The following is a 60,948-nucleotide window of genomic DNA, read 5'->3' as shown; positions in this document are numbered from 1 at the left end:
ACCAGGTAATAGACAGGACTAAATACACACGGCCTATAATTATCTGTATGTAGAGAATGAATTCAGTCCCTGTATGTGTTTCCTCCAGATCTATCCAGTAAGAGGACAACACCAGAGAGATGTCCCCATCCTCTTCTTCCACAGGACTGTAACCAAGAAGATCCCAGTGCTCCTCAGGATCATCAGGTAGATGGAGAGAAGGTGTCAGGAGATCTCCCCTATGATGTGTAGACGGCTGTGAAGGTCTTGTGCTCAGTCTTGTTTTATCCACCAGTATTATATGTTTTATACTTGTGTAATGAGAACGGTGGAGATGGCAGGATTAGAGCTGATCATAGATGGGACTTCTCCATCTGTCGGTGACTTTTACAATATTTGTTTCAGGGTGAAGGTCTGACCCATCTTAATACTACAGAGACATATGTGAGAGATGATGAGTGGTGTAAAGAGAAGATTCCCACATATGACTACCCAGGTGAGTAGTAACCACTGAATGCAGAGAAGTCACAGATTCCTCTCAGTCACCGGCTGTGGCTGCTTTATCGGTGGTGTAGTCCGGCCGTATTACCATGATCACCATTTTGCCTCTAGACCACAACATTCTCCTCCACCCAAAACTGTTCAAATGACTTTGGGCATTGAAAGCCCTTTTCTATAGAACTTACAACCTGGAGGATCCACCTACTCCCTGGTATTAGTGTGAGGGTGATCCCTTAAAGAGAGATCTATATGATTACTTGTACCTAACCCAATATAGGCCGAGTGCGCGCTTAAAGAGTCACACCGAACACAGAGTTAGATGTCTACTCCTTTCTCAGCAAAGGCTTGCACACAACTGAAGTTTATTCTCAAGACAAAGAGACAGGAGATGGGTGTCACACAATCTTCTGAGTAGCCAGTGTCAGTCTATGATAGGTCCATTTCAGCTTCACTTCCATATATGGTATCCAGTATCTCAGCTTCTGCATTCCAAGGATTCCTTCCAAGGTGTTGTCTGAAGACACAGACGCCATCTTGGTACACCATATCTGAACTGACTTATATAAGGTTAGCTGCGTTGTACAGTACCATGAAAGTGAATGTAAATTGAAAAACGCTGTGCACATGCTGCAGAAAAATCTGCGTGGAAACGCTGCGGGTTCATGTCAATTCTTTGTGCGGATCTGCAGCGTTTCTGCACCCATTGACTTGCATTAAGTCGGGCATATCCGGAGCAAAACCGCAGATCTAAAAAATATCTGCGTTTTTGCTGTGGATGAAATGCTGCAGATCGGGAGGGGGGGAAGAGTGGGGGCGGCGTGTCGGCGGAGACTGTCTGCTTGTGCATGTGTGTGGGCGGTGACTGTGTGCGTGTATGGGCCTGTGTGTGCGGGGGTCATCAGGCGGTCTGCCGGGCTGTGCGAAGGTCATTAGGCATATGTCAGGGCTGTGCGGGGGTCATTAGGCATATGTCGGGGCTGTGCGGGGGTCATCGGGCGGTCTGCTGGGCTGTGCGTGGGTCATTAGGCATATGCCGGGGCTGTGCGGGGGTCATCGGTCGGTCTGCCGGGCTGTGCGGGGGTCATTAGGCATATGTCGGGGCTGTGCGGGGGTCATTGGGCGGTCTGCGGGTCTGTGCGGGGGTCATTAGGCACATGCCGGGGCTGTGCGGGGGTCATTAGGCATATGTCGGGGCTGTGCGGGGGTCATCGGGCGGTCTGCTGGGCTGTGCGTGGGTCATTAGGTATACGCCGTGGCTGTGTGGGGGTCATTGCGCGGTCTGCCGGGCTGTGCGGGGGTCATTAGGCATATGTCGGGGCTGTGCGGGGGTCATTGGGCGGTCTGCCGGGCTGTGCAGGGGTCATTAGGCATATGCCGGGGCTGTGCGGGGGTCATTGGGCGGTCTGTCGGGCTGTGCGGGGGTCATTGGGCGGTCTGCGGGGCTGTGCGGGGGTCATTAGGCATATGCCGGGCTGTGCGGGGGTCATTAGGCATATGTCGGGGCTGTGCGGGGGTCATTGGGCGGTCTGCTGGGCTGTGCAGGGGTCATTAGGCATATGCCGGGGCTGTGCTGGGGTCATTGGGCGGTCTGCCGGGCTGTGCGGGGGTCATCAGGCGGTCTGCTGGGCTGTGCGGGGGTCATTAGGCATATGCCGGGGCTGTGCGGGGGTCATTAGGCATATGCCGGGCTGTGCGGGGGTCATTAGGCATATGCCGGGGCTGTGCGGGGGTCATCGGGCGGTCTGCTGGGCTGTGCGTGGGTCATTAGGCATACGCCGTGGCTGTGCGGGGGTCATTGGGCGGTCTGCCGGGCTGTGCGGGGGTCATTAGGCATATGTCGGGGCTGTGCGGGGGTCATTGGGCGGTCTGCGGGGCTGTGTGTACTACAAGTCCCATCGGGCTATGCCTGCTACACTGTCAGTGCTTATACACTTAGATTGGAAGGAAGGATCATCCCCGCGCTGCCGCAAGAAGAATTCCAGAAATTGTAGAGGTGTTAACGTGGTTTCTTCTACGTGTTTGGGGGGTTCAGGTGACCCCTTCATCAGGACATACCACAAATATTGTACCAAATCATTCTCAAACACTATCCGAAGCCAAGAAACATCAAGAAAAGATTAAATTACAAATTAATCTAATTTAAAGATAAAACCACTGCTGCCCCGAAGACACTGAGAGGTAATAATAAATCTGGGACCAAAGGAGCCAACTCTAATTCGGATCTGTCCAGTTCTCTCCCTCTTTCACTTCTTGAGTTCTCCATTCATGATACCACTCCAAGCATGTTGGTACCTTCACTAACCACTATCTCATTAGGTCCTGACGACCCTGATACCTCCACTCCACCAGCCCCACCAATGACACTATTGTAGTGGATCATTCAGATGCCTCTAAATCCGGGACGGTTCCTCTTTTACCCCGGGCAATAAAAAAACTCCCAACTGAACCAATTTTTTGTACCCAAAACCGTAAAAATAAAAAGCACTACAGAGGAACTAGGGGAGGGAGAAAAAGAGGAAAAATACCACCTTAACCCCTCCATCGCTAATGAATTAACTTCTAATATTTGTAATCTTTCTGACTACAAACTCTCTGAAAGTGAGGAATCCCTCCTATCTAGAGGATTGTCCTTCTGTCTCTCCAACAAACCTAAGGATTTTAATTTATTTTTAGATTTACAAATTTTCATAAGGAAATTAAACCTTAAAAGACATTTCTTTATTAAGGAAAATAAATCCAACCCTCCAACCAACACAGAAAATACTGAAGAAACAGATGAATGGTTTCACCTGAACGTACCTGCTAAGTCTAAATTTTATCCTGTTGAGGACAAAAGCCACCATCTATCTATTATCTATCTATCTATCCTTCTATCTATCTCTCTATCTATCCTTCTATCTATCTATCTATTATCTATCTATCCTATAGCTATCTATCTATTTCTCTATTTATTTATCCTTCTATCTATTTATCCTTCTATCTATTATCTATGTATCTGTGTGTTATGGAGTGTGGGTTGGACAAATGTAAATGAGGAGGTTGGACAGAAATGACATCACAAATCTTTTTTTTTTGTTAAATAAGATATCTTTATTTAGCTTACAAAAACGCATACAAATCCGCCTGAAAAACCGCAGCAAAAAGGCATCAAAGACGCAACTGAGTTTTCTCCCAAGAACTGTGGATTTTGTGCGGAAAAATCCGCGGCAAAATCTGCAACGTGTGCACGCAGCCTAAATGTTGTTTGCGCACACTGCAAGACTCAGAAGTGAGAGCGGATTTTGCTGGATTGGTTTATGGAAACCTTGTTGCTTTTCAGCAGCCTTTGAGCCACTAATAGTGCGGGAACCTCTGTTTTTCCATTGACACATGATGGACCTGAGTGAGGACTTGTTTTTTGTGAGATGAGAATTGGTGTTATTTTCGCCTACATAACATTGATTGGTTTCTTTATATTTGATACTAGATGTGTGCCCGATGCTATCGCATCGGGAGGGCAGTAACATCACGATGGGGGCAGCTTTGTGGTGCTGGGGGTGGCGGCCCACCCACTTCCATGCAGTCACAACTGGCAGGAAAGACTTTGTTTTGCGATCTGTGCTGGAGATGGTGTGCGGCGCTTCCAGAGGGTGGCCGCACCCAATCTCCAGCACAGGCCTCAAGTCGCAGTCTTTCCTGGTGACTGTGACTGCATGGAGGTGGGTGGGGAGGCAGCTGTGGGATCCGGCGCATGTAGTCAGACAGTGGGTCCTGGCGGGGGTCTGGCGGTGGCATCCCTCTCATTACTCCCCCCTCATTACACCCTCTCATTATACCCCCTTTATTACACCCCTCTCTTTATACCCCCTCGTTACACCCCTTTAACAGCCTCATGATCGCAGTGATGGCCGGGATCCGAGCGGTGGCCGGGATCCGAGTAGCGGTCGGGATCCCAGCGCCGGTAGGGATCACAGTGGCAGCCTGGATATAAGCGGCAGCTGGGATCCCAGGGGTATTCGGGATCGCAGCTGCGTCCTGGATCTGAGCGGCATCACTTGGGTGTACCAAAATAGCGGTCGGCGTACTTCCGGTGCGGTGCAGTGGATTGTGGGATTCGGGGACATCCAGATGGAAGTGGATGACAGACAATTTAAGGCAATTATATATATACATTTGGGAGGCAGAATGAACAAACAGTTGAACACCGCACACTACTGGCTCATCCAACAAGGTTTTCAATTAGACTGTGAACTGTCATTGTCTTGGTAAATAAAGTTTTTTACATAGCTTGCCATTTTTTAAGTAGAAGTGTTGAAAAATATAAACCTCAAGGATATTTTATTTAAAAAAATTGTTTATTATGTTAGATGACTGTACCAGGAGATCAGAGGGACAGCTGACATCTTCAATTTTTAAATCTGATGATCTTGATATCCTACAAGATACACCTGAAATGAATGCCGTTACTCCAGACACATCATCATCCATTCACAGCAAAGATCTGTCATCTGAACCTATGAAACATGTCCCATCTTCTGATTCTTTACTGACTACTAAGGAAAATCAAAGTCACAAAAGAGGCATTAAAAAACAAACTGCTCCTAAAGCAAAGAAGTCATTTTCATGTTCAGAATGTGGTAAATATTTTACACGGAAATCAGATTTTGTTACTCACCAGAGAATTCACACAGGGGAGAAGCCTTTTTCATGTTCAGAATGTGGGAAATGTTTTAATCATAAAGGGAATCTTAATGAACACCATAGAACTCACACAGGGGAGAAGCCTGTTTCATGTTCAGAATGTGGGAAATGTTTTATCAATAAATCAGTTTGTGTTAAGCACCAGAGAATCCACACAGGAGAGAAGCCTTTTTCATGTTTAGAATGTGGGAAATGTTTTGCACATAAATCACATTTTGTTACCCACCAAAGAACTCACACAGGGGAGAAGCCTTTTTCCTGTTCTGAATGTGGGAAATGTTTTGCACATAAATCACATTTTGTTACCCACCAAAGAACTCACACAGGGGAGAAGCCTTTTTCCTGTTCAGAATGTGGGAAATGTTTTAACACTAAATCAGAATGTGTTACGCACCAGAGAACTCACACAGGAGAGAAGCCTTTTTCATGTTTAGAATGTGGGAAATGTTTTAACACTAAATCAGATTGTGTTATGCACCAGAGAACTCACACAGGAGAGAAGCCTTTTTCATGTTCAGAATGTGGGAAATGTTTTATCAATAAATCAGTTTGTGTTAAGCACCAGAGAACTCACACAGGGGAGAAGCCTTTTTCATGTTCAGAATGTGGGAAATGTTTTAACCTTAAAAGGAATCTTGATGAACACCATAGAACTCACACAGGGATGAAGCCTGTTTCATGTTCAGAATGTGGGAAATGTTTTAGCAGTAAATCAGCCTGTGCTAAGCACCATAGAATCCACACAGGAGAGAAGCCTGTTTCATGTTCAGAATGTGGGAAATGTTTTATCAGTAAATCAGCTTGTGCTAAGCACCATAGAATCCACACAGGAGAGAAGCCTTTTTCATGTTCAGAATGTGGGAAATGTTTTAAATTTAAAAGGAATCTTGATGAACACCATAAAACTCACACAGGGGAGAAGCCTGTTTCATGTTCAGAATGTGGGAAATGTTTTATCAGTAAATCAGCTTGTGTTAAGCACCAGAGAACTCACACAGGAGAGAAGCCTTTTTCATGTTTAGAATGTGGGAAATGTTTTAACAGTAAATCAGATTGTGTTAAACACCAGAGAACTCACACAGGAGAGAAGCCTTTTTCATGTTTAGAATGTGGGAAATGTTTTAACCAGAAAGGGAGTCTTGATGAACACCATAGAACTCATACAGGGGAGAAGCCTTTTTCATGTTCAGAATGTGGGAAATGTTTTACAAGGAAATCAAATTGTGTTAAGCACCAGAGAACCCACATACAGGAGAAGCCTTTTTCCTGTTAATGTGGGAAATTTTTTAACCAGGAAGCGCTTCTTGATCGCCATCAGAGCAGTCACACAGAGGAGAAGCCATTTTCATTTTCTTAATGTAGGAAATATTTTACTTGGAAATCAACTGTTAATAAACATCAGAGATGTCACATAGGGGAGAAGCCTTTTTTTATATTCATAATGTTGGAATAGTTTTAACCAAAATTAAATGTTCTTAAATGGGTTGTCTCTTGTCATTCCTCATGTTTGCTGACAAAAGGATAAAACTAAACTTTATTAATTCCAAATATAAAGCTATACCCATAATTCACCCCCTGAAGATTAGTCAGAAGGTGACTAATAGAAAAAACATATACCCCACATCTCAGTATATAGGGTGAGGTGAGGTTTACACACTCACTCTCCAAGCCTCTCATTTCTGCGGGTTTCATCGTCCTCACCAAAGGCGACTCATCAAGAGACTATTTAATATTGACCTATATTCAAGCGAGACTAAGCGAAAAAAACAACTATAATCATGTATCATGTTATTCAGAACAGTCAGAAAACTAGCCACATATTGGCAGATCCCAGACCTCAAACTATATACTTCGGAAGGTTATAAGCCCCTCCAGTGTCAGGAATAGATAGTATGAATTTGAATTTACCAAATGGCTGCAATGAAACAAAGAGTGAAAAATTTAAAGCGGTCTGAATACTTTCCATACCCACTGTATCAGTAAAAATAACTCCTCTTTATTAGGTAAAGTATAAAAGAATTGCGCCATTTTCCGATATCCGTCGCTTCTCCATTTTTCATGATTTCAAGTTGGGTGAAGGCTTATTTTTCATGTCAAGCTGACTTTTTTAATGGATGCCATTTTGGTGCAGATACGATCTTTTGGTCGTCCTTTACTGAATTTTAATGTTGCGGTGACCAAGAAAAGTAATTCTGGGGTTTTGACATTTTTTCTCGTTACGCCATTTAGCGATCGGGTTAATTCTTTTTTATATTGATAGATCGGGCGATTCTGAATCCGGCTATAACAAATATGTGTATGTTTGATTTTTTATTGTTTTATTTTGAAAGGGGCGAAAGGGGGGTGATTTGAACTTTTATATTTTAGTATTTTTAAAAACATTTTTTTCTACTTTTGGCATTGTGAAGACATACAGCATTGTATCTTAATTAACCAGATGACTATTTTTAGCAAACGAAAAATAATAGAATGTTATCTGTATGTTGGCTTTAAATTTAAGTGCTGATTTCTGGTTGGTCAAGAAAACAGACTTTTGCTTGTGTAAGCCGGTAATATTGACTTTTATTGTGCGCTTATCCTTGATCACTAGTGATGTTTGCTGATATGCTAATTATGCATTGTGTTATGGAGCCAGTTTGCTGACTTCTAAAGCAGAGAGGGAAAAACTATGCAAATAGTTTAAATAATCAAGTAATGCAATAATCTCATCTCCATTCTTACCCTTTATGTAAACACTGAATGAGGGACACTTGTTAAGTCTAAAAATAGGTTACATGCCTCTGTATAAAGAGACTGAGAGAGAGAAACAGCCAGAGAGATTCTGCCAAGACATCTATACATCCAAAGGACAAGAGACAGGACAGCAGCCATATTTTCACAAGGGACATGGACCTATCATTCTATAGGAAACAACCTAGGGGTTTTCAGCCTTGGTTGGAAGAATACAGATCTGCTTCATTGACCATCACTGAACCATGGATACGTTCGGAGAAGCCAGATTGTGGTCTTTGGATCAACTGGCCTTGTACCTTGTATGGACTCAATGGACTGTCATCTTCCTACACTTATTGTTACATCCTCTCTGTGTGCGGGCCACAGGTGGAGTAGTCGACCCTGGAAGATGAAGCCAGGTTGTGATCCTTGGATCAACTGGCCTTGTATGGACTGTCATCTTCCTACACTTGTTGTTACCTCCTCTCTGTGTGCGTGCCACAGGTGGGGTAGTGACCCTGGAAGGTCTGAAGTCACAGCTGCTATTATCCCGGCGGGTTAGTGGAGGGTGAGACTCTGTAATGTCCACCATCTTGGGTACTGTGCTGGGACTGTTCTTTGTGTTATCTGCCTGTTTTGTAGTTCAATAAAGCATTGCCACACTTTTATCCTCACCCTGTGTTGTCTGAGTAGCGTTTTGAACATGTTAAAAGGAGAGCGGGAGTTCAGCAGGACAATGCCTGGTCCATGTGGTTTTGGCTAGCGGGCGGCGCTCATAGCATTCCGGCAGTGCCAAGCATAGAGGTCTGCTGGAGACCTCTGGTTGTCATGCCAGCCCATCGGTGACGAGGTCACCGATGGTGGGATTTCCGGAAATCTTGCTGGAAGTGCCGCTGTCAGAGGCTGTTAGGGGCAAATGGCAGATGTTCAAAACAGCTGACATGTGCCGGAAAAGATGTGGGCTCACCCCCGGAGCCCACATCAAATGGAGGAAGTACATTTACGCCCGATGTCAGAGAGGGGATTGTTTTTACAGAGACAAAAGTAATTAATCATGTACAGTATACATACAATTACAAAAATACACAGCTTCTAATGGTAAATAGTATAGAGTTACGACAAGAAAATATAATTTGTGTAAACCATGTGTAGATATAAAAATTCAGGCAAATGTATATATCACCTGGAGGCTGTGCTGGGCTGCATGCTCTTATCATCTCCCACGTCGACTACTGCAACCTCCTACTCTCTGGCTCCCCTCTAGCACTCTGGCTCCGCTCCAGTCCATCCTACACTCTGCTGCCCGACTAATCCACCTGTCTCCCCGCTATTCCCCAGCCCCCCCCTATGCCAGGCCCTTCACTGGCTTCCTATTGCCCAGAGGCTCCAATTCAAAACCCTACCCATGACATACAAAGCCATCCACAACCTGTCTCCTCCATACATCTGTGACATGATCTCTAGGTACCTACCCGCATGCAACCTTCCATCATCTCAAGATCTCCTTCTCTACTCCCCCCTTATCTCTTCTTCCCACAACCGCATACAAGACTTCTCCCGTGCTTCCCCCATACTCTGGAACTCTCTGCCTGTAAAAAATGCGTATTCTTGTAAAATACTTAGGACTAGTTACCAGATGAAAATGTAGTGGTTTATGTGAATTCTTCCATCAAAGAAGATTATTACAGAAAAACATAAAAATAGGTGAAAGATTGTCCATTAGTTCATAGCATGTATTCTTTCTCTGGGATCTCACATGGCAAATGGCGTCTGTCTCTCTTAGGCTTCTTACGTAGTAAAGTTGCATCTCAGCTGTCTGTCCATTCAATGCTATGTCCGTGCAGAGATGACATCTTCGCGTCTGTGTCTCATGATGGGGAGGGAGCAACAGCGACCTCTAGAGTAAACCCCCACCTTAAATATACATCTTTCAAAGCATGTGATCTCCACATATGGAGTTGTCTTTAACATGAGCTAAACTTAAATATGTAGTGGAGTTGACATTTAACATGAGCTAAACATGCTAAAATAACACATGCAGTGTCAGCGGAAGGCACTGTTCAGCACAGAACTGAGTGTAATAAGAAATTAACGGATTATTAATATTTAACAATTCCCCCTTTTGAGGGAGACAGACATTAATTGGAACCCTCAAAATATAATGAGATCTTCTTTCTTCTTTTCTTCTTCTTTGATAAAATAGTTTAATATCAATAATAATAATATCAGATTATTGTTATACGTACTCGATGACATAATTGATGTGAATTCATGTTATGGTAAGCCGTGAACAATATTCATATAAAATATGTATAATTATACTTCCCTAAACCTAAATTGAAGCATCTCAGGTTCAGTCATCATCATCTGATGTCATCCGGTCTTCATTTTGATGTCTTCTTGGTTCTTTTAAAAAACACAGTTTTTCGATAGCATATAGATGTTGTAGAAATCGTGTTGTGTCAAGTCAAAGTCCATAAATTCAAATGTTGATAACAAAGTCTATAGATGAAATGCAGCTTTAATATCTGTGCAGTGTCACCTTTAAAAACCTGGGCTTACATTGGCTCGCCTTGGATATTCTGGAATCCTCCATCGGTACTGGTCTTTGAACAGCTGTGATGTCTTTGGTCAGCAAAGCAAGGGTTAAAATGACTCTTCCTTGCTAAACATAGCACCATAACCAGTCCTCAGTCCCAGTGGCGGATCTTAATAGGGGCGGATGGGGCGGTCGCCCCGGGCCCAAGGTTTTTTGGGGGCCCAGGGAGCAGGGGCGGGCTGGGCCGGGTGGCAGAGAGGCAAATGCCCCCCCCGGGCCACTCCCCCAGCACCTGTACAGGGCCGGCCGTGCCCTGTGCTGTGACGCCGCCGGCAGCAGACAGCCGCCCGCGTCACAGTCTATGGGGCCGGCCGGGTCCGGGAGCTGTGCACGGCCGTCGCAGTCATCTTCGGCTGCTCAGCTCCGGCTCCCTCCGGCTGCACTTCCGGGTCAGATGTCGGGCATGCGCAATGACGTCATCGTGCATGCCCGACATGTCCCAGAGGATGCTGAAAGCAGAGGCGCTGCTGGGGAGCGAGCCGGCTGTGAGGTAAGTATGGGGAACTTTTTTATTTATAAAATGAATTAAATGGGGGAGGGGGTGAGTGGGGGCTGTACACAATGAAGGGGGGGTGACTGGGGCCTGTATCTGATGAAGGGGGGGTGACTGGGGCCTGTATATGAAGGGGGGTGACTGGGGCCTGTATCTGATGAAGGGGGGGTGACTGGGGGCTGTATATGATGAAGGGGGGTGACTGGGGGCTGTATATGATGAAGGGGGGGTGACGGGGCTGTATATGATGAAGGGGGGTGACTGGGGGCTGTATCTGATGAAGGGGGGTGACTGGGGGCTGTATCTGATGAAGGGGGGTGACTGGGGCCTGTATCTGATGAAGGGGGGTGACTGGGGGCTGTATATGATGAAGGGGGGTGACTGGGGGCTGTATATGATGAAGGGGGGTGACTGGGGGCTGTATATGATGAAGGGGGGTGACTGGGGGCTGTATATGATGAAGGGGGTGACTGGGGGCTGTATCTGATGAAGGGGGGTGACTGGGGCCTGTATATGATGAAGGGGGGGTGACTGGGGCTGTATATGATGAAGGGGGGTGACTGGGGGCTGTATATGATGAAGGGGGGTGACTGGGGGCTGTATATGATGAAGGGGGGTGACTGGGGGCTGTATATGATGAAGGGGGGTGACTGGAGCTGTATATGATGAAGGGGGTGACTGGGGGCTGTACGTGATGAAGGGGGTGAGTGGGGCTACACAGGATGAAGGGGGTTGAGTGGGGCTAGACATGATGAAGGGGGTGAGTGGGGTTGTACATGATGAAGGGGGTGAGTGGGGGCTTCACATGATGAAGGGGGTGAGTGGGGCTGTACAGGATGAAGGGGGGGTGACTGGGGTTGTACGGGATGAAGGGGGTGAATGGGGGCTTCACATGATGAAGGGGGTGAGTGGGGCTTCACAGGATGAAGGGGGGATGAGTGGGGGCTTCACATGATGAAGTGGGGTGAGTGGGGCTGCACATGATGAAGGGGGGGTGAGTGGGGCTGCATATGATGAAGGGGGGTGAGTGGGGCTGAACATGATTAAGTGGGGGATAAGTGGGGCTGCACTTGATGAAGTGGGGGATAAGGGGGACTGCACATGATGAATTAAGGGGTAAGTGGGACTGCACATGATGAATTAAGGGGTAAGTGTGACTGCACATGATGAATTAAGGGGTAAGTGGGACTGCACATGATGAATTGGGGGTAAGGGGAACTGCACATGATGAATTAAGGGGTAAGTGGGACTGCACATGATGAATTGGGGGTAAGGGGGACTGCACATGATGAATTGGGGGTAAGGGGCACTGCACATGAAGTGGGGGTAAGGGGGACTGCACATGAAGTGGGGGTAAAATTAGCTGCACATGATGATGGGGGAGTGGGGCTGCACATGAAGTTGGGGGGGAAGGGGACTGCACATGATGAAATGGAAGGGGGGATAAGGGGCTGCAAATGATGAAGCGGCACTGCAGATGAAGTGAGTGGGTGATAGGGGACTGCAATGGATGAAGTAAGGGGACTTCAAATTAAAGTGGGGACATTAAAGTGGATCCCCTATGGCCAGGATCACGTTGGGCGATTTTGTGCGTATTGGCCATAGGCCTACAGCTTATGTGCAACGTCTTTTTAGGCCGTGTCCACACGTGGTGGAATGGTGGCGGGTTTTCCGTATGGACCCGCAGCAAACCAAGTGCTGCGGTCCGTACGGCTGTCAATTCCCGCACGGGGACTGCAGCGCCCAGGTGGGAAGGGGGGTACAGGGGCCCAGGTTTTATGAACAGCCCCGGGCCCATAGTCCACTTAATCCGCCACTGCTCAGTCCTAATGCACAGGACATATGTCAGGGTTGTAGCTTCCTGACAATTACCTTATTGTTCACCAGCCTTCATTGAAGCTTTTCAGGTGGAACTTGGTAAGAACGTGATAACACCGTTCATCTCAGCATCATAGGATTATCGTCCTCTAGTTGTCAGGTTAGATACTTAATTGTGACTGTCAGTGGTGGATACTGCACTTGTGGCTGTCAGTGGTGGATACTGCACTTGTGACTGTCGGTGGTGGATACTGCACTTGTGGCTGTCGGTGGTGGATACTGCACTTGTGACTGTCGGTGGTGGATACTGCACTTGTGACTGTCGGTGGTGGATACTGCACTTGTGACTGTCGGTGGTGAATACTGCACTTGTGGCCGTCGGTGGTGGATACTGCACTTGTGGCCGTCGGTGGTGGATACTGCACTTGTGGCCGTCGGTGGTGGATACTGCACTTGTGGCCGTCGGTGGTGGATACTGCACTTGTGGCCGTCGGTGGTGGATACTGCACTTGTGGCCGTCGGTGGTGGATACTGCACTTGTGGCCGTCGGTGGTGGATACTGCACTTGTGGCCGTCGGTGGTGGATACTGCACTTGTGGCCGTCGGTGGTGGATACTGCACTTGTGGCCGTCGGTGGTGGATACTGCACTTGTGGCCGTCGGTGGTGGATACTGCACTTGTGGCCGTCGGTGGTGGATACTGCACTTGTGGCCGTCGGTGGTGGATACTGCACTTGTGGCCGTCGGTGGTGGATACTGCACTCGTGGCCGTCGGTGGTGGATACTGCACTCGTGACCGTCTGTGGTGGATACTGCACTCGTGACCGTCTGTGGTGGATACTGCACTCGTGGCCGTCGGTGGTGGATGCTGCACTTGTGGCCGTCGGTGGTGGATACTGCACTCGTGACTGTCAGTGGTGGATACTGCACTCGTGACCGTCTGTGGTGGATACTGCACTTGTGGCCGTCGGTGGTGGATACTGCACTTGTGACTGTCGGTGGTGGATACTGCACTTGTGACTGTCAGTGGTGGATACTGCACTTGTAATTGACACAGTCTATTACTCAGAAATCATAGCTTTGTTACCTTCTGGGACTTCTGGATCGCGGTGTTTTTCTTCTTGCTACTGGTAAGAATCAATTGAATTTAGAAATATGAAAAGTCTTTATTAACATAATTTCAGTTCTTGCTTGAAGTCTTCATTCCCTATTCTATACCAAACCTGGTAATTTTCCTAACCTATAATATCACAGCGTACCATAGCAATCAGTAACATCCATATAATTATTATCAGAATTTGTACCATATATGGATTTCAAAAACAATAATAAACCAATAATAAGTGATGATACATTATTATCCATATTCTTCATGTGTTAGAACATTTTTATGTCATAGGTGTAATTACCTTTTTCAACCCATAGGTGTCAATGTGTTTTATGTAACCAGTGTTTTCATCTTTATTATTCAACTTTATTAATAGAATATATTTATTATACTAATAATATGTAGGAATGTATAGCCATGAACCAAAATAAGAATATATAAATGAATGAATGAATAAAAGAATTGTTGCATAGAATTCAGAACTGAAACATTTTCCTTTGTAATAGAACCATATCATCGCTATATTTAATGAAGCAATATTCTATACTAGACATTACTTTATTAAATATTGATGGTTTTTTTCTTGATTGACAGAAAAAATAAAAATTTAGGAATTCAAATAAAAATAGAATAATAAAATTGAAAATGAAAAACAAGAATAAAAATAAGGCCTTTATATTGATACCAAATGCAGAGTAGTTATGTCCTCAGTAACATATACTCTTAATATTTCCATGATCTCGATTATTTCATAATTGTCATAAACTTGTTACCAAAATATCCAAATTATGCAACTTTGCATGTAATACTCTTCTCAGTGTAAATAAATGACTCTTTATAATACTTAATGTTATTATACCCAATACTTATACCATTGTACCTTATTAATATTTCTTTTTTATTAAAATGTGTGAAGAAGAGGTATTAATCTAATGTGATGATGAAGTCAGGATCAAAAACATATTTCCCCCTTAATACCAAAAAATATTGTTTTATGAAATAATTCATTTATCAAACCAAAATGAAAAATAATTAATTTATAAATTATGTGAATTTATACTTGCTTATACCATTATTTGTCTGAAGATGTGTAACCATTAAAATTAATTTGAATATCATAAAATTATCCTTTGGAAAAATTAATTTAAATGTAGATTTTCTTAAACCATTTTGATGTGCGATTGCACCTATCCACAATTAACTAAATCAAGAAATAATTACTAAAGAAATCTAGAAATATATGCTGTGTAGATAATATTTCATTATATCTTAATATTCTAAGAATTTAACTGATCTGCATATTTCTCCTAAAGACAAAGTTTTTCCTCATACAGAACCTCGAGGCGTCTCATACATCAAATGTATCACATTACTCCTAAGCAGCTGCTCATACACGCATCATCTGTCACTCAGACTGTGTCACATATAAGTTCACACCACAGATTTCACATACGAAGGTGTATTTTAACCCAAATTATCCTAATTATCAATGCGCATTGTAAACTATTACATTTAGTATCTTAATATTTCTTGGTAAATTCCCCAAATACACATGACATAAATATATGTTGTATAGCTATACTTGAAACTTTAGGCCTAGGAAAAAAAATTCCTTTGATATGCAAAAGTTGAGACTCCTTAAAAATTCTTTTTCTAAAGAACAAGGACATGGTATACTGGTATACTTATTATTAGAACAAAGTTCAAATTTCACATTCTGTAGTTGTCATTCATGCCATGCAGTAAAGGCATACACACAGAACACATTTTAAATTGTTAGTTATATGAATATTATTTAAGTGTTAAATATATAAAATCATGCAATTATTATAACTTCCTGTGTAAATAAAGGCATAAATCCTTGTAAGAGAATTTTTCGCGATTAAGTCCTGCTTTGAAATGAAAATTCTAAGGAAAAATAAAAGAGAAGGTTAATATATTCATAATTCTAAATATTACTGGAGTAGATTTTAATTTTCACTACAAAATACAGTTCTACAAATTCAAATAAAGAATCTTTTTGTGACGCAATAACACGAGATGCAGGATTTAAAAACCAAAATTTGGTTACAAAAGTCTTTATGAGGGACTGTGTCTTGACATTCTCACTCAGCATTCTATACAGGCGTTCATATATGGACATGAATGTGTAGGTACATTCCTTCCGACCAATCCTTAATTTTTGAAGAATATCAATATCTGGATAATTTTCATTTGATGCACAAAAAATCAGAATTTTTAATCTGTCTTTATCATTTAAGTTCTCATGTGTTTCACCAGATAACTTTAAAGTCAATCTCCTAGCAAAATTTACAGGGATCCACATTTTGAACAACTGATTCTTCTCTTCGTTAGTTAAATCAAATTTCTCAGCACAGCTTTCAAAAACCTCAGAGTTTCTACAAACATGGATTTTGTTATCACATGCAGGAATGATTTTGCATATTTTTAACACATTTTTCCTTACTTTACTTCAGAGTTGGGCCTCTGAGTGGTCTATTCTTAGTGGTCCGTCTTTCCCTTGTACGTCCTCTACATCAAATCTGAAGTCTCCTCCTACTTCTCCATCTTGTTCCACGTCTGCAAGGTCACCTTGAATGGCTGCTACAGACACTTGATTACAGTCTTGTTCAATCTCCCTAACTTTACAGCCAATCTCGGGAACATCACTATTTTCCTTCACACAGCAATCATCTTTGGATTTCTCTGACACCGACCTATGAAATATACCATTTGTAGAATATTTTTTAATCTCTTTCTCTATTGAAAAGCTTAGTATCTATCTTTAGATTTTCCACTTCACATTCTGCATATAAGCTGAGCCATAATACTTCTGAATTAGACTCATCTACAGACTTAAATTTCAATTTACTCTGCTTAGAATAACAAGTAATGACATCCATATTTCTTACCTTGAAATATCTCAGCTTGTCGTTCCTTTGATGGACAACGCTGGGCTCTTGTCTTCACACGTCTGGCTTCAGCACGTCTGGCACTTGTAGTACTTCTCAATCCATCTGGCAATTCTTAGTCCTCACTTCTAGGTTCTGTCTGATTCTTGTGAGTAGTGGAGTTCCTCATAACTTGCACATATGACTGACGTTAGCAAAGTTCAATCCCCCTTTTGGGCAAGTTGAGGGAAATCCGCAAAAAAAGTACAAAAATTCAGATCCTGGCTGGCTCGCCAATGTAAAAAATGCGTATTCTTGTATAATACTCAGGACTAGTTACCAGATAAAAATGTAGTGGTTTATTTGAATTCTTCCATCAGAGAAATAACTATTACAGAAAAACATAAAAAATAGGTGAAAGAGAGATTGTCCATTAGTTCATAGCAAAGCAACATGTATTCTTCCTCTCTGGGATCTCACATGGCAAATGGCGTCTGTCTCTCTTAGGCTTCTTACGTAGTAAAGTTACATATCAGCTGTCTGTCCATTCAATGCTATGTACGTGCAGAGATGACATCTTCGCGTCTGTGTCTCAAGATGGGGAGGGAGCAACAGCGACCTCTAGAGTAAGCCCCCACCTTAAATATACATCTTTCAAAGCACGTGATCTCCACATATGGAGTTGACCTTTTACCATGAGCTAATCTTACATATGTAGTGGAGTTGACATTTACCATTTGCTAAAATAGCACATGCAGTGTCAGTGGAAGGCAATTGCCAGAACAGAACTGAGTGTGATAAGAAATTAACAACCAAATTATTAATATTTAACATCTCGTCCCATTATTAATAGATAATGTGTCGGATAGAAGGCCGTCTCCCCTAATTATCAGTTTAGGGTCAGTGTATAAGGAGAGAATGATACATAACAAGAAAAGTCCCAACCCAATATGTCATAGAGTGATCTTGAAGAAAGTCCGGGCACTATGTCCAACGCTTCTTCAGTGTCGGCAGAAACAAGGCACATTGGGATCCCCGGGGTTTCCGCATTTGACATTAATAACAATGTTTTCTCACGAGCTTCTCTGTCCTTAATAAAGCCAACCTGATGGTCGGTAACAATTGGGGCAGGTAGTGGGAGAGCCGGGCTGTAATCACTGTAGAGAATATTTTCACATCTACAGTAATTAGTGATATTGGATGAAAATTAGGGCAGACATTTGGTTCTTCTCCAGGCTTTCAAAAACAATGTTATGTCAGCCTCAAGTAATTAAGGGGCAGAGAGGGAGTCTTCTGAGATATTACTGAACACTTCTCCTAAAATGGTAATAACTGGGGTGCAAACCTCTTATAAAATCTATTATTGCCTCCATCTGGCCCAGGGTTCTTCCCGATAGGGTATGATTTAATGGCCTCTCCGATCTCTTCCTCAGTGACAGCTTTGTCTAGTTCCTCCAGCTCAGGGGTCTGTAAGGAAGGAAGAGCAGCGTCCATAATATATTTGTCAATTTGTCTTTCCAGAATATTAGGTGGCATGTCGTGGTATTATCCATGGATATTATAGAGCGAGCTATAACAGCAACAACATGCCTCAGCTTTATTTTCTTTATTTTGGATACATACGTATGTCCCTTGCATGCATGGATATAACCTCCTTGCCAATGAGAGACCACATTTATCTGTGGATTCGTACGAGTACCTTCTCATGTGATCTTGGTATTTTCTATACGTTTCATCTATTAACAACTTTATCGTCTTTCTTTTTTCAATCAGATAATTTTTATTGAACAAAACAAAGAATTACTAACATTTTGTTTTTCTTATACAAACATTGTGAGAAAAATAATAAAAAAAATAAAAACCAGTAAACAATACAACAACCGGTTACAATGATATAAATCCCAATTTCGCTCTATAGTAGAGGGTGTACAGCAGTGAATAACGCTGTGCATCCCCTGTAGTCCCAGAGCGTCTCTCCCAAACCCCCCTCCAGCCCCCTTCTCTCTTTCTCCCTACAGTCAGGTTAGAAGTTGAGAGTGAGTGGGAAGGGGCCGATTACAGCACAGCAGAGATCAGAGCAGAGCCATGAAGATGCCTGCCACCCTGTGTGTCTGTGTCATCTCCTCCTGAGTACTCATCATGGCTGCTTGTAAAGCACTGTCCTGGGAAAGGATCTGTACAAGTGAAACCACAGAACCTGGTAAGTATACATGCATATGTGTATCTGTGTGTGTACATGTGCAGTATACTGTGTGCCTGTATATGTGTATATAGTATGTGTGTGCATATATACAGGATATAGTATGATTGTGTATATCTGGTGCATGTGAGTTTATATATATGTATATACATGTACATACAGTATATAGTATGTGTATGTATATTATATTTGTATACTGCATGTGTGCACTATATTGTGTAAATATATAAACTGTATATGTATGTGAGCATACTGTATATACTGTATATAAACTGAATGTGTGTATATACTGTATATATGTGCTTATATACACAGTATGTGTGTACTGTATATACAGCATATAGTGTATGTTTCTATATTTATAAAGCATAAATAATGTGTGTACATGTATAGTGTGTATCTGTGTATATGTGCTGCATATATCATCCTGTAATTGTAGTGTCGCCATTAGAGTTGAGCGAAACGGGTCGACAAAAATTCAAAAGTCGCCGACTTTCGCCAAAGTCGGGTTTCATCAAGCGAAACCCGACCCCAGCGTGAGGTCGGCCACGCCAAAGTCGCGTTTCACATGATGCTTGAGCGCCCTTTTTGCAGCCAATCAGGAAGAACGGACACTGTGGGCAACGTGATGACATAGGCAGCGGTCACCACCATCTTGGAGAAGGGCATGCAAGTGATTGGCTTGCTTTGTGGGGCGTCACAGGGGGTATAAAAGGGTGGGGACGCCGACCGCCATGTTACTCATGCTGATCTCAGAATAGGGAGAGCTGCTGCTGCTGATTCTGTAGGAAGAGCGTTAGGCAGGGAAGAAGATACCAAAAACTGATTCTGCTGCTAGCGATTTTGCCTGTACAACACACCAATCACTGTGCAGTGCAAGGGGAGGCTATATCTTGGTGCATCAGCTCTGTTGGTTATTAGGCTGCCTTTTAAGGTTCCCTGGTAGCTGCATTGCTGTGTGCACACTGCTGAGCAAACTGCTTTTTTCAAAGCAATCCAGATTTTATTGTTTTGTCCTTGTGAGTTACTGAGCGTTCATTTTTTACACACCGTACAGCGGTGTACGCTCCTCACACTGTACCGTGTAACGGCTGTTGTCACGGTCAACATTGAAGCTAGATACGTGTGTGACTCTGTAAGGAAAAGCCGAGGAGTTTGTCTGTTCTTACAGACCTACACCTTATAGTTTTGTCCGTTTTTCAAACAGTATAGTATATTTGCTGTTTGATTAGATTCAAAACTAGAGAGAGACAGCGTGCGTCAGTCCGTATCCAAAAACACGGAGCTTGACAATTTTACATACACCGTACAGTGGTGTACGTGTACGCTCCTCTCTCAGTACCGTGTAACGACTGTTATCACGACCACCTTTCTAACAGCATAGAGAATCTGCCTTTCACATTGCGGTGTTAAATAAACAGGGCCTGACTGAATCCAACAGTGTCCTGAAGTGTGCAGTCATGGCCAAAAGTTTTGAGAATGACACCAAAATTAAATTTTCACATGATCTGTTGCCCTCTGGTTTTTATTTGTGTTTGTCTGATGTTTACATCACATACAGAAATATAATTGCAATCATATTATGAGTGCCAAAAGGTTATATTGACAGTTAGAATGAGTTAATGCAGCAAGTCAATATTTGCAGTGTTGACCCTTCTTCTTCAGGACCTCTGCAATTCTCCATGGCATGCTCTTAACCAACTTCTGGACCAAATCCTGACTGATAGCTGTCCATTCTTGCATAAGCAATGCTTGCATTTTGCCAGAATTTGTTGGATTTTATTTGTCCACCCGTCTCTTGATGATTGCCCACAAGTTCTCAATGGGATTAAGATGTGGGGAGTTTCCAGGCCATGGACCCAAAATCTCTATATTGTGTTACATGAGCCATTTAGTGATCACCTTTGCTTTATGGCAAGGTGCTCCATCATGCTGGAAATGGCATTGTTGGGCGCCAAACTGCTCTTGGACGGTTGGGAGAAGTTGCTCTTGAAGGACATTCTGGTACCATTCTTTATTCATGGCTGTGTTTTTAGGCAAGACTGTGAGTGAGCCGATTCCCTTGGCTGAGAAGCAACCCCACACATGAATCGTTTCAGGATGCTTAGCAGTTGGCATGAGACAAGACTGGTGGTAGCGCTCCCCTCTTCTTCTAAGCTGTTTTCCAGATGTCCCAAATATTCGAAAAGGGGATTCATCTGAGAAAATGACTTTACCCCAGTCCTCAGCAGTCCACTCCCTGTACCTTTTGCAGAATATCAGTCGGTCCCTGATGTTTTTTATGGAGAGAAGTGGCTTCTTTGCTGCCTTCCTTGAAACCAGGCCATGCTCAAAGAGTCTCCGCCTCACAGTGCATGCAGAAGCACTCACACCAGCCTGCTGCCATTGCTGAGCTAGCTCGGCACTGCTGGTAGTCCGATCCCGCAGCTGAAACAGTTTTAAGATATGGTCCTGGCATTTGCTGGTCCTTCTTGGGCGCCCAGGAGCCTTTAAGGCAACAATGGAAGCTCTCTCCTTGAAGTTCTTGATGATGCGATAGATTGTTGACTGAGGTGCAATCTTTGTAGCTGCGATACTCTTCCCTGTTAGGCCATTTTTGTGCAGAGCAATGATGGCTGCACGTGTTTCTTTAGAGATAACCATGGTTAACTGAAGAGAAACAATGGTACCAAGCACCAGCCTCCTTTTAAAGTGTCCAGTGGTGTCATTCTTACTTAATCATGACTGATCGCCAGCCCTGTCCTCATCAACACCCACACCTGTGTTAATGGAACAATCACTAAAACAATGTTAGCTGCTCCTTTTAAGGCAGGAATGCAATGATGTTGAAATGTGTTTTGGGGGTTAAAGTTCATTTTCTTAGCCATTATTGACTTTGCAAGTAATTGCTGTAAAGCTGATCACTCTTTGACATTCTGGAGTATATGCAAATTGCCATTAGAAAAACTGAAGCAGTAGACTTTGTAAAAATTAATATTTGTAGCATTCTCAAAACTTTTGGCCATGACTGTAGATAGATTCCAATTCTCCACAGTCCTCCATACACCTTTCTAACAGCATAGAGAATCTGCCTTTCACATTGCGGTGTTAAATAAACAGGGCCTGACTGAATCCAACAGTGTCCTGAAGTGTAGATAGATTCCAATTCTCCACAGTCCTCCATACACCTTTCTAACAGCATAGAGAATCTGCCTTTCACATTGCGGTGTTAAATAAACAGGGCCTGACTGAATCCAACAGTGTCCTGAAGTGTAGATAGATTCCAATTCTCCACAGTCCTCCATACACCTTTCTAACAGCATAGAGAATCTGCCTTTCACATTGCGGTGTTAAATAAACAGGGCCTGACAGAATCCAACAGTGTCCTGAAGTGTAGATAGATTCCAATTCTCCACAGTCCTCCATACACCTTTCTAACAGCATAGAGAATCTGCCTGTCACATTGCGGTGTTAAAAAAACAGGGCCTGACTGAATCCAACAGTGTCCTGAAGTGTAGATAGAATCCAATTCTCCACAGTCCTCCATACACCTTTCTAACAGCATAGAGAATCTGCCTTTCACATTGTGGTGTTAAATAAACAGAGCCTGACTGAATCCAACAGTGTCCTGAAGTGTAGATAGATTCCAATTCTCCACAGTCCTCTATACACCTTTCTAACAGCATAGAGAATCTGCCTGTCACATTGCGGTGTTAAATAAACAGGGCCTGACTGAATCCAACAGTGTCCTGAAGTGTAGACAGATTCCAATTCTCCACAGTCCTCCATACACCTTTCAAACAGCATAGAGAATCTGCCTTTCACATTGTGGTGTTAAATAAACAAGGCCTTACTGAATCCAACAGTGTCCTGAAGTGTAGAGACATTCCAATTCTCCCCTCTACTATATACACCTTGTACCTTGTTTTACAGTACTAGAGAGTTGGTGGAAATTAGGTAAATTTTTCCAAAAAATGAGGAAGTGTGGTGGAAGAGTCCATGGAAGTGGGCGGGGGTTGGCAGCTGGTAATGATGGTGGTGGTGGTGGATCTGCTGGTAGTGGCAAAAGCAAAATAGCACTTAATGCAGGAGGTGTTGAGGTTGCGTCATCGTCTGACTCCACAAGGCCTCGAAGGCTCCCTTTTCTGGGAGTAGGTAAACCGCTTCTAAAGCCGGAGCTTCAAGAACAAGTTTTGGCTTACATTGCTGACTCAGCCTCCAGCTCTATTGCCTCCTCTTCTGAAGTTTTAAAAAATAAAAGCAGTGATTCGTCATTGGAGGCTCATGGTCATGAACCACACCTTTCCTTGTGTCCTTCACCCCTACCAAAATTGAAGGATGCGGCAGGCCACACTACAGATTACTCCATGGAGCTGTTTTCACATACCATCCCTGGGTTATCAAGTCAAATCGTGAATTACCCAGGCAAAGATGAATCTGACATGGAGTGCACTGATGCACAGCCACTGATAGATGATTCTGCTGGTACATTCACTCACAGCACTACATTGTCCTCGCTGTGTACTGAGCCAGAATCTGATCCAGATGAAACTCAGGTGCCCCTTCGCGCATACTATACCACCATACACGGTGACACAGAGGAAGGTGCACATGACATTGAAGAGGAGGTGATGGATGACCCAGTTGTTGACCCAGATTGGCATCCATTGGGGTTAGAGTGTGCCGCTGCCAATAGCTCAGAAGAGGAGGATGAGGAGGAGCATCCGTAGCAGGCATCAACATTGCAACAGTTGTTATCTGGCAGGCCCGGAGCAGTCCAAAAACGGGTTACAAAAACCCCAAAAATTGCAGGACAGCTTGGCCAGATGGTCAAAAGAGCACAGCGTGCAAGGCCTCAAACTGTCTAATTATCAACGTTACAAGGTGGAACTCCACCCTGCACATGGTTGAGCGGCTGTGCGAACAGAGGCAGGCTGTAATGCATTTGTGGGAGGATACCTGGACAGGCACTTTGAGGGCAGACATGGAGTTGACCTGTGTGCAGTGGTCAAAGCTGAAAGACCTCTGTAAAGTCCTTCAGTGTTTTGAGGAATGCACATGGCTGGTAAGCGCAGACGATGCCATCATAAGCATGAGCATCCCACTTATGCGTCTGCTCATGCAAACTTTGACGCACATTAAGGAGCAGGCGTCTGCAGCCGAGGTTGACAAGGAGGAAGAGGAGGGGGGAATCCTTGCTGACAGCCATTGTCTGCTCCGGGACCTCTCCTGGATGAGGTGGAGGAGGAAGAGGAGGAGGAGGGTGATGATGGGGATGATTATTTAGGGGAGGAGGATGCTTCTCGTGTGTCCAGAGAAAATGTTGGCGTGGCAAGGGCTGGTACAGGGTTTGTGCGTGACTGGAGGGATGTGGATTTGCCAGAAAGTGCTCCTCCACCATGCAGTCGCACTGCATCATTGACACCAGGAACATTGGCCCACATGTCAGATTATGCCTTGCAGATCCTAAAAAGGGATCCCCATATTGCCAAAATGATGAACGATGATGACTACTGGTTGGCCAGCATCCTCGATCCACGCTATAAATGCAAATTCCAAAACATCATGCCACAGGAGAACCTTGACCTAATATTGGCTAACAAACAAGCAACTCTGGTAAACAGGTTGGTTGAGGCATTCCCAGCACACAGCAGCGGTGATGTTTGTCACACAAGCCATAGGGGCCGGAGGCAGCTTGGAAGAGGTGTTGGTGGTTCAAACATCAGAAGTGGCGTTGGAGAAAGGGGTTTCATGACCATGTTGTGGAGTGATTTTTCAAGTCCCGCTCAAACGACTGGTAATACTGCATCGATGGAAAGTGACAGGAGACAGCACTTGTCAACTATGGTTACAAACTACTTTTCTTCCCAGGTCGATGTTCACCCACACAGGTCATTCCCCTTTGACTATTGGGCCGCTAAACTGGACACCTGGCCTGAATTGGCACAATACGTGTTACAGGAGCTCGCTTGCCCAGCTGCAAGTGTGCTATCGGAAAGAGTCTTCAGTGCTGCTGGATCAATCCTGACAGAAAAAAGGACCCGTCGGTCAACCCAAAATGTGGATGATCTAACCTTCATTGAAATGAACCATGCATGGGTTTCCAAGGATTTTGTCCCACCTTCCCCTGATGACACATAGGTTGACAGAAAAATGGCTTGCTTTGGTCCTCCTCTTCCTGTGACTTGACCAATTTCGCCTTTTGCATCAGCTGAATGTCCAACATCAGCATATGCCACTTTGTAAACCTCCCTAACTGGGCTGCCCCCCCCCATGGTCGGGTTCACCAGCAAGCGCACGCAACCATGCGAGTGCCGTTGCCCTTGACAGGTGGGTAGGCCGACTCTTGGGTGCGGGCACTGGCACAGGGTCCCACATAGTGCAATCAAGTGTCTCTGACGGTGGTGGTGCACACCCACCGTCAGACACACCGCCGTACTATGAGGGGCCCAGTGCCAGTACCGACGCCCACGAGTGGGCCACCCGTGCTTGGCCAGGGCCCCAGCATTTGCAATCTTTACCTCTCCCTGCTCCTCCGCTGTGTAGTCTGGGCTGTCAAATCCATACTGGGCCTGACACCGTCTGAGCCAGCCTCCTGATGTATAGACATATATTTTTAATGTGTAAACTATGCAATCCATACATGTTATCCGGTGATACGGTACCCTTTCTCACCTTTGTGCAATCACGTGTAATCCATACTGTTCCTGAGAACGGCTGGCGAGCTGTTATGCAAGCTACAGCAGCTGTGGTTTGCACACATAAGTTTTTCCTTTTTTCAGGAATGACGGTTAGGCCTAATTCCGGAACAGCGGTTGACCTGCACTTACTGGGAAATCATCGTTCGCGGGTAATAATTGTCATCCCAGATCCCCATCACTAACGGTGTTCAGCGGGTTATCTGCACCTGTAAGCGACACACGCTGGCCCTTTCGGTGTAGCGCGCATGCAGCCACGGACATGTAAGGCCTTGACACACCAGTTATTGGCCAATCTCGCGTGCCAGAGCCTCGCGTGTCCCTCTAGTAAGCTGGACGCGGACCGCGTGGGCAGGACGGAGTCTCGTTTGTTAACGGAATTAAGCTTGCGATGCGTGCATCTTTTCGGTTGCTGGATGGTTGAGGTTGCCCGTGTTGAGTCCAATTACGCCGCAGGCTCCACTCCTGGTGGTGCCCTTCTGGACATTCCTTTAAGGTTCAGCTTTGCAACCATACTGGCCACGTCAAACAAAAATGTTGCCTTCATGGACGCTGTTTGGAGGGTCGTGAGTCATGGGAATCATGCCGCCCAGTCAGTTAACCTGCTAGAGAGATCCTTCGTTGCTCCCAAGCATGACATCACACTCCCTAGGAGGAAGGTTATGCCACTGTGGCGACCATACTCCTGGGGGCGCCACAAGTGCACTGATGCCCAGCCACTGCTCAATGATTCTGCTGGTACATTGACCCAGACCACTACATTCCCCTCGCACTCTACACAGCCTGAATCTGACCCTGATGAAACTCAGGTTACACTTCTCATATAATGTTCCACCTTACACGGTGACAAAGAGGAAGCTGCAGATGAAAGTACAGGTTCAGCCCACCTGCCGTCAGAAACACCGCCGTACTATCAGGGGCCCTGTGCCAGTGCCGTCGCCAACGAGTGGGCCCCCCCTGCTTGCTCAGGATCACAGCACTTGCAAGGTTGAAATACTTACCTCTCCCTGCTCCACCGCCATGACGTCTTCCGCGTTTCCTGACACTGATATTCTGATCAGAGAGCGCAATGACATCACGTCTGTATGCCCTCTGCCTAAACAGCCAAGTGCAGTGGGATGGAAGATGGGGACGACAAGGAGTCCTGACTAGTACAGGGATTCCATAGCGAGGAGACTTATTTAATTGTTTTCAATGTTGGGACTGCTATTTTTGGGGAGCACTATACTCTGGAGAATGATAGATGGGGCCCACCATACACTGGAACATTTCAAAGGTGGACATCAGACACTGGAGCAGCATGTACAGGGCCCATTATACACTAGAGCATTAGAAATAGGGTCCATTATGTATGGAGCATTATTTGGGCCCATAAGACAGTGGAGCTTCATCCATGTGGACCAACATATACTGTAGCATTATGTGGAGCTCATCATATACTGTTTCAAACATTATATGGGATCAATGATTCTGTAGGGAGAAATAGATGGGCCTCATTACTCTGTATAGCGCACTATGCGGTGGCCATAATACTGTATGGAGTAATATACTGTCCACTTTTGGAGCTATTGGAGAATTTTAAATGGATATCAGTCATGAGATGTAAGAAGTGAAGTATTTTTCATTGTACTATACCACTATTTCTCTGCCGTATCAGAGCATCATGAGTTGTGGTATGTGTTAAAGGGACGCTCTTTGGCCCAGGGCACATGAAATCCTGGAGCCAGCCCTACCCCCCCCCGCAACTTTAACCAAATAACCCCCATTTTTCAATGCGTAACTTGTATTATGAAGTAAATAAAGGGTGACAAGCTTCAGGAATAAGAATTTATGGTTTTGGCATTCAAATGGGCACTGTAGGTGTGTTTCCTGTCTTTTTCTCACTCCCGACTTTTCTTCCCCATTGACTTACATTGGGTTTCGTGTTTCAGTCTGTACGAAACCCGACTTTTTCCGTTAGTCGGCCGATCTCACTCGACCCGACTTTTGAGAAAGTCGGGTTTCGCGAAACCCGACTCGACCCGAAAAAAGGCAAAGTCGCTCATCTCTAGTCGCAATAATAGGTGTAGTGTCGCTGTGGGTGTATGGTGCTGCGGGGGCTCTGCCGACATTTTGTGGAAGGCCAGAGCCCCCGCAGTTTATATATTTATTTTTACTCATTTATATAGCGCTATTAATTCCACAGCGCTTTACAGACATTAGTGGCATTGTCCCCAATGAGGCTCACAATCTACATTCCCTATCTTTAGAGACGGACATGGGGCGCGTCTTTCCAGATCACAACATGTCTATTTATCTTTTGGAGATGTGATAAACCTCACCCGTACAATGTATTGGATGCAGTGAATCCGCACGGTTCAGTGATCACATGTGGAGTCACCTATGTTCAATAGCCGGCAGCGGACATGTGCTGCATCCAAAGCGCTGCCAATTCCTGATCGTGTGCACCCGGCCTAAGGAAATAAATCAGTCAATTTCAGAAAAAAAACAAATTCACACAGACACCAGCCAGACACGGACAGCAGCCAGGCATGGACAGCAGCCAGACACGGACAGCAGCCAGGCACGGACAGCAGCCAGGCACGGACAGCAGCCAGACACGGACAGCAGCCAGACACGGACAGCAGCCAGACACGGACAGCAGCCAGACACGGACAGCAGCCAGACACGGACAGCAACCAGACACGGACAGCAGCCAGGCACGGACACCGGCCAGACATGGACAGCGGACAGAGACGGAGAGCAGCCAGACACGGATGTCGGCCAGACACGTAAACCGACCAGACACGGATGCCGGCCAGACATGTACAGCAGCCAGACACGGAGAGCGGCCAGACACGGAGAGCGGCCAGACACGGACACCGGCCAGACACGGACACCAGCCAGACACGTACAGCAGCCAGACACGGACACCGGCCAGACACGGACAGCGGCCAGACACGGACACCGGCCAGACACGTACAGCAGCCAGACACGGACACCGGCCAGACACGGACAGCGGCCAGACACAGACAGCGGCCAGACACGGACACCGGCCAGATACGTACAGCAGCCAGACACGGACACCGGCCAGACACGGACAGCGGCCAGACACGGACAGCGGCCAGACACGGACAGTGGCCAGACACGGACACCGGCCAGACAAGGACACCGGCCAGACATGGACACCGTCACTTTTTTTTTTATAAATCTGTTGCTGTCGTCTTTCAGCATTTCTGCATCATTTTTTTCCCTGTTCAAATGAATGGGACACAAAAATGCAAGTGAAAAGGCTGCAAAAAAGCAGAAAATTTCCTGCCAACACTGTAGATCAATCCACAGCAACAATGGTGAGTGTGAACAGACACAACAGGGGATTTCTGAGAATGTAAAAATAATTAGCATGAACTGATAAATCCCCCACGGCTCCAGCACTGATGCTCCGGGGGTCTCTGCCAGTCTCCGCACTGGGCTGCAGTGGTCTTGTGGCTCCGGGGGTCTCTGCCAGTCTCAGCACTAGGCTCCAGGGGTCTTGTGGCTCCGGGGGTCTCTGCTAGTCTCAGCACTGGGCTGCAGTGGTCTTGTGGCCCCGGGGGTCTCTGGCAGTCTCAGCACTGGGCTGCAGTGGTCTTGTGGCCCCGGGGGTCTCTGGCAGTCTTAGCACTGGGCTGCAGTGGTCTTGTGGCTCGGGCAGTCTCCGTCAGTCTCAGCACTGGGCTGCAGTGGTCTTGTGGCTCCTGGAGTCTCAGTCAGTTTTAGGACTAGGCTGCAGTGGTCTTGTGGCTTTGGCAGTCTCCATCAGTCTTAGCAATAGGCTGCCAGGGTCTTGTGGCTGTGGGGGTCTCCCATCAGTCTCAGCACTGAGCTGCAGGGGTCTTGTGGCTTCACCTTATATTATGTGACTGTACGGCCCCTTCACACGACCTATCATGTTTATCACAGATGCCACGTGTCCCCTATTTGACTTATGGTGCTGCTCTCATGTCCGTGTTTCCCCAGCAGCACAGATGACAAAGGGCCAATACAAGTCTATGGGTCCGTGTAAACGTGCCATCCGTGTGCTGTACATGTGCCATCCGTGTGCTGTACATGTGCCATCCGTGTGCTGTACGTGTGCCGTCCGTGTGCTGTACGTGTGCCGTCCGTGTGCTGTACGTGTGCCGTCCGTGTGCCGTACATAAGCCGTCCGTGTGCTGTACATGTGCCGTCTGTGTGCCGTACGTGTGCCGTCCATGTGTTGTACATGTGCTGTCCGTGTGCCATACATGTGCCGCCCGTGTGCCATACATGTGCCGCCCGTGTGCCGTAAATGTGCTGTCCGTGTGCTGTACATGAGCCGTCCGTGTGCTGTCCGTGTGCCGTCCGTGTGTTGTACATGTGCCTCCCGTGTGCCGTAAATGTGCTGTCCGTGTGCTGTACATGAGCCGTCCGTGTGCTGTCCGTGTGCCGTCCGTGTGCTGTACATGTGCCATCCGTGTGCTGTACATGAGCCGTCCGTGTGCTGTACATGTGCCGTCCGTGTGCTGTACATGAGCCGTCCGTGTGCTGTACATGTGCCGTCCGTGCTTAACATGGAAAGTCTATGAGAAGCTTTGTAATTCCATTTCCATTGTCCATACGGATGACCAAGATCAGAGTCTCATTATCCTGAGTAGAGAAGCTCCAGGGACAAAGACCCCGTCTGGTCCTAACACGCTGGGGGTCCGGAGTATCCAGCCACGGGGCCCGGATTCCCTCTTTTGTGGCCCCAGCGTTTCCTGTAGAATAAATCCCTTTCTCACACAGTCCTGTAGTAATGACTTTGTTCTCACGTTTTGTAGGAGGGTTTGTCTGACTCCATCTTATGTTATCAGTATAAGTGCGAGAGACGAGAGACGGACGACCGCAGTTTCACCGTGTGTCTGGCATCAGTTCTACAGTGTGTGAGACATGGGGTCTGTGACCAAAGCTGGGGGTATATGGGTATATAGAGCATACAAAGGGGTCTGTGACTGAAGCTGGGGTATACAGGTGTATGCAGTGTACACAGAGGGGTCTGTGACCGAAGCTGGGGGTATACAGTGTACACAGGCGTCTGCGACCGAAGCTGGGTGTATACAGTGTACACAGGTGTCTGTGACCGAAGCTGGGGTATACGGGTGCATACAGTGTACACTGAGGAGTCTGTGACTGAAGCTGGGGGTATACAGGTGTATGCAGTGTACACAGAGGGGTCTGTGACCAAAGCTGGGGGTATACGGGTGAATACAGTGTACACTGAGGGGTCTGTGACCGAAGCAGGGGGTATACGGGTGTATACAGCATACACAGAGGAGTCTGTGACCAAAGCTGGGGGTATACGGGTGTATACAGCGTACACTGAGGGGTCTGCAACCAAAGATGTGGTATACGGGTGTATACAGTGTACACAGGGGTCTGCGACTGAACCTGGGGGTATACGGGTGTATACAGTGTACACAGGGGTCTGTGACCGAAGCTGGAGGTATACGGGTGTATACAGTGTACACAGAGGGGTCTGTGACTGAAGATGGGGGTATATGAGTTTATACAGCGTACACAGAGGGGTCTGTGACCGAACCTGGGGATATACGAGTGTATACAGTGTACACAGGGGTCTGTGACTGAAGATGGGGGTATACGGGTTTATACAGCGTACCCAGAGGGGTCTGTGACTGAAGATGGGGGTATTCGGGTTTATACAGTGCACACACAGGGGTCTGTGACCGAACCTGGGGGTATACGGGTTTATACAGTGTATACAGGGGTCTGCGACTGAAGCTGGGGGTATACGGGTGTATACGGTGTACACAGAGAGGTCTGTGACCGAAGCTGGGGTATACGGGTGTATACAGCGTACACTGAGGGGTCTGCAACCGAAGATGTGGTATACGGGTGTATACAGTGTACACAGGGGTCTGCGACTGAACCTGGGGGTATACGGGTGTATACAGTGTACACGTGTCTGTGACCGAAGCTGGGGGTATACGGGTGTATACAGTGTACACAGAGGGGTCTGTGACTGAAGATGGGGTATACGGGTTTATACAGCGTACACAGAGGGGTCTGTGACTGAAGATGGGGGTATACGGGTTTATACAGCGTACACAGAGGGGTCTGTGACTGAAGATGGGGGTATACGGGTATATACAGCGTACACAGAGGGGTCTGCGACCGAAGCTGGGGCTATACGGGTGTGTACAATGTATACAGGGGTCTGCGACCAAAGCTGGGGGTATACGGGTGTGTACAGTGTATACAGGGGTCTGCGAGTGAACCTGGGGGTATACGGGTGTGTACAGTGTATCCAGGGGTCTGCGATTAAAGCTGGGGGTATGCGGGTGTATAGTGTACACAGGGGTCTGCGACTGAACCTGGGGGTATACGGGTGTATAGTGTACACAGGGGTCTGTGACTGATCTGGGGGTATACGGGTGTATAGTGTACACAGGGGTCTGCGACTGATCTGGGGGTATACGGGTGTATAGTGTACACAGGGGTCTGCGACTGAAGCTGGGGGTATACGGGTGTATAGTGTACACAAGAGTCTGTAACTGAAGATGGGGATATACATAGTACAAAGAGGTGTCCGCACAAAGGCGGCTCCGCTCTGTATACCCTGTACACACATGGCTCTGCTCAGTACACCTCGTACACACACGGCTCCACTTTGCACACCTCGTACACACACAGCTCCGCTCTGCACACCTTGTACACATACGGCTCCTCTCCGTACACGTTATACACACACGGCTCCGCTCCTTACACCTCGTACACACGCGGCTCCTCTCTGTACACGTTATACACACACGGCTCCGCTCCGTACACACGGCTCCGCTCAGTACACCTCGTACACACGCGGCTCCGCTCCATACACCTCGTACACACGCGGCTTTGCTCCGTACACCTCATACACACGCGGCTCCGCTCCGTACACCTCGTACACACAGGGCTCCGCTCTGTACACCTCGTACACACGGCTCCGCGCCGTACACCTCGTACACACACGGCTCCGCTCCGTACACCTCGTACACACGCGGCTCCGCTCTGTACACCTCGTACACACACGGCTCCGCTCCGTACACCTCGTACACACGCGGCTCCGCTCCGTACACCTCGTACACACGCGGCTCCGCTCTGTACACCTCGTACACACAGGGCTCCGCTCCGTACACCTCGTACACACACGGCTCCGCTCCGCTCCGTACACCTCGTACACACACGGCTCCGCTCCGTACACCTCGTACACACAGGGCTCCGCTCCGTACACCTCGTACACACGCGGCTCCGCTCCGTACACCTCGTACACACACGGCTCCGCTCCGTACACCTCGTACACACGCGGCTCCGCTCTTTACACCTCGTACACACAGGGCTCCGCTCCGTACACCTCGTACACACGGCTCCGCTCCGTACACCTCGTACACACAGGGCTCCGCTCCGTACACCTCGTACACACAGGGCTCCGCTCCGTACACCTCGTACACACGGCTCCGCTCCGTACACCTCGTACACACAGGGCTCCGCTCCGTACACCTCGTACACACACGGCTCCGCTCCGTACACCTCGTACACGCGGCTCCGCTCCATACACCTCGTACACACACGGCTCCGCTCCGTACACCTCGTACACACACGGCTCCGCTCCGTACACCTCGTACACATGTGGTAGGGGGCTGGGCTAGGGGGGTGGACCACTGCTTACCAGACGAGGCAAAGACGAGACGGAGACAGCTTCCACTTCCACTTGTAACAGTTCTGGATTTATTTGTCGTCCTCTGACGACCACCAAACACGCACCGCAGCTTCTTTACACCACTGTATCACCAGGCCCGGGTACCTATTCTTCAGCTCCAGTAATGCACCTCGCGGATCTTTCACTGGGGGCTGTCCTAGACCAATCTACCCCCAGCGCTTCACCTGCCCGAGGTCGTCTTCGAATCGGTACCCCCGGGGCCTCGTCTGTCCTGCGGTCCGTTGAGTCAGGGTCTCCCCCTGACTGTCTCTTCTCCTTGCCTGTCCTGCAGTCCGTCAGGTCAGGGCCACCCCCTGACTGTCTCTCATTTGTCCGTCCCCCTGGCCGAGCTCTTCTCACTTTCTCCGTCTTCTTCTGAGCTCCTCCCGGGACTAGACTCTCCTGGAGCCCCGCCTTCTTCTATTTATCCCCTCTCACAGGGGAATTTCCCACCCGGGCTCCTATCTCCCCGCCCCCCATGACTATGCAGTTTCTATAGCCCTAAGCTGATGTAAAGTCCTGTACTACTCTCCCCTGCCATCTTGTGGTCATTTCACAGTACTGCACTCCCTTTTCTGTCTTTCCCTACTGTTACCTCTCTAACCTGTCAATCTCTGTCCCTAGTGCACAAACCGTCCCCTCCTTCTACCAGTCACATCTGTCCGTAAAGTCACCTTCCCCACACACACGCGGCTCCGCTCCGTACACCTCGTACACACATGGCTCCGCTCCGTACACCTCGTACACACATGGCTCCGCTCCGTACACCTCGTACACACACGGCTTTTCTACATCCACCCTGTAAACCCCTCTTGACCCCACACATAAACTTCAAAGTCCTGCACACACTGAGGCCCCTGATCATGTGACCTGACCCCTGACTCCTCCCCTCCTGTGACCTCATCACAGGTCCTGTGCGCACAGAGCAGCTGTAGAAATCTCCGGCCTCGGGGGTCTCACCAGACTTCGCTCTTTTCTTGCAGGGGCCGCAGTGGATTTCATCCTGGATCCATAGAGCTGAATAGAGGAGCGATGTTCCTTCACTCTGATGGGAATTGATGGTGACGTTTGTCCAACATCCACGTTACCGAGTAAATCCCCCCAGGACTGCAGCCGGTAAAGACCCCGATATCCACAGGTGTCCCCTCTAATTGGGGGAAAGGGATAGGAAAGCCTCTTATCCAGAGGGGAAACCCTGTACATGGAGACATCGGCCTCAGATCTCTCCTGTCCTGTTCTTCCAGAAAAGCCTCAAACTTCTGTGTGTGACTCAGAGCTGAGATCTAACGGGAGAGAAGATTCCAGTGCGGGGAAGACGGGAAACCTTCATATAGACGGCCGGTGGGGATGGAGGCAGTGACCGACTCTGGCCACATCTGTCTCTAGAGCCGCAGTAGAAGATGAAGATGTCGTCCTCATCATGAAGGAGTTATTTCTCATGTCGCGTGTAATGAATATCTCCTGCAGTATTGCTAATGCCGATTCCAGTGTCGGTAATGAGACGAGAATTAGCGTTATGGAAGATGAGTCTATGAGGAACGTGTTCAGCTGCCGACTCCGAGGAGGAAACTGCTTGTTGTCTGTGGCCTAAATATATAGGTTTTATTAGTAGATGTCAGGGGAGAAAACTAAACCCTGTAAGATAATAAATCTCATATGATTCCCTTATTATCTCCAGTAATTGTATTATTACACAGGATTCTTATGATGTTACATCGGATCATCTTCTCATTCAGGTCTCTACAATATCGGATCCTCTCAGTGAAGATCTTCTACAGAAGAGAATTTTCCTGATTTACCCATCAAGGATGGATATGGACAGAGACAAGATGGCGGAGAGGATGTTACACCTCACCCTAGAGATCCTCTTCCGTCTCACTGGAGAGGTGAGAGATTCTGAGGACGTCACATTACATCATTCTTATCTATGGGAATAACAGATGGACAGAACTGGAGAGGTGAGGACTCTGGGAATGTCTGTAGTGAGATTTATTACTGTGTCTCTCCATAACCAGGATTACACAGTGGTGAAGAAGACCTCTAGTGATCGCTGTCAGGACCCTGTGTCTGAGGGATGAGGAAGACCCCTGAGCCCAATCACGGGGCCTCCACCTCACCCCCTGATCCATGAGGACATCAATGACCAGAAGATCCTAGAACTCATCTACAAGATGATTGAGCTGCTGGCTGGAGAGGTGACACTGCTGGGAATGCTGGGACATTATACAGTAACACTATGAAGGGATCGGGGGGATGACGGTATCATTGTATGTGTCAGGTTCCTATAAGGTGTCAGGATGTCGCTGTCTATTTCTCCATGGAGGAGTGGGAGTATTTAGAAGGACACAGAGATCTGTACAAGAACGTCATAATGGAGGTTCCCCAGCCCCTCACATCTCCAGGTAATAGACAGGACTAAATACACACGGCCTATAATTATCTGTATGTAGAGAATGAATTCAGTCCCTGTATGTGTTTCCTCCAGATCTATCCAGTAAGAGGACAACACCAGAGAGATGTCCCCGTCCTCTTCTTCCACAGGACTGTAACCAAGAAGATCCCAGTGCTCCTCAGGATCATCAGGTAGATGAGAGAAGGTGTCAGGAGATCTCCCCTATGATGTGTAGACGGCTGTGAAGGTCTTGTGCTCAGTCTTGTTTTATCCTCCAGTATTATATGTTTTATACTTGTGTAATGAGAACGGAGGAGATGGCAGGATTACAGCTGATCATAGATGGGACTTCTCCATCTGTCTGTGACTTTTACAATATTTGTTTCAGGGTGAAGATCTGACCCATATTAATACTACAGAGACATATGTGAGGGGTGATGAGTGGTGTAAAGAGGAGATTCCCACATATGACTACCCAGGTGAGTAGTAACCACTGAATGCAGAGAAGTCACAGATTATTCTCAGTCACCGGCTGTGGCTGCTTTATCGGTGGTGTAGTCCGGCCGTATTACCATGGTCACCATTTTGCCTCTAGACCACAACATTCTCCTCCACCCAAAACTGTTCAAATGACTTTGGACATTGAAAGCCCTTTTCTATAGAACTTACAACCTGGAGGATCCATCTACCCCCTGGGATTAGGAGACGCTGACCGTTACCTGCCCAGATATGTAACTATAAAGCCAAATGACAGCGTATGTAGAATGTGCTGACAAGTTAGAAAATCACTTGATGAAAAATATTATGATTGGCCTATAAGAGAAAGCGGAGGGTAATGATGCTGTTGGCTTCATAGAATCCTGAGATCTAATTTCAGGGCTGAAATCTCATATCCTGAGATCTTGTTACCGAGATCTCCATCTGCGCATGTGCCGCCCCCCAGCAGCCATATTCACAGAGTCCACCACACAGGAGGAAACCACGGACATGCGGGGGGCTCTGGACTTTCACGAAAAGTCAGCAGAGTCTCCCCGCAGCGGCGGACTCTCCAGGCAGCAGCAGCGGCGGACACCCAGAGCAGCGGCAGCAGCATTGGCGGTGGCCACCCCAGGCAGCAGCGCCAGGCACCCCAGCAGCACCAAACACTCGCAGCGGGGAACTGCTCATCGGACACCCCCTCATCCCACCCTGCGGCCTGCAGCATCACTCCCCACTCCTGCCTCCTCCAGCAGTGACCCTGGGACCCCGCTTCACCATAGCAGTAAGACGCATGGATTATAAGAAGCGCCACCATGTTATTAAAAAAAAATATTCCTATTTTTCTCCTCAAAATTTGGGGTGTGTCTTATAATCCAGAGTGTCTTATAATCCAAAAAATACCTCCAACATGTTTTTTTATTCTAGTTCTTTTTGTACAGGTTCATTTTGTATGGTAGTCTGATGATGGTGGGATCGGCCTGCCTCACTTATGTGAGTCTGCAACTACCTGGTAGCCTTTAAAATAAGGTCTCCATTACCTCTGCCAGATGCCTGAGATCTAAATTTAAGACACATCAGCTCTGCACGATTATAAAAAGTTCTCTATGAATGTTTAATCTTTCTTCTTGAAACTCATCTGACAGAAAATATTGGCCCTTACGATAGTTTAGATTGCCAAGAACCACCGAGCCCCATACTCTAATTACCCAGAGAGTTTTCACCAGGATAATAGGAAACAAATGGACCTTACAAATTATTTCCCAATGTCTCTTCAATCCAACAATCCCCTATATATGGTTGTACACTACTTTCTGGGCACATGGTAGGGGTAAGAAAGGAAGGAGCGCCATTTAGCTATTCGCACACAGATCTTGATGGAATAGTTTGCAGACACGATGTATTGGGAGCACTGTTAGTGATCACCTGGCAGATCAGAAGATGGCCACCACGAGAAGGCTTGGCTCTATCTACTCTATTTTCCAGATCCCAGTGATTGCCTTGCGCATCATCCTTTAACCCCTCTTCATGGATCTGGTCTTACACAGAGACCCCTAGGCTTGGACCATGGTGTTACCTGCTACTCTGTGGAGTGAGATGGCAAGAAGAATAGTCAGGTAGTTGGCCATAACCAGGAGGGCAGAGAAAATACAAAATCAGAAGACACAAGTGTAGTCAGTAAGCGGGCTGGGATTACACCAGGACAAATACACCAGCTGAGCACAGAGGACTGAACCAGAGGAGAACAAGGCTGTATCTGGCAGATTCCGGGAATATGCTTCAAGCTTTAGGAGGGTTTGGTGCTTTCTAATTGGCTTAAGCGGGTAGTAGATTACTACCAGATTGCTGGACAGCACATAAACCCATACTGCCAGGCTGGATGAAACTACTGGTCTCAGGCACCCTAATCTTAGTGGCTGGACAGAGCCAGCGCCACCCAGAGCTTCTGGTTTCGACGTCTCTTCTATTACCAGCAACGTCTGCACAATAAATAAGGCGCTGCTTGGTGATGGAACCAAACATCGCAGGAGCAGATTCCAGTGGAGAGGGGACACACCATCTGCAGATGCCCTAATATAACACAATTACAGGAAACTAAAGCAGTAGAAATCCCCATAAAGTGACTCCATTATGGAAATTATAACCCTCAGTGAATTATTCTATGGGAGTAGTGACACTTTACGGAAATTAGCTCGCACTGGATGTTGCAACATGAAAATTGCACATTTGCCATTTTATTATCCAACACATAATGCCCAGATTGTGCTCCAGGAAACACACACCGTAAATTAAGTGGGTTCTTCTCACTATAGTAATGCCAAATACATGGATGCTAAATATGGTTTGGGCGCACTACAAGGCTCAGAAGAGAGTGGATATTTGACTTTGGGAGAGCGGATATTGCTGGATTGGTTTATGGAAGCCATGTTGCTTTTCAAGAGCTTTTGACCCACAAATATTGTGGAAACCTTTTGGTTTTCCTCTGACAGATGATGGATCTTAGTGGTGTCTTGTGTTTCCGTGAGATGAGTAGATGTGTTATTGGTATAATTTTGACCTATATAACATTGTTTGGTGGCTTTTTATTCCATGTTTGGGAAGCAGAATGAACAAACCATTGAACACCATGATGCACTGGTTCATGCTATGAGGCTTTCGATTAGACTGTGAACTGTCATTGTCTTGGAGAATAATTCAGTATTTTTAAAAAGCTTGTATTTTTTATGGACAGCTTAAGTAGAAATGTTCAAAAGTATAAAATGTGAAGATATTTTATTCAAAATTATTAATTGGTTTTATTTTTAGCAGATGACTGTACCAGGAGATCAGAGGGAACGCTGACATCTTCAATTTTTAAATCTGATGATCTTGAGATATCACAGGACCCAATTGAAGTTAATGCCATTACTCCAGATATACCATCATCCCTTCATAGCCAAGATCTGTCATCTAATACTTTGAAACAGGTCCCATCTTTTGGTTCATTACCAACTACTAAGAAAAATCAAAGTCACGATATAAGCATTAAAAAATTAATTGATTCTAAAGGAAAGGAGCTATTTTCATATTCAGAATATGGAAATAGTTTTCTTGAAAAGACTTGTCTTACACATGAAAAAATTCACATAACAGACAATAGATTTTCCTGTTCACAATGTGGGAAATGCTGTACAAAGAAATCACATTTGGATAAGCACCAAAGAACTCACACAAGGGAGAAACCTTTTTGCTGTTCAGAATGTGGGAAATTTTTTAACCAGAAATCAGATTTGGTTAGGCACCAAAGAACTCACACAGGGGAGAAGCCTTTTTCCTGTTTAGAATGTGGGAAATGTTTTGTGAGGAAATCATCTCTTCTTAGTCACCAAAAAACTCACACAGGGGAGAAGCCTTTTTCATGTTCAGAATGTGGGAAATGTTTTAACCAGAAATCTAATTTTGTTACACACCAGAAAACTCACACAGGAGAGAAGCCTTTTTCATGTTCAGAATGTGGGAAATGTTTTAACCATAAAGGGAATCTTGTTACACACCAAATAACTCACACAGGGGAGAAGCCTTTTTCATGTTCAGAATGTGGGAAATGTTTTAACAAGAAATCTAATTTTGTTACACACCAGAAAACTCACACAGGGGAGAAGCTTTTTTCCTGTTCAGAATGTTGGAAATGTTTTAGCCAGAAATCAGATTTGTTTAAGCACCAAAGAACTCACACAGGGGAGAAGCCTTTTTCCTGCTCAGAATGTGGGAAATGTTTTATCCAGAAATCAGATTTGTTTAAGCACCAAAGAACTCACACGGGGGAGAAGCCTTTTTCCTGTTCAGAATGTGGGAAATGTTTTAACAAGAAATCTAATTTTGTTACACACCAGAAAACTCACACAGGGGAGAAGCTTTTTTTCCTGTTCAGAATGTTGGAAATGTTTTAGCCAGAAATCAGATTTGTTTAAGCACCAAAGAACTCACACAGGGGAGAAGCCTTTTTCCTGCTCAGAATGTGGGAAATGTTTTATCCAGAAATCAGATTTGTTTAAGCACCAAAGAACTCACACAGGGGAGAAGCCTTTTTCCTGCTCAGAATGTGGGAAATGTTTTATCCAGAAATCAGATTTGTTTAAGCACCAAAGAACTCACACAGGGGAGAAGCCTTTTTCCTGTTCAGAATGAGGGAAATGTTTTGCACATAAATCACATTTTGTTACTCACCATAAAACTCACACAGGCGAGAAACCTTTTTCCTGTTCAGAATGTGGGAAATGTTTTAACCAGAAATCAGATTTGGTTAGTCACCATAGAACCCACACAGGCGAGAAGCCTTTTTCCTGTTCAGAATGCGGGAAATGTTTTACCCAGAAATCAAATTTGATTAAGCACCAAAGAACACACACAGGGGAGAAGCCTTTTTCCTGTTCAGAATGTGAGAAGTATTTTAACTGGAAATCAGATTTGTTTAAGCATCAAAGAACTCACACGGGGGAGAATCCTTTCTCCTCTTCAGAATGTGGGAAATGTTTTGTGAGGAAATCATCTCTTCTTAGTCATAGTAACATAGTAACATAGTTTTGAAGGCTGAAGGAAGACCTTATGTCCATCTAGTTCAGCCTATTTTTAGTGCAGCTGTTCTGCATTGTTGATCCTGGGGAAGGCAAAAAACCCACAGAGTAGAAGCCAATTTTCTCCATAGGGAAAAAAATTCCTTCCCCTAAGCTGGGTCAACCATCTACCTATAATATTCTGTTATTCGTAACCTTCTATACTGTTACTCACAAGAAAAGCATCCATTCCTTTCTTAAATTCATTCAGTGAGTTGGCCATCACCACTTCCTCAGGAAGAGAACTCCAGAGCCTCACTGCTCTTACCGTGAAGAACCCTCTTCTATGCTGGTGCAGAAATTGTCTTTCCTCCAAACGAAGAGAATGCCCCCTTGTTCTTGTCACAGTCCTTGGTACAAACAGTTCATTGGAGAGATCTCTGTATTGCCCTCTGATATACTTGAACATATTTATTAGTTCTCCCCTAAGTCTTCTCTTTTCTAGAGTAAATAGACCTAATTTTGATAACCTTTCTGGGTATTGTAGTGAACCAACTCCATTTATCATTTTAGTAGCCCGCCTTTGAACCCTTTCAAGTTCAGTAATGTCTTTCTTGAGCATCGGCGTCCAAAATTACACACAATACTCCTAGTGTGGTCTGACGAGTGATTTGTACAGAGGGAGAATTATGTTTTCATCTCGTGTCCCCAGACCTCTTCTAATGCATACCATGACCCTATTTGCTTTGGTGGCAGCTGCCTGACACTGGGCACTCCAATTTAGCTTCTTATTGACTAAGATGCCTAAGTCTTTTTCCATGCCTGATTTCCCCAGCAGTTTCCCATTTAGTAAGTAATTATAGCATCTGTTTCTCCTTCCCATGTGCATAACCTTACACTTATCTGTGTTAAACCTCATTTGCCATTTTTCAGCCCAATTCTCCAATTTACTCAAATCTGTCTGTAGTTGCAAACTGTCCTTTGTGTTAACTACCTTACATAGTTTTGTATCATCTGCAAATACTGATATTTTACTGTGTAAGCCATCCACTAGATCATTAATAAATATATTAAATAGTAGGGGGCCCAATACAGAACCCTGTGGTACCCCACTAGTAACCCTGGTTGTTGTGAGCTCATTTTCTCGTTCACCTTTGATGTCCGATTAACTCCCTCTGCTGGTGAAAGGAGGTGGTGAAACTGATTTGGATGGGAGAAACCTGTCACCTGAACAGGGGGATTGCGATTGGAAATCCGGAATCTCTGAGTGGATATAAGGCAGCCGACGCCCTGTAGGTTTGCTGGTGATTTCTCTGCTCTGAGCTCTGGCCTCCAGTTCAGTTCCTGTCTTCTAAAGCTAAGTTTTGCTCTGTTATTGTTCCATGAGATTTTGTCTGATTTGCTTAGTTTTGTGTTCTGCCAGCCCCGGCTGGGGCTCTGCTGAATTTCCATTTTTGTCCCTGATTGGTTAAATCTCTTTGCTCTGTTTTCAGAATATACCTGAGTGCTGATATAGGGATTTTGAAGTCTAGTGACTTCAGGGCCGTTTTTTCCTATCAGACGTGTTGGGACATTTTTGGTAGGGTTTTTGCGGATTGCAGCCAGCATCTTTTCTGTCCTTCCTATCTAGTTAGTTGGGCCCCATCGTTTGCTCTGCCAGTCTTTCTGTCTACGTTTGTGTTTTCATCTGTTTTCACTGACAATACATGTTGGGGGCTGTCTATTGCTTTGGTGTCTGCTCTGGGGCAGTTTAGATTTCCCCTTTCTTTCTTTAGGCTTATTTAGTTCTCCGGCTGTGAAGAGCCATCTAGGACCACCGTAGGAATGCTCCATGGCTACTGTTAGTTGTTGTGAATAGGATCAGGGGTCTGCAATCCGCTAGCTACCAACCTCTCCTGTTTTCTGGACTTAGCTTGCATTTTTGTTTTTTCCTCCTCCGGTGACTCATTCATAACAGAATCACCAGCCATACCGCAGATTCTAGGGTACTCAATAGCAGGAAAGAATTGTAAAAAAAAAAAGTGTCAGAATTTTTTTTTTTTTTTAATGTATATTTTTTTCCTCTTTTTCTCTGGGGCCGTAGGAGGATTTTTTTCTGATCGTGTGGAGCAGCTCGCTGCTGAAGTGTGGGGAATTTCTGCCTATCTTGCTCATTCACGTTTTGCTGAACCAAAGATCCCTACTCCTGATGTGTTTTTTGGGGATCGGTCTAAATTTTTGAATTTTAAGAATAATTGTAAATTATTTCTTGTCTTGAAACCTAGCTCATTGGGGAGCTCTGCGCAGCAGGTTAAAATTGTCATCTCTTTGCTGCACGGCGATCCCCGTTTTCTTTGACACCTGATGGTCCTATTCTAACTAATGTGGATGCATATTTTCAAGCCTTGGGGTTGTTGTATGATGAACTTAATGCTATTGATCGAGCTGAAAAAGCCCTGTTGGCATTGAGCCAGGGTCAGGATTCTGCAGAGTTGTACTGTCAAAAATTCTGAAAGTGGGCGGTCCTTACTACCTGGAATGATGGTGCCTTGGCAGCTCTCTTTCGGAAGGGTTTGTCAGAAACCGTAAAAGATACTATGGTGGGATTTCCTGTTCCCTCCGGTCTTGATGATTCTATGTCATTAGCCATTCAGGTTGATCGGCGTTTACGTGAACGTAAAATTACACGAGAAATGTTGCCACCTGTTGAACAAATGTCTGAACCTATGCAGTGTGATAGAGTTTTGTCTAGGGCGCAACGTCAGGAGTTCAGAAGGCATAATAAACTGTGTTTTTTCTGTGGAGATGCCTCTCATAATATTTCTGTCTGCCTTAAACGAGAGAAACATTTTGCACACACATTTGCTGTGGGTGTGCACAACTAAGTTTCTTCTGGCAATTACTCTGATCTGCTCCCTGTCCACATTTTCCGCTAAGACTTTTGTGGATTCAGGAGCGGCCCTGAACCTGATGGACTTGGATTTTGCTAAACTTTGTGGGTTTCCTATGGCACCTCTGCGGACTCCTATTCCTTTGAGGGGGATTGATGCTACTCCTTTGGCGAAGAAAAACCTCAGTTTTGGACCCAGGTGGTAATGCGGGTCGCCCAAGACCATCAAGAAAATTGCAGATTTTTGGTGTGGCATAATTTGCATGATACCATTGTTCTGGGGTTTCCCTGTTTGCAAATCCATAATCCAGTTGTGGATTGGAAATCTGTGTCTGTGGTGAGTTGGGGTTGTCAGTGTGCTCTTAGTGACACTCCTGTTTTCTCCACCTCTCCACAGTCGCATGATGTTCCTGACTATTTGGCTGATTTTTATGATGTATTTAGTGAGAATAAGTCTGCGTCTTTGCCTCCTCATAGGAGTTATGACTGTGCAATTGAGCTGAGCCCTGGGTGTAAATTTCACAAGGGTCGACTTTTCAATTTATCTGTACCCGAGCATGAGGATATGCGATCTTATATTAAGGAGTCGTTGGAGAAGGGTCATATTAGACCATCCTCTTCTCCCTTTGGTGCTGGTTTTTTTTTCGTGGCCAAGAAAGATGGTTCATTAAGGCCTTGTATTGACTATCGTTCCCTCAACAAAATTACTGTTAAATATCAGTATCCGTTACCCCTGATTTCTGATCTATTCTCCAGAGTTAAAGGTGCTTGCTGGTTTACCAAGCTTGACCTCAGGGGGGCGTATAATCTTATTCGCATTAAGCATGGGGATGAATGGAAGACGGCGTTTAATACTCCGGAGGGATATTTTGAGTACCTGGTGATGCCTTTTGGGCTCACTAATGCCCCTTCTGTCTTCCAGTGCTTCATGAATTATATTTTCCGAGACTTTGTGGATAAATTTTTGATCATCTATCTGGATGATATTTTGATCTTTTCCAAGGATTGGGACTCTCATGTGGAACATGTTCGGACTGTGTTCCGGATTTTGAGGGAGAATTCCCTGTATGTCAAGGGATCGAAATGCCTTTTTGGTGTACAGAGGATTTCATTTTTGGGATTTATTTTGTCTCCGTCAACTATTGAAATGGACCTGGCCAAGGTACAGGCCATTTATGATTGGGTTCAGCCCACTTCTTTGAAGGCTGTCTAGAAGTTTTTGGGTTTTGCTAATTTTTATCATAAATTTATAGCTAATTTTTCTGGTATTGCCAAACCATTGACTGATTTGACTAAGAAGGGTGCTGATGTGCTGAATTGGTCTCCAGAGGCTGTTTCTTCTTTTCAGGAGCTGAAGCGGAGGTTCACTTCTGCTCCAGTTTTGCGGCAACCTAATGTCTCACTCCCGTTTCAGGTAGAGGTGGACGCTTCAGAGATTGGTGCAGGAGCTGTTTTGTCCCAAAAAGATCCGGTAACATCTAAAATGAATCCCTGTGCTTTCTTTTCCCAAAAGTTCTCCCCATCTGAACGCAACTATGATGTGTGTATTCGGGAACTGTTAGCCATGAAATGGGCATTTGAGGAGTGGAGACATTGGTTGGAGGGAGCTAGACATCAAGTCGTGGTCCTCACTGACCACAAGAATTTGATTTACCTTGAGTCGGCCAAACGCTTGAATCCTAGACAGGCTAGGTGGGCCTTGTTTTTCACACGTTTTGATTTTGTGGTCTCTTTTCTTCCGGGCACTAAGAATGTCAAGGCAGACGCCCTCTCTAGGAGTTTCTTTACTGATTCTCCTATTGAGACCAAGTCTGCTACCATCTTAGGTGAGGGGGTAGTTCTTTCTGCCATCTCGCCCGATTTGAGACGTGCTCTGGGAGAGTTTCAGGAGGACAAACCTGAGCGTTGTCCCATTGGAAAATTGTATGTTCCTGACCAGTGGAGGAAGAGAGTAATGTCTGAAGTTCATTGCACCGCATTGGCTGGTCATCCAGGTATTTTTGGTACTAGAGATTTGGTGAGTCGATCTTTTTGGTGGCCCGCCTTATCTCGTGATGTCAGGAATTTTGTGCAGTCCTGTGGGACTTGCTTCCGGTCTAAACCTTGCTCTCGCTTTAGTGGGTTGTTGATGCCTTTGCCCAGGAGGCCATGGACCCATATTTCAATGGGTTTTATTTCTGATCTGCCTGTCTTTCAGAGAATGACTTATCTGGGTGATTTGTGATAGATTCTCTAAGATGGTCCATCTTGTACCACTCCCTAAGTTGCCATCTTCCTCAGAGTTGGTGCCCTTGTTTTTGCAACAGGTGGTTCGCTTGCATGGGATTCCTATGAACATTGTATCTGACAGAGGAGTTCAGTTTGTCTCTAGATTTTGGAGGACTTTTTGTTCCAAGCTGGGAATTCAGTAGTCCTTCTCCTCTGCGTTTCACCCTCAGACCAATGGGCAGACGGAGAGAACAAACCAGACTTTGGAGTCTTATTTGAGATGTTTTATCTCTACTGATCAGGATGATTGGGTCTCATTTTTGCCTTTGGCCGAATTTGCTTTAAATAATAGATCTAGTTCTGCCACTTTGATGTCACCTTTTTTTTGTAACTTTGGGTTTCATCCTCGATTCTCTTCAGGGCAGGTGGAGTCTTCTGCCTGCCCAGGTGTTGACACTGTGGTGGAGAGAATGCACCAGATTTGGGACCAAGTGGTGGATAAGTTGTCTCTCTCCCAGGAAAAGGCCCAGCGGTTTTCCAACCGGCATAGGACAATTGGTCCCCGGTTTAAGGTGGGTGATATGGTTTGGTTGTCATCAAAGAATATCTCTATGAAAGTGGCTTCTCCAAAGTTTAAACCTAGATTTATTGGACCTTACAAGATTTTGGAGATTCTTAATCCGGTCTCTTTTCGATTGGCTCTTCCTGTTTCATTTAAGATCCATAACGTGTTTCATAAGTTTCTGTTGAAGAGGTTTGTTGAACCAGTAGTTCCTGTGGTGGCACCTCCTGACCCTGTATTGGTTGAAGGTATTGTGGAATATGAGGTTGAGAAGATACTGGATTCTCGTCTGGCTAGACGGAGACTCCAGTATCTGGTTAAGTGGAAGGGTTATGGCCAGGAGGATAATTCTTGGGTCTTAGCATCTGATATTCATGCCGAAAGAATGGTTCGTGCTTTTCATCGGGCCCATCCTGATCGGCCTGGTGGCGTGGATGAGGGTTCGGTGACCCCTCCTCAAGGGGGTGGTACTGTTGTGAGCTCATTTTCTCGTTCACCTTTGATGTCCGATGAACTCCCTCTGCTGGTGAAAGGAGGTGGTGAAACTGATTTGGATGGGAGAAACCTGTCACCTGAACAGGGGGATTGCGATTGGACATCCGGAATCTCTGAGTGGATATAAGGCAGCCGACGCCCTGTAGGGTTGCTGGTGATTTCTCTGCTCTGAGCTCTGGCCTCCAGTTCAGTTCCTGTCTTCTAAAGCTAAGTTTTGCTCTGTTATTGTTCCATAAGATTTTGTCTGATTTGCTTAGTTTTGTGTTCTGCCAGCCCCGGCTGGGGCTCTGCTGAATTTCCATTTTTGTCCCTGATCGGTTAAATCTCTTTTGCTCTGTCTTCAGAATATATCGGAGTGCTGATATAGGGATTTTGAAGTCTAGTGACTTCAGGGCCGCTTTTTCCTCTCAGACGTGTTGGGACATTTTTGGCAGGGTTTTTGCGGATTGCAGCCAGCATCTTTTCTGTCCTTTCCTATCTAGTTAGTTGGGCCCCATTGTTTGCTCTGCCTGTCTTTCTGTCTGTGTTTGTGTTTTCATCTGTTTTCACTGACAATACATGTTGGGGGCTGTCTATTGCTTTGGGGTCTGCTCTGGGGCAGTTTAGATTTCCCCTTTCTTTCTTTAGGCTTATTTAGTTCTCCGGCTGTGAAGAGGCATCTTGGACCACCATAGGAACGCTCCACGGCTACTGTTAGTTGTTGTGAATAGGATCAGGGGGGTTAGGGACGGTGGAACACGCTAAATAAAAATATAATTAAAGGGTGTTCGCCACCCAGGGTCCACCGTGCGGCAGGTGTAAAAAGTGCTGCTAGAGAGGCAGAGCACAAGGGCGGTAATGTGCACAGGGTTCTAACTGCACCCAGTGCACTAAAGCAAGCTCTGTTAGAGACACAGAGCTGCAAGCTTTAAAGCATGCAAAACCGCTGAGTCTGTTCTAGGTCACAGACTCCAGCGGAGCAGACACGGTATTTAAAAGTCACTGGAGTAGCCTTAGACGTCAGGACTACTCCATCTAGACCTACCGTAAACTGAAAAGCGGAACGTTGCAACTGTGAACGTCCAAGAAACTGCAACCGCAGCGCAGCGATAACTGAGCCGCAGGAAAAGCACCGCTATGCTGCAAGCGCGATGCAGGATGCTAGCTGCTGGCAGAGATGAAGCTTGAGCACGCTGGCACTAATACTGGCTGATGCCCAATCACTCACACAAACGTATTATCAGAGGGAAGGGGTTTCATAATAAGTCAGTCACCAGTCCAAGCATCCATCACTATACACGCAGCAGCAGTATGAAAAATACTAGCGCATGGCGGAACAGTCATGCGCACTTTTTATAGTGACCGGGACCTTCCGGAAATCTCCAGAGCCCTGAGCTGAACCAATGGAATCAGGAGCAGGACCTGAGCACCTGACTCCTGAACTCCAATGGGAGTACATTCCAGGAGCATGCTCTGAAGCTGGCTGAAAGGACTTAGCCTCTGGAGACAAATGTGAGGATCTGGATCTCTGCATAAGTATGGCAGGACACAGATTCCTAACATTACCCCCCCTCCTAAGGCCCCCTCCTCCCCGAGCCCTCCGGAATACCTTGTGCCCTACGGTGGCATAGGGCTCAAACTCGTCTGAGGGCGAGCTTGGTGTCCAGGTAGGGGTTATAGTAACCCGAGACACCTGGAAGGCATCAGAGGAACCGAGGTCACCAGATTTCAAGAGGGACACTTGGGAGATAGTAGGAGCGGGAGTGACAGAGGCACGCTGCCGTGTGTCGGCAGATGTCACCACCCTCTGTCTAGGAGGGTTAGACTGAGCACATAAGGTGCAAGCCTGAATAAATTTTTTTATGTCCCGAACTCTATGGGGCCACCAATACACATCAGCCAACAGTTTTGAGATCTGCATATAGCCCTGATGGTGGTGCGTGTTAGGCGCATGCGCCCAGGTGAGCACCTGAGCCCTGAGATGAGGAGGGACAAAGGTCTCGACAGCCGGTTCAGACTCCAACCTTTGTGGGGAGCTGGCTTTCGGAGAAACCGCACAGACATGGTGACAACCGCAGATGGATTCCTGGTCAGAGTCTGTATTAAAGTTGGTGCGAGACACCTCCATGGGCTCAGGAGGTAGAACCTCCAGCTCGTCTAACTCAAGGGGTACAAAAAATTTGGAAGCCGAAACGGATTTGTGCTTGGAGTGAGCCCGCTCCATACCGCGTTCCGAAAAATGGAGATCGATACGTGAGGAGACTCAGATTAGCTCTTCCAAGCTAGTGGGAATCTCTCTAGTAGAGAGAGCATCCTTCATATGCTCCGCTAGACCTCGCCAAAAAATGGGGATTAGGGCCTTGTCGGACCATTCCAACTCAGACGCCAGTGTCCGAAAATGGACGGCATACTGGCTAACCGAGAGTGACCCCTGAGTAAGGGCGAGTAACTGCAGGGACGTATCATGCGTGACCCGAGGACCGAGAAAAACTTGCCTGATGGCAGTAAGCAAGTTAGCCGGGGACCGAATCTCGGGGTCACCAAGCTCCCACAGAGGCGTAACCCATTCCAGCGCCTTGCAAGACAGTAGGAAGATAACAAAAGCCACCTTAGCCCGCTCCGTAGGGAATTGCGCAGTCAGCAGCTCCAGGTGTATCGAGCACTGGCTGATAAAACCGCTACAGTAGGCGCCATCCCCAGCATATTTATCGGGCAACGGGAGGCGCGTAACTGTCGGTGCAAGGGCGGACATGGACATACGTCCTACCGCATCTGTGAGTGCCTGTACGGCAGCATCTGTAGCCTGCGCAGCTGCGAGAGACCTCTCCAGGGTAGCAAGATGAGCCTCGAGCTGACGCACAAGCTGTAACAGCTGCTGCTGATCTGCCATCTCTAGCCAGACCCTGGCGCTAGTATTGTGTTAGGGACGGCGGAACACGCTAAATAAAAATATAAATAAAGCGTGTTCGCCGCCCGGGGTCCACCGTGTGGCAGGTGTAAAAACCGATGCTAGAGGGGCAGATCACAAGGGCGGTAATGTGCACAGGGTTTTAACTGCACCCAGTGCACTAAAGCAAGCTCTGTTAGAGACACAGAGCTGCAAGCTTTAAAGCATGCAAAACCACTGAGTCTGTTCTAGGTCACAGACTCCAGCGGAGCAGACACGGTATTTAAAAGTCACAGGAGTAGCCTTAGACGTCAGGACTTTCCATCTAGACCTACCGTAAACTGAAAAGCGGAACGTCGCAACTGCGAACGTCCAACAAACTGCAACCGCAGCGCGGCGATAGCTGAGCCGCAGGAAAAGCATGGCTATGCTGCAAGCGCAATGCACGACGCTAGCTGCTGGCAAAGATGAAGCTTGAGCGCGCTGGCGCTAATACTGGCTGATGCCCAATCACTCACACAAAAGTATTATCAGAGGGAAGGGGTTTCATAATGTCAGTCACCAGTCCAAGCATCCGTCACCATACACACAGCAGCAGTATGAAAAATACTAGCGCATGGCGGAACAGCCATGTGCACTTTTTATAGTGACCGGGACCTTCCGGAAATCTCCAGAGCCCTGAGCTGAACCAATGGAATCAGAAGCAGGACCTGAGCAACTGACTCCTGAACTCCAATGGGAGCATGCACAGAAGCTGGCTGAAAGGACTTAGCCTCTGGAGACAAATGTGAGGATCTGGATCTCTGCATACGTATGGCAGGACACAGATTCCTAACAAGGGGTCTGCAATCCGCTAGCTACCAACCTCTCCTGTTTTCTGGACTTAGCTTGCATTTTTGTTTTTTCCTCCTCCGGTGACTCATTCATAACACCTGGCCCAATCTGAGTATGCACAATTAATAACCACTCTTTGTTTTCTATCACTAAGCCAGCTACCTACCCATCTACACACATTTTCCGCTAGCCCAAGCTTTCTCATCTTACTTACCAATCTTTTATGTGGGACAGTGTCAAATGCTTTAGAGAAGTCGAGATAAATGGCATCCAATGATTCTCCTGGGTCCATTTCAGAGCTTACATCCTCATAGAAGCTGATCAGGTTAGTTTGACAGGAGCGATCCTTCATAAATCCATGTTGATATGGAGTTAAACATTTATTAACATTGAGATATTCCATAATGGTATTCCTTAGAAACCCTTCAAAAATTTTACCCACAACAGATGTTAAGCTTACCGGCCTATAGTTTCCAGGTTCCCTTTTACACCCCTTTTTGAATATTGGTACCACATTTGCTTGCCGCCAATCAAAAGGAACAGACCCTGTTTCTATAGAGTCTTTAAATATAAGGAATAGAGGCCTGTCTATCACATTGCTTAACTCCCATAATACCCGAGGGTGAATGTCATCAGGGCAAAAAAACTCAAACAGGGGAGAAACCTTTTTCCTGTTCTTAATGTGGGAAATGTTTTCTACTGAAATCAACTCTTAACCCCTTCACACCCAAGGGTGGTTTGCACGTTTATGACCGGGCCAATTTATACAATTCTGACCACTGTCCCTTTATGAGGTCATAACTCTGGAACGCTTCTATGGATCCTGGTGATTCTGACACTGTTTTCTCGTGACATATTGTACTTCATGTTAGTGGTAAAATTTCATTCAAATAACTTGCGCTTATATGTGAAAAAAACGGAAATTTGGCAAAAATTTTGAAAATTTCGCAATTTTCCAACTTTGAATTTTTATGCCCTTCAATCACAGAGATACAGCACACAAAAAACTTGATAACTAACATTTCCCACATGTTTACTTTACATCAGCACAATTTTGGAACCAAAATTTTTTTTTGTTAGGAAGTTATAAGGGTTAAAAGTTGACCAGCGATTTCTCATTTTTACAACACCATTTTATTTTTAGGACCACATCACATTTGAAGCCACTTTGAGGGGTCTATAGGATAGAAAATACCCAAAAGTGACACCATTCCAAAAACTGCACCCCTTAAGGTGCTCAAAACCACATTCAAGAAGTTTATTAACCCTTTAGGTGCGTCACAGGAATTTTTTTGAATATTTAAAAAAAAATGAACATCTAACTTTTTTTCACAAAAAAAATACTTCTGGTTCAATTTTTTTTATTTTACCAAGGGTAACAGGAGAAATTGGACTGCAAAAGTTATTGTGCAATTTGTCCTGAGTACGCTGATACCTGATTTGTGGGGGGGAATGACTGTTTCGGCGCATGGCAGAGCTCAGAATGGAAGGAGCGCCGTTTGACTTTTTCAATGCAAAATTGGCTGGAATTCAGATCGGACGCCATGTAACATAGTAACATAGTAACATAGTTATTAAGGTTGAAGGGAGACTTTAAGTCCATCTAGTTCAACTCATATCCTATCCTAACTTGCCCTAACATGTTGATCCAGAGGAAGGCAAAAAAAACCCATGTGGCAACAGTAAGCTTCACATTGGGGAAAAAAATTCCTTCCCGACTCCACATACGGCAATCAGACTAGCTCCCTGGATCAACGCAATATTAAGGAGACTAGTGTATATACCCTGTAATATTATACTTTTCATAGTATGTCACGTTTGGAGAGTCCCTGATGTACCTAAACAGTGGAAACCCCCTACAAGTGACCCCATTTTGGAAACTAGACCCCCCAAGGAACTTATCTAGATATGTGGTGAGAACTTTGAACCCACAAGGGCTTTACAGAAGTTTATAACGTACAGCGGTACAATTAAAAAATCATATTTTTTCCACAAAAATGATCTTTTCACCCCAATTTTTATTTTCCCAAGGGTAACAGGACCCTAAAAGTTATTGTGCAATTTGTCCTGAGTATGCTGATACCCCACATGTGGGGGTAAACCACTATTTGGGCGCATGGCAGAGCTCGGAAGGGAAGCAGCGCCATTTGACGTTTTTGGCTGGAATTGAGATCGGACATCATGTCGCGATTGGAAAACCCCTGATGTACCAAAACAGTGGAAACCCCCCACAAATGACACCATTTTGGAAACTAGACCCCCTAAGGAACTTATCTAGATGTGTGGTGAGAACTTTGAATCCCCAAGGGCTTCACAGAGGTTTATAACATAAAGCCGTACAATTAAAAAATCATATTTTTTCCACAAAAATGATCTTTTCACCCTCAATTCTTATTTTTCCAAGGGTAACATCACCCTAAAAGTTATTGTGCAATTTGTCTTGAGTATGCTGATACCCCACATGTGGGGGTAAACCACTATTTGGGCGCATGGCAGAGCTCGGAAGGGAAGCAGCGCCATTTGACGTTTTTGGCTGGAATTGAGATCGGAGACCATGTTGCGATTGGAAAACCCCTGATGTACCTAAACAGTGGAAACCCCCCACAAATGACACCATTTTGGAAACTAGACCCCCTAAGAAACTTACCTAGATGTGTGGTGAGAACTTTGAACCCCTAAGGGCTTCACAGAAGTTTATAACATAAAGCCGTACAATTAAAAAATCATATTTTTTCCACAAAAATTATCTTTTCACCCTCAATTCTTATTTTTCCAAGGGTAACAGCACCCTAAAAGTTATTGTGCAATTTGTCCTGAGTATGCTGATACCCCACATGTGGGGGTAAACCACTATTTGGGCGCATGGCAGAGCTCGGAAGGGAAGCAGCGCCATTTGACGTTTTTGGCTGGAATTGAGATCGGAGACCATGTTGCGATTGGAAAACCCCTGATGTACCTAAACAGTGGAAACCCCCCACAAATGACACCATTTTGGAAACTAGACCCCCCAAGGAACTTATCTAGATGTGTGGTGAGCACTTTGAACCCCCCAGTGCTTCACAGAAGTTTATAACGCCCGGGCGTGAAAATAAAAAATTTGTATTTTTTCCACAAACATGATCTTTTAGTCACCATTTTTTTATTTTCCCAAGGGTAACAGGAGAAATTGGACACCAAAAGTTGTTGTCCAATTTGTCCTGAGTATGCTGATACCCCATATGTGGGAGAAAACTACTGTATGGGAAAACGTCGGGGATCGGAAGTAAAGTAGTGACGTTTTGGAATGCAGACATTGATGGAATGGTCTGCGGGTGTCATGTTGCCTTTGGAGAGCCTCTAATGTACCTAAACAGTGGAAAACCCCCACAAATGACCCCATTTTGAAAACTAGACCCCCTAAGGAACTTATCTAGATGTGAGGTGAGCACTTTGAACCCCCCAGTGCTTCACAGAAGTTTATAACGCCCGGGCGTGAAAATAAAAAATTCGTATTTTTTCCACAAACATGATCTTTTAGTCACCATTTTTTATTTTCCCAAGGGTAACAGGAGAAATTGGACCCCAAAAGTTGTTGTCCAATTTGTCCTGAGTATGCTGATACCCCATATGTGGGAGAAAACTGCTGTATGGGAACACGTCGGGGATCGGAAGTGAAGTAGTGACGTTTTGGAATGCAGACATTGATGGAATGGTCTGCAGGTGTCATGTTGCCTTTGGAGAGCCCCTAATGTACCTAAACAGTGGAAACCCCCCACAAATGACCCCATTTTGAAAACTAGACCCCCTAAGGAACTTATCTAGATGTGTCGTGAGCACTTTGAACCCCCAAGGGCTTCACAGAAGTTTATAATGCCAGGGCATGAAAATAAAAAAATCGTATTTTTTCCACAAACATGATCAATTATTCCCCAATTTTTTTATTTTCCCAAGGGTAACAGGAGAAATTGAACCCCAAAAGTTGTTGTCCAATTTGTCCTGAGTAAGCTGACACCCCATATGTGGGAGAAAACTACTGTATGGACACACGTCAGGGCTCTGAAGGGAAGTAGTGACGTTTTGGAATGCAGACATTGATGGAATGGTCTGCGGGTGTCATGTTGCCTTTGGAGAGCCCCTAATGTACCTAAACAGTGGAAACCCCCCACAAATGACCCCATTTTGAAAACTAGACCCCCTAAGGAACTTATCTAGATGTGAGGTGAGGACTTTGAACCCCCAAGGGCTTCACAGAAGTTTATAATGCCAGGGCATGAAAATAAAAAAATTGTATTTTTTCCACAAACATGATCAATTAGTCCCCAATTTTTTTATTTTCCCAAGGGTAACAGGAGAAATTGAACCCCAAAAGTTGTTGTCCAATTTGTCCTGAGTACGCTGACACCCCATATGTGGGAGAAAACTACTGTATGGACACACGTCAGGGCTCGGAAGGGAAGTAGTGACGTTTTGGAATGCAGACTTTGATGGAATGGTCTGCGGGTGTCATGTTGCCTTTGGAGAGCCCTGATGTACCTAAACAGTGGAAACACCCACAAATGACCCCATTTTGGAAACGAGAACCCCTAAGGAACTTATCTAGATGTGTGGAGAGCACTTTGAACCCCCAAGGGCTTCACAGAAGTTTATAATGCCCGGGCATGAAAATAAAAAAATCTTATTTTTTCCACAAACATGATCAATTAGTCCCCAATTTTTTCATTTTCCCAAGGGTAACAGTAGAAATTGGACCGCAAAAGTTGTTGTCCAATTTGTCCTGAGTACGCTGACACCCCATATGTGGGAGAAAACTACTGTATGGACACACGTCGGGGCTCGGAAGGGAAGCAGTGCCATTTTGGAATGCAGACTTTGATGGAATGGTCTGCGGGAGTCATGTGCGTTTGGAGAGCCCCTGATGTACCTAAACTATTGAAACTCCCAACAGGTGACCCCATTTTGGACACTAGACCCCCCCACGGAACTTATCTAGATGTGTGGTGAGCACTTTGAACCCCCAAGTGCTTCACAGAAGTTTATAACGCTCGGACGTGAAAATAAAAAAAATCATTTTTTTCCACAAAAATGATATTTTTGCCCCCAATTTTTTATTTTCCTAAGGGTAACAGGAGAAATTGGACCCCAAAAATTGTTTTGCAATTTGTCCTGAGTAGGCTGATACCCTACATGTGGGGGTCAAACACTGTTTGGGCGCATGGCAGAGCTTGGGAGGGAAGGAGCACCATATGACTTTTTCAACTCAGAATTGGCTGGAATTGAGATCAGATGCCATGTTGCATTTGGAGAGCCCCTGATGTGCCCAAACAGTGGAAACCCCCAATTCTAACTCCAACCCGAACCCCAACACACCCCTAACCCTAATCTCAGCCCTAACCCTAGCCCTAACCCTAGCCCTAACCCTAGCCCTAACCCTATCCCTTACCCTAACCCTAGCCCTAACCCTATCCCTAACCCTAGCCCTAATGGAAAAATGGAAATAAATACATTTTTTAAATTTTATTATTTTTCCCTAACTAAGGGGGTGATAACGGGTGGTTTGATTTACTATTTATGGCGGTTTTTATTTTTGGCAGCTGTCGCACGCTAAAAGACGCTTTTTATTGTAAAAATAGTTTTTGCATCACCACATATTGAGAGCTATAATTTTTCCGTATTTTGACCCACCGAGTCATGCGAGATCTTATTTTTTGCGGGACGAGTTGACGTTTTTATTGGTACCATTTTCGGGCACGTGACATTTTTTGATCGCTTTTTATTCCGATTTTTGGGACGCAGAATGAACAAAAACCAGCGTTTCATGAATTTCTTTTGGGGGAGTGCGTTTACACCGTTCCGCGTGCGGTAAAATTGATAAGGCGGTTTTATTCTTCGGGTCAGTACGGTTACAGCGATACCTCATTTAGGTCGTTTTTTATGTTTTGTCGGTTTTTTGCAATGAAAACAATTTTATATAAAAAATAATTATTTTTGCATTGCTTTATTCTGCAAGCTATAACTTTTATTTTTTCGCTGATGATGCTGTGTGGCAGCTCTTTTTTTGCGGGACAAGATGACGTTTTCAGCAGTACCATGGATATTTATATGCGTCTTTTTGATCGCGCGTTATTGCACTTTTTGTTCGGTGGTATGATATTAAATCATTATTTTTTGCTTCGTTTTTTATTTTTATTTTTTAAGAGGTTCGCTAAAGGGGTTAACTAATGGGACAGTTTTATAGGGCGGGTCGTTACGGACGCGGCGATACCTAATATGTGTATTTTTATTGTTTTTTTTTTTATTTTCAAAAAATGAATTTATTGGGGAATTTTTTTTTTTTTTTACTAGTTTATTTAGCGATTTTTTTAAAATTATTTTTACACTTTTTTTTAAACTTTATTAGGTTGTCCCAGGGGGGACATACCTGTCATGTGACAGATCGCTGATCTGTCACATCACAGATCACTGTGACAGACCAGCGATCTGTCACAGGCATTGAAGCAGACTTCCTCATGTCTGCGCTTTGCAGACAGTGAGGAAGTCAGCTCCCTACAGGCCCCCGAAGGTCCCCGTCGCCATCTTGGATTCGGGGACCTGCAGGGATGGAGCCCCCTGCAGCAGCGCTGCACATTGCGCTGCTGTGGGGGGCTCAGGGAAGCACGGAGGGAGCCCCCTCCCTGCCGATGCTTCCCTTTAACCCCCGGTACACCGCGATCGTGTTTGATCGCGGTGTAAAAGGGGTTAAAGTGTCGGGGGCGGTCCGTGACCGCCCCTGACACATTGTGCCAGGTCTCAGCTGTGATAATCAGCTGACACCCGGCCGCGATCAGCGGCGCTCACCACGTGGCCGCCGCTGATCGCATTAGACGTACTATTCCGTCCCTGGGAATTAAGTCCCAGGGCACATGGACGGGATAGTACATCACATGGCAGAAAGGGGTTAACTAATAGTATACTATAGTATATGTGAGAGTCTACATGAGACCAATTTGCTGAGTCACTTGAGTTTAACCCCTCTACAGTCACATGCCATATACTGTATGCCATGCATGCATGTCTGAAGCTAGGAGGAGTATATCACTTTAAATATTTCCACTCACTCCAGCACACATTTCCCTGTCTCCTGACAGCTCCGCCTCCTCCCAGATGAGTCACTGCCACTGCCTGGCACCAGAAAAAAAAAAAAAAGAACCGGCTCGTTCACAGTGCAGAGCCAGCTCATTTCGTTACCAGCGGGGAGCCGGCTCTTTGAATTGGATCGTTCATGAACGACAGATCACTAATGCAGGTTAGTGATGGGCAGTCCGGCTCTTCTTGCTCCTTTCCCCACTTTTCTCCCTCCTGTCCCTTCACTGTAAAGCCTGGGCTTCATTATACAGCTGTACAGGGGTCTAGTGAAGGCTTTTTAGCCCTTTCCTCAGACTGTAGCTCCTGGGAACAGGCCCTCACTCCTGTCCCTTCACTATAAAGCCTGGGCCTCATTATACAGCTGTACAGGGATCTAGTGAAGGCTTTTTAGCCCTTTCCTCAGACTGTAGCTCCTTGGATCAGGCCCTCACTCCTGTCCCTTCACTATAAAGCCTGGGCCTCATTATACAGCTGTACAGGGGTCTAGTGAAGGCTTTTTAGCCCTTTCCTCAGACTGTAGCTCCTTGGATCAGGCCCTCACTCCTGTCCCTTCACTATAAAGCCTGGGCCTCATTATACAGCTGTACAGGGGTCTAGTGAAGGCTTTTTAGCCCTTTCCTCAGACTGTAGCTCCTTGGATCAGGCCCTCACTCCTGTCCCTTCACTATAAAGCCTGGGCCTCATTATACAGCTGTACAGGGGTCTAGTGAAGGCTTTTTAGCCCTTTCCTCAGACTGTAGCTCCTGAGCACAGGCCCTCACTCCTGTCCCTTCACTATAAAGCCTGGGCCTCATTATACAGCTGTACAGGAGTCTAGTGCCTCACTCCTGTCCCTTCACTATAAAGCCTGGGCCTCATTATACAGCTGTACAGGGGTCTAGTGAAGGCTCTTTAGCCCTTTCCTCAGACTGTAGCTCCTGGGAACAGGCCCTCACTCCTGTCCCTTCACTATAAAGCCCGGGCCTCATTATACAGCTATACAGGGGTCTAGTGAAGGCTTTTTAGCCTTTCCTCAGTCTGTAGCTCCTGGGAAAAGGCCTTCACTCCTGTCCCTTCACTATAAAGCCTGTGCCTCATTATACAGCTGTACAGGGGTCTAGTGAAGGCTTTTTAGCCCTTTCCTCAGACTGTAGCTCCTGGGAACAGGCCCTCACTCCTGTCCTTTCACTATGAAGCCTGGGCCTCATTATACAGCTGTACAGGGGTCTAGTGTAGGCTTTTTAGCCTTTCCTCAGTCTGTAGCTCCTGCGAACAGGCCTTCACTCCTGTCCCTTCACTATAAAGCCTGTGCCTCATTATACAGCTGTACAGGGGTCTAATGAAGACTTTTTAGCCCTTTCCTCAGACTGTAGCTCCTGGGAACAGGCCCTCACTCCTGTCCCTTCACTATAAAGCCTGGGCCTCATTATACAGCTGTACAGGGGTGTAGTGAAGGCTTTTTAGCCCTTTCCTCAGACTGTAGCTCCTGGGAACAGGCCCTCACTCCTGTCCCTTCACTATAAAGCCTGGGCCTCATTATACAGCTGTACAGGGGTCTAGTGAAGGCTTTTAGCCCTTTCCTCAGACTGTAGCTCCTGGGAACAGGCCCTCACTCCTGTCCCTTCACTATAAAGCCTGGGCCTCATTATACAGCTGTACAGGGGTCTAGTGAAGGCTTCTAGTGAAACCTACAAACATAAAAAGGGCGGCCCTCTCTCCCACCTCAGTTGGATTACAGAGCATGAGAGGGGATCCCTAAGAAAGGTGTCTTGGTGAAGGTTCCTGAGCTACAAAGAGGTAAGGGGTTCCACTCGCCCCTCTTTCTAGTTAAGAAGCCAGACTGCTCCTTCTCAGAAGCCTCAATAAATTCATTGAAATTCACTCTTTCAAAATGGAGTCTGTGAAATCGGCGATTAAATTGCTATTCAGTGGGTGCTTTATGGTAGTCTTAGACCTTAAAGACGCCTATTATCATGTTCCGATACATGCAGATCATCAGCAATTCCTAAGGGTGTCTGTTTCAGTGGGCGGAGTTATAGGCCATTTTCATTACAGGGCACTTCCCTTCGGGGTGGCGGTGGCACCCCGGGTCTTCACAAAGATAATGGCGGAGGTTATGGCTCATTTGCACGAACAAGACATTCTTGTGATCCCCTATCTAGACGATCTACTAATTGTGAGGCACACGGAATCTCACTGCACCACCCAATTAGGGAGGGTCATGGGCTCCTGAAAAACACCGCTACCGGTAAGTAGCTGAGCATTTCTCCTTCCCATGTGCATAACCTTACACTTATCTGTGTTAAACCTCATTTGCCATTTTTCAGCCCAATTCTCCAATTTACTCAGATCTGTCTGTAGTTGCAAACTGTCCTCCTTTTTGTTAACTACCTTACATAGTTTTGTATCATCTGCAAATACTGAAATTTTACTGTGTAAGCCATCCACTAGATCATTAATAAATATATTACATAGTAGGGGGCCCAATACAGAACCCTGTGGTCCCCCACTAGTAACCCTGGCCCAATCTGAGGATGCCCCATTAATAACCACTCTTTGTTTTCTATCACTAAGCCAGCTCCCTACCCATCTACACACATTTTCCCCTAGCCCAAGCTTTCTCATCTTACTTACCAATCTTTTATGTGGGACAGTGTCAAATGCTTTAGAGAAGTCGAGATAAATGACATCCAATGATTCTCCTGGGTCCATTTGAGAGCTTACATCCTCATAGAAGCTGATCAGGTTAGTCTGACAGGAGCGATCCTTCATAAATCCATGTTGATATGGAGTTAAACATTTATTAACATTGAGATATTCCATAATGGTATCCCTTAGAAATCCTTCAAAACTTTTACCCACAACAAATGTTAAGCTAACCGGCCTATAGTTTCCAGGTTCCCTTTTACGCCCCTTTTTGAATCTTGGTACCACATTTGTTTGCCGCCAATCAAAAGGAACAGACCCTGTTTCTATAGAGTCTTTAAATATATGGAATAGAGGCCTGTCTATCAACTTAACTTAACTCCCTTAATACCCGAGGGTGAATGCCATCAGGGCCTGGTGATTTGTCAATTTTAATCTTACTAAGGCGGTCCTGCACTTCTTCCTGGGTTAGGCAGGTAATACTTAATGGGGAGTTTACTCTGCATTTCCCCTGGCAAATCCTTTTCCTGTGTGAACACTGTTGAGAAAAAAGTATTTTAAACATTTGCTTTTCCCACATCGCTCTCTAAGATTTCACCTTCATTGTTCTTTAAAGGGC

The 60,948-nt window shown here is 45.8% G+C and overlaps 2 long non-coding RNA genes and 1 pseudogene across 2 annotated transcripts in view; 2 read left to right on the top strand and 1 right to left on the bottom strand.

Moving 5' to 3' along the window:
- Window positions 1-386: 386 nt before the first annotated feature.
- Window positions 387-41,298, top strand: LOC141063286 (uncharacterized; annotated as a pseudogene).
- LOC141063288 (uncharacterized) lies at window positions 15,920-18,580 on the bottom strand. Its single transcript, XR_012224856.1, has 3 exons — window positions 18,126-18,580; window positions 16,802-17,168; window positions 15,920-16,606 (listed from the first exon to the last, which is right to left on the bottom strand). It is a non-coding gene; the product is annotated as an uncharacterized lncRNA (long non-coding RNA).
- An 18,445-nt stretch (window positions 41,299-59,743) lies between the features above and the next one.
- LOC141063289 (uncharacterized) overlaps window positions 59,744-60,948 on the top strand; it is a 7,490-nt gene continuing 6,285 nt past the window's right edge. Inside the window, exon 1 of the long non-coding RNA XR_012224857.1 lies at window positions 59,744-59,931. This is a non-coding gene — a long non-coding RNA (uncharacterized lncRNA). The remainder of the gene's footprint in view (window positions 59,932-60,948) is intronic.

This window comes from Dendrobates tinctorius, unplaced genomic scaffold (assembly GCF_039654945.1).
Source record: "Dendrobates tinctorius isolate UK_male_01 unplaced genomic scaffold, ASM3965494v1 ptg000249l, whole genome shotgun sequence".
NCBI classification, from domain to species: Eukaryota; Metazoa; Chordata; class Amphibia; order Anura; family Dendrobatidae; genus Dendrobates; species Dendrobates tinctorius.
Note: the sequence above shows the minus strand (reverse complement) of the source record. Positions and strands in the feature narration are given on the sequence as shown.